Below are 72,089 nucleotides of genomic sequence, written 5' to 3'. Positions count from 1 at the left end.
AGCCACCTCCTCCCCACCATAAATAACCAGTTCCCTCTACTTGTATAGTAGTCTCTTCCTTGTATTTTTTAGTAATAGGTAAATCGTCAGAACCTTAAGTTCAATCACTTCATTGTTCTGTGAACTTAACCTTAAAAAGCCAAAGTGAAATCAGGAACCTACTCTGGTTCTTGGATTGGAAAAGTTCAACTCAATAAAGAACTGCAACTGAGTGGTGATATTCATCTCCGTACATATTTTTAAGGAACATAGTTTTTCAAATGACACTCTCAGTGAAGACTATTATTTGTCCTTTGCAGGGTTTTGTGTGCATGTATGTGCAACTATATATATGTATGTGTTCTTGTGTTTTTCACTTTCATCCACCTCAGATACATTGCTTAACCCAGAGACTTAGCACTGGTCCCTTCCTCTCATCCTCACACTGAAATATAAAGTCATAAAGAGTCCACCTTTCCCGTAGTCTTTGAATCTGTGTACTCCTCCACCCCATCCCTGAAGCCTAGTTCAGATATCCGAGATAGTTCACCACCACCTGTGCAATTACTTCTTGAATGAATGTAGCTGTGTGAAAACAACACTGAAATTTACTTTATATAATTTTCACATTATTAAACAGTCATCGTTTCACCCACTCACCCAAACATTTAAAAATGCAGTATTTGTTAGTTCATAAACTGTAAAAAAAAAAAAAAAAAAAAACAGGTACTGGGCTGGATTTCACCTAAAGGTTGTAATTTGTTAATCTCTGATTTAGCCAATAAGCTTCTTGATGACAGAGGCTTATATTTTAATCTTTGCACCGCCAGTGATGAGGAAAGTGCTAGTTGCTTGATATAGTACGTGCTTGATAAATACTTCCAGAAAGGTTGTGACAATTTATTATAGTATATTTAGAGTCACAAAAGACATATTCATATTTGTCCATATTTAAAAACAAATGAAGGAGAGCTGTGAGACTGTATGAAAGTTATTTTTATTCATAGTAGGAAATTTACATTTCAAAAAATCTTCAATACCCTTATTATCTGTAATAGGGAAATTGATAAGGGAAATGCTTAATTTAATACTAGCAGGCATAGATTTTAATTTACCCTCAATAATATGTTGAATTTTTTTTCATATTCCTGACTCTAAGTTGGAACAAACACTCCTGTGTCATGGACTCTGCACATATTCTCTGTTAACTTTTACCAAATACAAAGAAACACATGGAGGTGTGGCTCTGGCTGGCTATCAGTCATCAGAGATTCATCTTCACCATCCGACTAATGGCACCAGCCACAGACGGTTGTTGTAAACTCCCTGTGCAGTTCTCTCACTGTACTCATGTTGTAGAAGTCTTCTGCCAACAGAATGATCCCATACAAGAAGAAAAAGGATTCAGTTCCATAGATGACACACTGCATCAGTTGTATTCTAGGAAAAGAAAATCTCAAGTGGCTAAGTTCATGGCATGGTAAACGGATGTTTTTTGCCTCTGGAGGAAGGCCATTAGGGTGACATAACTTGCCCCTCTGATGGCTTCAGTGGGCTCATGGGGCATTGCAGACAGGCATCCCTGCCCAGTCCACTGCAACCTGGGCCTTTCTTCCAAGGTGAGCAACCTTCCCAGACAAGAGAAAAGTTTCCTTTGGGCAGGGGCCCAGTTGCAATCTTTTAATACTTAATACATTAGATTCATTTTACATATAAGTAAATGAAGACATTGAGGAGGTAAGTCAGTCATCCAAGGATACAGAGTTAGTGGCAGAGTCAGCATTTAACTCTGTTCCAATGGATGACATGTTCCTTCCACCACATCAAAATGCCTCCTAACCAGGCCTACTGCTTAATGTTATTCTACTAAAACCCTAAGCAAACACTTAGGGTTTCCTTAAGAAGTAAATTGGGTATGTGTTTTTTTCCCTGAGATTCTCACTACACAACTCATCATGTGTAAAGTAGACTTAAAATGCAGAAAGTTAATTCACAATTAACTTTGTCTAATTAAAAAGAGATCCACGTGACTCTTTACAGTCTTTAGCAAACTCACTGGAATCACTGGTAGCTTTAGAAAATACTGATAACTGGTTCCTATTCTCAGATATTATGATGTAATTGGTGTGGGTTGAAGCATGGACATGGGAATTTTTAGAGCTTTCCAGAAGTTTGAGACATTAATCCAGATCATTAATTAAATCAAAACACCTTTCCCCCATTCAGTCATGGTAAGTATTTCTTGGTCTTCTTTGTACATAGATGTCACTCAATTAATGCCTTGTCCTGCTTAATTGCCCCTAATATTCTGCCCTTTATCACTTTGCTCACTTCTTTGTATGCCATTTATTGACAGATAAAAAGGAGTAAAATTCCCTCCCTAAATACTCTTCCAATGTGTTTCCCTTATAGTTCCATAAAAATTAATTCATTTTTTTTCAGTCTGATGAAGTTTCTGATAATTATAACAACAAACTCAAAAACAAATAACAATAACAAAAAAACAAGCATTGTTAATATTTGCAATCCAAAAAGAAAAAAAACTCTGAAGGATAAAGGGAATAATATTTCAAGGCAATATATACATTGCTGCTGAATTTATACAGTTAAGAGATCTATGCATGGGAGTTAAGATTCCACTCAGAATGACTGCAGAATGGGAAGACAGAATTTGGGCCTAAACCCCTGGAACTTCCCTTTTTCTGCATAGAATGATGTCTGGGGATTTATTATTCTGCCAAAGAGTTAAAATAATGTTCCTATAGAATTTGACTTGGGCTAAGTCTTCGGTGGGTTTCCAAACATCCCAGGGATGATCATTTCCTGTGAGAAAACCGGAAGGTATCTGTTATTTGGTGTGATGATCGGCAGTGTCAACCTATCACTTTTTCACCATCCCCTATGTCTATGGTTACTGAGTGCAGGATGTCCTATATGTGCACCTGACCATTCCCAGGTGGGACTCTATCTCCAGGCAATAATACCCTGAATTCCAAACAACTGCTAATATCTTCCATTACTTTTCCTTTCTCTCAAAAAGCTTTTCTTTATCTACACACACTAAACTTTAATTAAAGGCAGTAGTTATCTGCCAAGTGAATACATTGTAGTGTTTTTTCCCTAATTTTTTTTGTACTAAAATATTCATAACATATAATTAACAATGTTAAGCATCTATAAGTGTACAGTTCTGAGGTATTAAGAACATACATATTGTTGTTCAGTCATCACCACCATCCACTTCCAGAACATTTTTCATCTCACAAAACTGAAACTCTATACTCAGTAAACAAGTTACTCCCCATTTTCTCACCCTATGCCTCCTGGCAATCACCATTCTATTTTCTGTCTTTATGAATTGGGCTACGTTAAGTTCCTCACATAAGTTGTGTCATACAGTATTTATCCTTTTATTACAGACTTATTTCGCTTAGCATTAAAGTCCTCAATATTCATCCATGTTACAGCATGTCCCATATTTTCCTTCCTTTTTAAAATTGAATAATATGCTATTGTATGCACAAAATACATTTTTCTTATTCATTCATCCATTGAAGCATGTGTGGGTTGCTTCCTTGTTTTAACTATTGTGAATAAGTCTGCTGTGAACATGGATATGCAAAAATCTCTTTGAGACCTTGCTTTACAGTGTATACTCAGAAGTAGAATTGGTAAGTCATATGTAATTCTACTTTTAATTTTTAAAGGAAACAACATATAATTTTCACAGAGCTATATTTGGTCCCTAGACTATGGCAATGATTCCAAGACTACATGCAATTTTCAAAACTAATCCAAATGTACTTTATTGTGTGAATTATAGTTTAATCTGACATTTTAAAAAGCAAAAGCAAAAAATCCTTACCAACATATATTTACTGGTTTAATTTTTCAAATTAGCAATCCTAATTAATTTGAGGAGGTATCTCACTATAGTTGTGATTTGCACTTCCCTAATGATTATTGATGTTGAGCCTCTTTTCATGTGCTTATGGGCCAATTTCTCTTATTTAGAGAAATGTCTATTCAAATACTTTGCACATTTTTGATTTAATTTTTTTTCATTGTTGTTGAACTATACATATTGTTGTCTATATATTCTGGATGTTAATCTGTCATCAGATATATAATTCGAAAATATTTTCTCCTATAGGTATTCCTTTTACTCTTTTGATATTATCTTTTGATGCACAATATTTTTAAATTTTCATAAAGTTCAGTTTGTCTATTTTCCCTTTGGTTACTTATGTCTTTGGTGCTATATACAAGAAATTATTGCCAAATCTAATGTGAAACTTTTATGTCTTTTTCTAAAAGTGTTGTTGCTTTATCTCTCACATTTAGGCCATAGATCCATTTTCAGTTAAATTTTGCATATTATGTTAGGTAAGGATACAAATTCACTTTTTTCAGGTGATTGTCCAGTTGCCACAACAGAATTTATTGAAAAAAAATTGTCTTTTCCTACTGAATGAATGGTGTTGGCACCCTTGTTGAAAATAATTTGACCATATATGAAAAAGTTTATTTCTGGGCTCTCTATTCTATTTCATTTGTCTATATGCCTATCTTTATGCCCATATCACACTGTTTTTGTTGCTCTATTTTTGGAGTAATTTTGAAATCAGGAAGTGTGAGTCCTTCGGTTTTGCTCCTATTTTTTTCAGGATTGTTTTGGCTATTTGGGGGTTTTTGAGATTCCAAGTAAATTTTAGAATGAGTTTTCCTGTTTCTGATATATATATATGTCTTTCAGTTTTTCACATTGATTACATTAAATCTGTAGATCATTTTGGGTAAGTAGCTTAACAATAATAAAACTTCAACTCCATGAACACAGAGGTCTTTCAATTTATTTAGTTATTCTTTAATTTCTTTCAGAAATGTTTTGCAGTTTTCATTGCACAAGTCTTTAATATCCTTGGTTAATTCTTAAGTATTTTATTTTCTTGGATACTACTGTAATTAGAATTTTCTTAATTTCCTTTTTAGATTGAATATTGATACTGTATAGAAATGCAACTGATTTTTATGATTTTATGTGGTGACTTGGTATCCTGCCTCTTCACTAATTTGTTTAAATTCTAACAGTTTTGCTTGTGTGTGTGTGATCATTAGGGTTATTTATATATAAGATCATATTATCTGTGAACAGAGATAATTTTACTTCTTACTTTCTGATTTAGATGCTTCTTATTTTTTATTCTTGCCTAGTTGCTCTGTTTAGAACTTCCACTACTATTAATATGTTGAATATAAGTGGTAAAAGCAGGCATCCTCATCTTACAGGAAGAGCTTTATTTTCACCATTTAGTGTGATGTCTGATGTGGGTGTTTTATTAACGCTTTTATTATGATCAGTAGTTTCCTTCTAATCCTACTTTGTTAAGTTTTTAATCATTAAACCATGTTGAATTTTGTCAAATGTTTTTTTTTGCATCATTTGAGATGATTGTTTCCCCCCTTTATTATGTCAATGTGGTGAATTACATTGATTGGTTTTTTATGTTGAATCATGCTTGCCTTCCACAAATAAATCCTACTTGGTCAATATACTGCTGAATTAATTTTGTTGAAAATGTTTACATCAGTCTTCATGAGGTATATTGGTCTGTAGTTGTCCGGTAGTGTTTTTATCTGGCTTTGGTGTCAGAGTAATGCTGATTTCACCTGGTGAGTTAGGGAGTGCTCTCTCTTGGTCAGGTTTTCTCATGTTTGAGAATAATTGGTGTTAGTTTTTTTAATGTTTGGTGAGATTCACTAGTGAAGCCGTCAGGCCCAGGGTTTTTCTTTTTTAGAAGATATTTTGTTACAGATTCAATCTCCTTATTAATTATAAGTATATTCAGATATTCTTTTTCTTTGTGGTTTAGCCCTGGTAAATTTTGTGTTTCTAGGAATTTGTCCATTTGACACAAGTTATCCAGTTTTCTGGCATACAACTGCTCATAGTATTCTCTTATAATCATTTTTTTATTTCCATAGAATTGGTAGTATTGTCTCCACTTTAAATTTTGACTTTTAATTTTGGATCTTCTGCCCTTTATCTTAGTTCATTTATCTAAAGTTTGTCAATTATGCTAATGTTTTCAAAGAACCAACTTTTGGTATCATTGATTTTTCTATTATTTTTCTATTCTCTATTTATGTCTTCACTAACACATTAATTTCTTCCTTCTGTTAGCTTTGAGTTTAGTTCATTCTTTTTTTCTAGTTCCTTAAGTTGTAAAGTTAGGTTGTTGATTTGAGAACTTTACTTGTCTAAAAGATCAGCTGTTAACCTTATGGGGATTCTCTTGTGTGTTATTTGTTGTTTTCCCCTTGATGTTTTTTTTTTTTTTCTTTTTCCTGTGGTACATGAGCCTCTCAATGCTGTTGTGGCCTCTGCCTCTGTGGAGCACAGGCTCTGGACCTGCAGGCTCAGCAGCCATGGTTCATGGTCCCAGACACTCCATGGCATGTGGGATCCTCCCGGACTGGGGCATGAACCCGTGTCCCCTGCATCGGCTGGCGGACTCTCAACCACTGTGCCACCAGGGAAGCCCCCCCTTGCTGCTTTTAATATGTTTTCTTTGTATTTAGTTTTTGATAGTTTGATTAATATGTGTCTTGGCATGTTTCTCCTTGGATTTATCCTGTATGGACTCTCTGTGCTTCCTGGAGTTGATTAACTATTTCCTTTCCCATATTAGGGAAGTTTTCAACTATAATCTCTTCAAATATTTTCTCAGTCCCTTTCTTTTTCTCTTCTTCTTCTGAGACCCTTATAATGCGAATGTTGGTACATTTATTGTTGTCCCAGAGGTCTCTGAGACTGTCCTCCATTCTTTTCATTCTTTTTTCCTTATTCTTCTCTGCAGTAATTATTTCCACTATTTTATCTTCCAGCTCACTTATCCGATTTTCTGCCTCAGTTATTCTGTTACTGATTCCTTTTAGAATATTTTTAATTTATATTATTATCTTGTTCATTACTGTTTGTTTGCTCTTCAGTTCTTTTAGGTCCTTGCTAAATGTTTCTTGTATTTATTCTATTTCTGAGATTTTGGATCATTTTTACTATCATAACTCTGAATTATTTTTCAGGTAGTTTGCCTATTTCCTCTTCATTTATTTGGTCATATAGGTTTATATCTTGCTCCTTGCCTGCAAGCTATTTCTTTGTCTTCTCATTCTGCGTAGTTTACAGTATTTGAGATCTCATTTCCTTAGGCTGCTGGGTAGTTCCTCTTCCTTCTATTGTCTGCACCCGGTGTGAGGTTGGTCCAGTGGGTTGTGCAGGCTTCCTGATGGGGGGGGGACTGTTGCCTGAATTCTGGTGGGTGGAGCTGAGTCTTTTCCCTCTGATGATCAGGGCCATGTCAGGTGGTGTGTTTTGGGTTGTCTGTAAGCCTAATATGACTTTAGTAGTCTGTTTGCCAATGGGTGGGCTTGTGTTCCTGTCATGTTTGTTTGGTGTGAGGTGTCTCATGCTGGGAGCTGCTGGCAGTTGGGTGGAGCTGGGTCGTGGATTCAGATAGAGGCCTCCATGAGAGCTCTCAGCGATTAATCTTCCCTGGGGCCAGGAATTCTTTAGTGGTCCAGTGTCCTGGTCTTTGTTCTCCCACACCAGAGCCTCGGGCCCAACCTTTGGTTGAGGGACCAAAACTCCATAAGTCACTCCTCTTGGCAATAAAGGGGATTATAAAACAACAACAACAAAAAGACTAACAAAACCAGACAAATGGTAAAAATAAAATCAAACCGCAACAGAAACAAGGAAACACACACACAAAAGAAACAAAAACAGAACCTAATAAATCAAAAAGCAAGAGAACAACCAGACAAAAGAAACCAAGAATGAAATCAAACAATTAAAAGGAAAACTTATAAAAACACAAAACCAAAAAACAAAACCAAAACAGATTGCCAACTAAAGAATGAAGCAAAGAAACAAAACAAACTAACAAAAATTATTTTAAAAAAGAAGAAAAGAAAACCAAAAGGGAGAATGAAGACAGAACAGAATAGCAACATAGAAATAGAAATATAAAAAAGATAAAATAGAAAATATATTAAAGAAAAAAAAAGACAAACAAATCCCCAGAGAAATTGTAGAAATGAAATCAAACAAAAACAGTAACAAGGAAACACACACATAAATGAAACAAAAACAGAGCCAAATAAAACAAACAGCAAGAGAACAACAAGACAAACAGAACTCAAAAATGAAGTCAAACAATTAGGATTAAAACTAACAAAAACACTAAGCTAAAAACAAAACCAAAGCAGTGTGCCAGCTGAAGAATAAAGCAAGGAAACAGAACAAACTGATAAGAATGATTTTAAAAATACTAATAAAATAAAATAAAATAAAATAAAGTGGGAAAAAGCACAGGGCAACAGAAAAGCAAAGCAGAAATAGAAATATATAAAAAAGGAAAAATATATTAAAGAAAAAGAATAGAAAAAAGAGAAAAGAACACAACAGAATAGCAAAGAAAAAATAGAAATATATAAAAAAATAAAAAATATTATAAAACACGAGATTCCAAAAGACTAAATAAAATTTAAAAATACTAAAAGAACAACAACAACAAAAAAAAACAAAGAAAGAAAAACAAAACAAAACATAGCCAGAACCAACAACTGAATGACTCAAAACATAATAAAATTAATAGTAATAATTATGTTTCCCTGGGATCTCTGCTGTAAATATCCTTGCACACACCATGAGCCACATCCCATCTCCACCTCCTCAAGAGGCTCTCCTGCCTCTGGACTGGCTTCTGGACCTGCTGTGGGACCTGTGGGGACAACTCAGTGTCTGATCTGGCCCAGTTCCTGCATATGCTGCCCCCAAAGTCCACAGATGCCAGGGCTAGACTGTTTTCATTTGTGGGAACACTCATTGTCTACTCAGATATTCCATAGTTGCAGGGTCTACCTAGCTGATCATAGGGATTTAATCTGCAGCTTGTACAACTGATGGAAAGATATTTGATGTTCTTCCCTATGCACCTCATCCCTGGGGTTCAGTTTGGTTTTTATCCCCACCTCTGCGTGTTGTCCACCCAAGGAGTCTGGTACTGAGGCTGACTTTGAGCTCTTGGTTCTGCCGCAGTGAGGACAGGGCTTAGAGGCGGTATGACTGCTAGGATCATGGGAGCCCCAGTGGTGTCAAATGTGCAGGGAAGCCAGTAGCCATGGGCATAAGAGTTATGGCCCTAGTGAGGGTCCTTTCTGGCACCTGGAGTAAGGCATGTGATGGCCAGCCCTGGCCTCATTTTTTCTGGCAGCTGGCAACAGACACGACAGTCAGCCACAAGAGGGTTTTTTTTTTTAATTTATTTATTGCCCTGCAGCCATCGCATGAGAACCAGCTCTGAGTGGGCTTCTTTTATTGTCGTTCCCAGCATGTGGGGAAAGAGATTACAATAGTGGCTGCTTCCCCTGACTGTGACTCAGTGGTAGTGTACTGCTTCCGTAGCAGTCTGGTCTTCCTCTGTAGGCATTCCCTGCTGTGGATTTCCTCCCTCCTGTCCCCTCAGTCTGCCTCCCCACAGCCAACAGGAGTTCTCACTCTGGGCCTATACTCCAGTCCTCACACACCAGCTCCCAGCCCCCTTGTACACCTGTGAACCCATGTCCCAGTCTGGGACCCATAGGGCTGCAGTAAAGACTGTCTGTGTATTTCTCACTGTGTCCTGTCTGTTGCCGAACAGCCACTTCACCCTCTTCTGACAGCCTCAAATGCTTCTGTTCTGTCCCAATCGATTTCCATCAGAGAGGTGGTTTCCCCATCAGAGAGGCGGTTTCCCCGAATTCGGGAATCTCTCCTCTGCTTCAGCTCCCCCAACCCAGGATTCAGATGACATCCCACTTCATTTCCTCCTCCTTCTCCCTTCTTTTTTCTGTCCTACCCAGCTCTACAGGGATCTTTATAGTCCTTTCCAGTGTCCAAGGTCTTCTGCTAGTTTTCAGCCAGTGTTCTGTGAGAATTGTTGCAACTATGGATGTATTCCTGATGCATCCATGGAGAGAGATGAACTCCACATCCACCTACTCCTCTGCCATCTTGGATCCCCATGGTTTTTTTTTTTGGGGGGGGGGCGGTTTGTAGGATAGCTGTGCTGAGGAACAACTCAAGGTGTAAAGTTAAGATCTTCTCATGTCTTTTCTGATCCTGTGCCTTTCCCTGGACTTGTTCAGTCACTTTCTGATTTCCTGCATATATGTGTTTGGTTTTGAATGTCTCAGATTTCAGTGCTGGCCCCCAAAAAGGGAAAAGAAAAAAATGAAGCAAGGGGATGGGTAAGCACTGATTCTTTAAATTCCCTGTAAGTCATTTCAGCCAGAGTGAGAGGGAATTAGAACAATGGGAGAAAGTGCAACAACAATGGCTGCCTGACTCTAATCCACAATTAGAACACAAATTCTTGATATTTGTAGGACAAGGTTATTTTTGCCCATTCTGGTTGCCAAAGCTGTGTGCAAGGTGCTCCAGGAACCCATGCAGAGCTGCCTGTGATAAGAATGGCAAATGGGCAGTTGCTACTGTGATAAGAGAGGAAATTGAATGAAGAGCAGAAATTGAATAAAACTGAAATTGTAAGCTTTCCTCTGGAAGTTGTATTCCTTAAATAGGATCCAGAGTTCCAAAATAGCTACATCAGATGGATTCAGCTAATACAAATATTGTCTAGATGGGGAGACATATTCCTGGTGCTTCCTACTCTGACTATCTTCCCAGAGACCTTACTACACTATAGTTTCTTAAAAGAAAAAACGTATGAGGTGGTTGAAATTTAAATACACATTTAAAAGGAAACAGTTATGTATATCTCACTCATCAGGGCATTGTCACTGGTGTTGGTGGAGAAGTGTTGCTCAAGGATCACCATGGTGCCCTCAAGAGCCATGTACCCACAGGCACAGAACAAGGTGACCCCAGAGAAACAAAGGGAGGTGGCCACCAGGGAGATGTAGGGGACTCCTCCTGGACACTTGATGCAGCATTCGAAGCAGCCTGGACACAGAGGAGAGAAAACGCACCTGTTAAGGGCAAAACGCCTTCCAACTTTGTGAAGGCCACACATTAAGAGAGAAGGCTCGACTCGTCCATCTTCCCACGCATGTGAGACCAGAGGGGGAGCTGTTGTCATCTCACTTTCTGTGGGTGAGGACTCGGGGGCTCCAAGAGGGAATGTGTAGCTTAATTTGCTCGGGGTGAGTGGCAGAGCAGCCAACTGACAAATAGTTATGGCGTAAGGCACAATTCTACAAGTTCTTGTTTGATCCGGGGTTGGGTGAGGGGCCCCCTGCTCAAGTGGCAGCGAGCAGCAGTCATCCCACTCACAATGTCAAAAGAACTGCAGTGAGTCTGCGGTTCTATGAAGAAAAGTGACCGTCAAGTTCCCCCCAACCTCAGCCTTCTGGTGTTTCGGGTACCTATTTCTCTCTTTCTGCAGCAGCCAATGGCTTTCCCTGAACTTTTGATCTCCTGGGCAACCAGAAGAGTCAAATACAATAATTACACTATTGCTGTAGTCAGAAAAATATCAAGGGAATCATTTTGGAAAGGTGGTGGTCATGTTGGCCCCTAGAAGTACCAAGTCACCCAGATCCGTTCAAGCGAGTCCACTCAAGTTTCATGTCAACATCAGAAATTAGATCAACTTTTAAATAAAAATGTTCCCCTGGGCCAGGAAGCACAAACAGTTTAATCACAGTCCTCCCACAACTTGCTTCCTCAGAATGAGAGCCTGCTCGACCTGCACCAGCTGACCACTGACAAGAGTGACCCCCACCTCTTTCACTTCCTGAATGTATAGTGTTTTTTTTCAAGCATGATCCGGTTACCAAAAGAACTGGACGTTTGGAAAAATCGTGTCCCGGAATTTAAATTAGAGTGGAATGTGCCACAACAAACACCCAAGGGACTGTGGCACATTACTTCTTCCCCCTTTCCCTCCAACCACTCAACAGATCGCCATCCCTGCAAAACCGCTGAGATGAGCATGTTGCCGAAGGTAAGTGGGGTGACTCTGAGGAAGGAGACTGGAGGAGGGAACCCCAGCACCAAGAGATCTGGACACCAGGTGGCTTAACAACGCTGTTCCAGCCACAGGGCCCATCACTCTTTGGGTGCAGTGGGCTTGGCTAGCTATGACACAGCACTCCTGGATGTGGAGATAGAGGTGATGTTCAGAGTGGACGAGGCACTACAGGTGCAAGCTGGACCACTTTGCTGGCAAATCCTCCCCAGCTGCCTCAACCCCACCGCAGTCCAGCTTTGGGACCCAAGCCTACTGTGGCTCCAAGGATGTGACTCCAGTCCAGGTCACTGAAGCCTTAGGGGAATATAGGAGATATTCTTTTATTTTATTTTTAATTGAATTTTTATTTTATTGTGGAACGTAATTTACAGTGTTGTGTTTTTTTAGCTGTACAGACACTTGATTCTGTTATACATATACATATATCTATTCTCTTTTGGATTCTGTTTCCATGTAGGTTAATCCAGAGTGTTAGGAACAGTTACCTGAGTTCAACTTTGGTCCTGGATGGTAACCTGTTTTATATATATTAGTATGCATATGTTAATCCCAACCTCCTAGTTTATGCCTACCCCTCCCAACCTTCTATCTTTGGTACCCATACTTTGGTTTCTACGTCTGTGACTCGGTTTCTGTGTTGTCAAGTATAGTTTATTTGTGTCAAGTTTTAAACCCCACCCATAAGTGATATCCTATGTTATGTGTCTTTCTCTGTCTAACTTACTATCCTGAATGTGATCAAATCCAGGTCCTTCCATGGTGCTTTAGTTGGCATTTTTTCATTCTTTTTTATGGCTGTGTAATACTCCATTGTATATATGTACAACATCTTCTTTTTACATTCATCTGTTGATGGACAGTTTGGTTGTTGCCATATCTGGGCTGTCATACTCAGCTCTGCAAGGAACAAAGGGGTGCCTGTGGGATTTTGCAAGGATGGAGATCTATGCATATACGTCCAGGAGGGCCATTGGCTGATCATAGGGTAGTTCTCGGTGTATTTATTTAGGAAACCTCCATATTGTTTTCCATAATACCAGTTTATATATTAGTGCACAGTGGGCTTGGCCAGCTGTTGGAAGGCACTCCCCGAAGCCTGAGGGGAATACTGGGGGCATTTTTTTTAATTTTAATTGAATTTTTATTTTATATTGGAGCATAGTTGATGTACAATGTATTTATTTAGCTGTATAGTGTCTTGATTCAGTTATACATCTATATTTATCTACTCTGTTTTGGATTCAGTTCTGATATAGGTTATTAGATAGTGTTCGAACATTTTCTTATTACAGTGTGTTTCCAAGCATTGTAAATTGTGGAGCACTGAACGTTGGGGTGCATGTATGTTTTTCAATTAGAGTTTTCATCTTTTTTCATATAGATATCTAGGAATTGGATTTCTGGATCATATTTTAACTCTGTTTTTAGATTTTTGAGGAACCTTTATTGTGTTATTTCTAGTGGTGTTACCAATTACTTTCCTACCAATGCTGTAGGAGATTTCTCTTTCTTCCATACACTCTTCAGCATTTGTTATTTGTAGAATTTTTATTGATGACCTTTTTTACTCTTGTGGGATTGTGCCTCATTGTAGATTTGATTTGCATTTCTCTAATAATTAGCCCTGTTGAGTAAATTTTCATTTGCCAATTGGTCATATGTATGTATTCTTTGGAGAAATGTCTATTTAGGTCTTCTGGCCATCTTCTGCCACCATAGGTCCTCACCTTGGTCAGCAGCCTGCACTTTGCATTCACACATTCTCATCAGCCCCCTGCTCCCTGACTTCTTTTTGCTATCATCATAAGCTTCTCTTTATGAGCAGGAAGCTTTACATGTGACTCAGTGTACCACTGACACATCAAGGTCCAGCCTTCCTCAGGCGCTAAGGCCGGCCAAAGCAGGAGGCAGTAGGAAAAGCCCAGCCTTGATAGTAAGAAGAGCTGAGTTTAAATCCTGCTCCATCTCCTTCTGGCTCAGCAGCCTCCGGGAAATTAGTACATTCTCTGAGCTTCAGTATTCTCAGGTAAAAAAAAAAAGGGGGGGGGATAATCATTTTTTATAGGATTGATGTAAATTTAAATAAACTAATAGAAGTATGATGTCTCATACCATGTCTGGGATATAATAGATGCTCATAAACAATAGCTATTGTTATTATTAATGATCACATCATAGTACAGCCCCAATAAATGCAGAGGAACTTCTAGGCCCTGGGATATGTAGTGTTCTGAAATGTAACCACATGTGCATTTCTACTTGTATTTGCATTTCTTTCCACTAACTTGTTCCCACAAGAATCAAGTAATGAAGGCAGGTATAAATATTACCATTTTCCAAATGAGAAAAACCAGACTCAGGGAAATCCTGTCACTTGCCCAAGGCCACAACAAGTCATAAATTGAGAGCTTTGACCAAATTCTTCTCAGTCTTCCCAACATACCAGAATAAACCAATCAAGCATTATCTTATTTCTGGTTGAGGAGAGCAGCAACAATTTTACTAGATTTGAAGCCATGAATTAGAAGTTTAGGGTTGGGAAGAGAAGAAGGGAGATTTACTGGGGTGGCACATGGGGATTACGGAGGCAAATCAGGAGAGATCCTTTGCCTTGACTTAGTCCAGGGTTTCTCACCCTTCGTGCTCCTGGCATTTGGGACTGGACCATGCTGTGTTCAAACCCACTGACATTGCCCCACTTTCTTTGCACAACTGAGGCAATGGGCAGAGTTCAGATCATTGTCTTCTTCTGTGAAGTTTCTCCAAGACTCTGTTACCAAATTTAAGTTCATGTGCCCGATGCGCAGTGAGGCCAAACAACCCAAAAGGTCAGAGTGTGAAGCAGAGAAAAGTTTATTGGCAGGGCCAAGAAGGAGTATGGGTGTCTTGTGTTCAAAACACCTTGAAATCCCTGATGGTTTTCAGGGAAAAGTTTTTAAAGGCAAAATTTGGCATGAAGGTTTCAGGGCATGTGACTTTTTTTGGGTTTGTGGTAAGGTAACAGGGTGGTGCTCCAGGAGTCTTCCACTCAGCCTGAAGTTACCATCCTCCACCTGGGTGGAGGCCTTGGTTCCTGCAGAAGAACTCAGAGATATTGTTATTGTTATTGTTATTCTTCGAGCAGGAAGTCAGATACTGCTTTAATGGCTGCACTACTGTTTCTTGACTTCTCCTCCTTTGTGTCTGCATTCCCTTACTTGTCTGATTAGCAACTGTTTGAATCTACTCTTTGGTACTCAAGAAAGGTCTAGGAGGCTGAAGACTTTTTCCTACAAACAAGAAACAAGGGACCCAGAAAGGCTTTTGTGCCCAGGAGGACTCCACAGTGTTCTTCTTGGTTTCTACTCCATAAGGCATCTTTAATAAATGTGGTTGACAGGGACTTCCCTGGTGGTGCAGTGGTTAAGAACCTGCCTGTCAATACAGGAGACACAGGTTCAAGCCCCGGTCTGGGAAGATCCTATATGCCTTGGAGCAGCTAAGCCCATGCACCACAACTACTGAGCCTGTGTGCCACAACTACTGAAGCCCACGCTCCTAAAGCGCATGCTCTGCAACAAGAGAAGCCACCACGATGAGAAGCCCAAACACCACAACAAAGAGTAGCCCTTGCTCTCCACATCTAGAGAAAGCCCGCACGCAGCAACAAAGACCCAACACAGCCAAAAAACAAATAAATAAAAATTTTTAATTAAAATAAATGTGGCTGACAAATGTGGCAGGAAATGTTATCTGGCAGGTCATCTACACATGAAAGAAGACAGTGTTATCAAGTCCAAGCTCACTCTGCTCACTCTGCTCACAGTATGACAGGCCAGTAAATCTGGAGAGGAGGTATTGATGCAAGGAATAGAGATTTTATTCAGAAAGGTGGGCATCTGAGAAGATGGCGAACTAATGTCCTAGAGTGCCATCTTACCGGGTCTGGGTGCCAGTTTCTTTTATAGAACAGAGATGGGGAGGAGGTGAGGAAATAAAGTGAAAAGGCCATAAGTCTTGCAAAATATCTCCTGGCTTGGCTAACACTGAGGAGGGAATGTGTTAATTTCTTCTTTTCTGCAGCTATTCACAGGTGGGCAGGGTAAGAATGTCTCCCTGTGAGCTGAACAAAGATACTTTAGTTTAACATTCAGGCAGAGGGGCAGGGTTCCCCGAGGCAGGCTAATTTGTATGCTTACAGCTATAGACAGCATCCTTTTAGTGACTATAGTAACAAAAACAATGAAAAGCAAAGGTTAAAGAAAAAGAAGTAGGGCTTCCTTGGTGGCACAGTGGTTGAGAGTCAACCTGCCGATACAGAGGACATGGGCTCATGCCCCAGTCCAGGAAGATACCACATGCCGCGGAGTGGCTGGGCCCATGAGCCATGGCCGCTGAGCCCACGTGTCCGAAGCCTGTGCTCCGCAAGGGGAGAGGCCACAAGAGTGAGAAGCCCGTGTATCACAAAAAAAAGAAAAAGATCCAATATGGAGTCAGATTCTGTTCTTCCCTGTTACAAAAGTACTTGGACCCAAACCAGGGAGCATTCATTAGAAGATGGATTTCAGGTCAAAAGATAAAGAAATGGGAAGGAAGAGAGAGAGCAAAGTGAAGAATATCATTAGAAGACTGCTTTATGTTTCATTTGCTTTAGAAGTGGTTTGATATGACCAAGCCTTCTATTCTGTTTCACATCAAACTGGAATTAATCAAAACAATCTATTTAACAACATTATAAAAGTCATTTAAAAATTAGAAAGGGACAAATGCTTTAAAATCTGCTTTGGGATGGATTTATAAAGTGAATAAAACGCAGAGTTAGGAGATCTATGGGCTTAACTTTGGTAGTATATGCATGACCTTGGGCCTGTAGTTCTAGACCATTTGTTCTCGAACCTTGAAATGCATCAACCATCACCTGGGCAGTTTTTTTAAATGCAGATGGATGAGCCCCAGCCCCAGAATTTCTGATGATGCTGCAGGTCTGAAGCAGTGCCTGAGAACTTGTATTTCTGACAAGCTCGTAGTTGATGCTGATGCTGCTGATCCACATATCACAGGTGGAGAACCACTGCTGTAGACCACAATGGCTCAAGTGGTCTTATTCTCCTAATGGGAGGAATTTTTGAGTCTTCCTGGCTGGGACCACAAATCAGACCTCCACGATTCAACAACTGAAGAATCACGGATCTTTTCATTGCTGAATCACTGAGTATTTGCACATTTATAAGACTGCTTGATTATTAAAATGTCAAGGGCCATTAATCTTGCAAGAGGACTTTAGGGAAACGTTAGAGTTGTATTAAGCAAGAACAGATTTGGGAAGAAGGTGGGGGACCTTAATCAAAGCATTATCATGAATAAGGGGAGCCCAAGTGGCCCTGAAACTCAAGGCATCAGCCCACTGGGAAACACCAGAAAATGTACAAGGAAGAAGTGATTGCTTTCTTCATCCTACTTATCATGATTCTTCTCTTCGTGGATGTGGTTGGTTTTGATGAGTGTTTCTCAAACTCCACACTAGTGATGCCAAAAACTCAGCCTCTGTGCACCGGTGCCAAACTGAATCTTAGAGACAGAGTTTTGGGTGAAGGAGAAAAGAATAGCTTTATTGCTTTGCCAGGCACAGGTGGACACAGCAGGCTCGTGCCCTTCAAAGGCTGTGTGTCCCCACCCAGGAGGATTTGGTGAGGAGTTTTATAGCAATAGTTCAAGGGCAGCGGGGCTTATAAGGATCAGAGTGTGTGCAGGGCCTGCACTCCTTTAATCTGGCCTCAGGTGGTCTCCTGATGAGCTTTGAGGTTATCAAGCTGTGGCCTTCTCTCTAGAACATCTTCCATTTGGTGAGGGTTTTACTTCTGCAGAAGAGCTTGAAGATATTGTTATGTGGAACAGGACCTTGAGGAGGAACAAGGACCCTGCCCCAGGGCTGCCCTTCCTTGGTCTCTGCATCCCCTCCCTTCCCTGATTAGCAACTGTTTGAAAGGCTTCCATGCCCAGGAGCCCCACAGGGTACTGCTCAGTTTCACTAGTGACATTTGGGGCTGAATCATTCTTGGCTATGGGGCTATTCTGTGCATTTTAGGATGTTGAGCAGCACCCCTGGCCTCTACCCACTGGATGCCAGTAGCACACCCCACTTCCTTCCAATTATGACTACTCAAAATGTATCCAGACATTACCGGATGATGTCTTTGGAGGGTAAAATCTTCACCCTCCTATCCTGGGTTGAGGACAGTTGGTTTTCCATAATCAGGGGATATTTTTAATGTATCAGCAAGTCCCACTCTGTTCTGGTGTTGGCCCAGCAGACTACAGCAGAGGTCCTCCTGCCAGGGCAACTTCACCCTGGGGGTGAGGCCTGGGTGGGCCTGGGGACCAGGTACAGCCAAGCCTACCCCAGCTGCCTGTGGTTTTGGCTTTCTTTCCTGGAATACTCACTAAAATGATGATATTTGTGTAGATCTAAAGGCAAATAGAAAAGATAAAATGGAAAAAAATGCCCCCTGAACAATCATACCACAGTAAGAAGTAAACCTCAACTACACCTTTAAATATAAAAGACATGTCATGTTTGAACTCCCTCTTGATTTCATTGACTTATTCATTGACTTCATTTATTGGTGAGGCAGTTTTATTACCAATATCTCCCCCTTTAATTTAAGCCACTTTCCTCTCAGCCCATCTTCAGTGGGGCTGAAACACTGCATAGGAGTCATTTGTGGGCTCCAAGGTCGTTGGGTTGTCAGCCACGCTCTCTCCCTGCTGAAGATGAGACCTGCGCTGCTCAAGGCTGCCATCCAACTAGGACCCATTGTTACCCGAAAACTGGGCTCGCCTTTTGGTGGGTGTTGGACCAAAAGATACAATCAAGCCAAAGATCAGAAGAAGAAAGGATTTATTATTACTTGCAGAACACTGGGGATCTTTCCCAAAGCAGTGCCTCCCAAACAGCAAAGCTGGGAAGTTTTAAACTAAGGGTACATGCATATTCATTCATGAAGAGGTTTGAGAAGAGCAGAATTCGGCATAGAATTGGGGCCAAGGTCAACAGAGTCCAAGCTTTAGTTGATTCAAGTCAGGAGGGTCAACATCATCATTCCATCCTCCACCTGGGTGGGGACCTTAGTTCCTGCTGAACTCAGAGACTGGATCAGATTGTGATGTGCATCCCTTGAGGAGGAACTAGGACTCTGTTTTATCACTGAACTATTGTTTCTTGACGACTTTTCCTTTGTTCCTGAATTCCCTCACTTCCCTTAAGATCATTGATTACTGAGACCTGTTTAAGGGCAAGCATTATGGCCAGGCTTAGATCATAAAATGGCTTAGGCCAAATATGGCTTCTCTTATGTCAAGAAAGCCATGCCTGGTTCTCTTTCTCAGAGATCCACTACCCTATCAGCTTACATCACTTCAAGGGCTCGTGACCTGTGCAGTCACACAGGGCACTGCACTTGGAAGGGTCCCCCACTTGGCTTACTGCTCTGTGGTCACCAACTTGAAATTCTTAATTTGTGAACAAGAGGCTCGTTTTCATTTTACACTGAGCCCTGCAAACAATGTAGCCAGTCCCGCCTTCATCCTTTGTAGAAACGTGATTCTAACTTAAGCCCCCTAGCGCAGTCTTACTATCTATTAAGGACTGTCTGTAAGCGTAAGAACAAATTTTTAAAATAAATAACAGCAACAAAAACAAAGATGACCATTTTTAAGAAGGGAAACATCTCTGGCACTTTCCAAAATAAAGATGTCTAATACTGGCCAGCAGATGTCATCCTTGCTGCGTGACAAGAGGGGATTTTTAACAGGCCAGCTGGTCTTTAAAGATTTTTGAGCCTTCAGGGAGGCAAATCTTCAAAGAACTTTGATCTAAGAACGCTTATTGTAACGTAATGCTTTTTTTCTGATGAGAATACTACTGCAAACACAGGAAATTCACCATCCACCAACTCTAAGAACTGCAAATAATGATTATAACAAGGTATTAATTCAGTTAAGTAAGAAAATGTAACTAAATGCCACTTCTTCAGCTGGGGGACATATTACTTTATTTCTTATTTATTTATATATATTTTTCTTTTTGGCTGTGGCACGTGACATGTGGGATCTTAGTTTCCCGACTAGGGGTCTAACCCATGCCCCCTGCAGTGGAAGCACGGAGTCCTAACCACTGGACCATCGGGGACACATTATTTTGTTACTGGCTTGTCCTTTCAAACTGGTAGTTAACACAGGGGATACGTAATATTGTGACTTATGATAAGAAATATAATTTGGTCTCAGTCCCCATTTCTAGTAGAGAGCCACTAAAACCCTTGGAATTTCCTAAGTGAAGAGAGTGATTAAGGTGTCTTTTGTTATGTTGATGAGGTAACTTTTGGAAGCGTCTAAGGACGCGGTGGGTGGAGCGTTGGGGTGAGGGGGCGGCAGGTTGCCAGGGGAACCAACCGGAGGACCAGAGGTTTGGAACTTTCAGTTCCACACCCCGACACCGACTTCCAGGGCGGGGCTGGATGTTGAATCAGTTACCAATGAATGGCCAGTGGTTTAAGCAATCATGAGGATGTAACGAAGCTTCCATTAAAACCCGAAAGGACGGTGTTCGGAGAGCTTCTGGTTGGTGAACACGGAGAGATATGGGGAGAGGAGGGTGCTCGCAGAGAACATGGAAGCTCCGTGCTCTTTCCCCATGCCTGCCCTCTGCGTGTCTTTCACCTGGCTGTTCGCGAGTTACATCCTTTTATAATTAACCAGTGATGTAGTAAGTAAAATGTTTCTCTGAGTTCTGTGAGCCGTTCTAGCAAATTAATCGAACCCAAGGAGCGGGGCTGGGAACCTCTGGTTTACAGCCCAATATGCAATGGGCAAATTCCAAGCCAGGCTCCTCAACCTGCCCTTGCTGTTCACCCCTGCTGAAGGTCATCCCACTACCCACAGTGGGGCAGCTTGGTGTCCTCACAAAAGTGCCCCAGCTTGTTCCACAGGACTGGTGAAAACTTTCCTCGTGACTGTCTGAGTTACTTAACACCCTTCTCAATCTCCCCACTTCACAATCTTTAATATTTAATATGTGTTAAATAGATTTAATATTTCCTCTCTAATATTTAATACTCTTCACCATCCAATAAACACTTTTTGGCTAAAGAGATCAGTTCCAGGATGGACCTGGTGGCAGGCCAGAGCCAGTCCTCCACATCAAAACCATTTATAGAATGTATAAGGAACTAAGTTTTATTGATGCCAAGCAGCAAAATTGTCTTTTAATAGTAGTAGGGTTGCTGTCCTGAGCTCCAGCCTAAGATGATCTGGGAAGGAAGGGGTCTAACCTTCTGGGCCCCTCTGCCCTGCTGTTCTCCTGCTGCACAGGGCCTGCTGGGCCCCCCAGCTTCAGACGCATCTCTGTGAGGAAAACACAGAAGCTGGAACTCCTCGCCTACTGTGTCTCCTTTATCCTATGAATAAGCCTTAACTGGCTCGTTTGCTGGTTCTATAGAAAACTAAGTCAAGGAGTCTGAGTGATCAATCTCTCTAATCCTGTTACCTGCCCTGGCCCTGCCACCTGGCCTGGATGAGTTTCCAACCTAATTGAGTACAATGAGGTCTGATGGGAGATCTGCTGGGGGCTTCTAGAAAAGCAGGTTCCTGTCTCAAGAAAGTATTTTAATCTGTGTACACTGCAACGAACTGCCCCGGGGGCAATAAGATTGCTTTGGTGGTTTAACTTTAGTTACTATCCTGACTGTTCAAATCACTCCCACTCCCATAGATGCTGGACACTTTCCAAACAGGTGAGTCTAAATAATCAACTTCCTTTTTTAAAAAACAAATTTTATTTATTTATTCTGGCCACACTGCACAGCTTGCAGGATCTCAGTTCCCCAACCAGGTATTGAACCCGGGCCATGACAGTAGAAGCACTGAATCCTAACCACTAGGCCACCAGGGAACTCCCTCACCTTCCCTTTTAGCAGAATCCTGATGCAGTCTTGGATGTATGAAAACTCAGATAGGACCCAAGTCAAGGGTCTGCTAAAGTAATTCCTTTTATATTTGCTTTTCACATTTTTTTGTTTCCTCATTTTTCTCCAGCAGATCTGCATTATTCTAATTAGAAAAAAAAAAAAAAAAGCTACTCTGTGAGAACTATGTTAACATCTATCCATTAGTCCTTCCACTCTTGTGGGCCTTAGTTCCTCAATGGTAAAATGGGAGGTTTGGAACCTGTGATAGTTAAATTCATTCCAACCCTGACAAACCAGAATTTGGGGAATCTAAGGAAATGGGTGTCAAGACTGAGGAGGGGGCCACTTAAAATAACAATAATAATGTGGCCATAGATCTGTATATGTTAACATGGAATGACCTCAAAATAAATTTTTAAAGGGAGGGTGCGGAATACTGCATAGTTTTTGTGTATGTACAAAGAGGCTATCTTGAATGATATGAAAGAAACAGGTTACAGTAATTCCTCTGAGTTGGGGGTAGGGACCGGCCTGGGGGTCATTTTGTACTCTCTGGTCCACTTGGAATTTTTTACCAGATGAACTATATTGCCTTCTCAAATCAAGAAAAAAGAAGTAGGAGGGCTTCCCTGGTGGCGCAGTGGTTGAGAATCTGCCTGCCAATTCAGGGGACACGGGTTCGAGCCCTGGTCTGGGAAGATCCCACATGCCACGGAGCAACTAGGCCCGTGAGCCACAATTACTGAGCCTGCGCGTCTGGAGCCTGTGCTCTGCAACAAGAGAGGCCGTGATAGTGAGAGGCCCCGCGCACTGCAATGAAGAGTGGCCCCCACTTGCCACAACTAGAGAAAGCCCTCACATAGAAATGAAGACCCAACACAGCCATAAATAAATAAATAAATAAATAAAAATTTTAAAGAAAAAAGTAGGAAAGTGCCGTAACAACTTCCTGCCGTTTAACTTTTTATTTATTTATGTATTTATTTGTTTGTTTGTTTGTTTTTGGCTGCATTGGGTCTTTGTTGCTGTGCGCGGGTTTTCTGTAGTTGCGGCGAGCGGGGGCTACTCTTTGTTGCAGTGCGCAGGCTGCTCATTTCAGTGGCTTCTCTTGTTGAGGAGCTCGGGCTCTAGGCGTGCAGGCTTCAGAAGTTGTGGCACATGGGCTCAGTAGTTGTGGTTTCTGGGCTCTAGAGCACAGGCTCAGTAGTTGTACTGCTCGGGCTTAGTTGCACCGCGGCCTGTGGGATCTTCTCCGACCAGGGCTCGGGCCATATCCCCTGAATTGGAAGGCGGATTCTTAACCACTGTGCCACCAGGGAAGCCCCTGCGGTTTAACTTTATAAACATCTAGAGCACTTAATATATGTTAGCTATTTTCTCTGCATCCTCTCCCCTCAGTGGCACCTCAGCTTCCAAATTAGTTATCTCCATTTTACAGATGATTCTGAGAAGTTACATCACTTCCTCGGGTCATTCAACTTGTGAGCCGCAGAGCTAAGATTTGGGCCTGGATCTGTTTGACTCCAGAAAACATGTTTGTATTTCCCACGTGTTTGCATGCAGGGAGATGGAGGCCACGGGTTCTAGATGATTTTTACCCAGAGCGTTGAAGAGAGCATGTGTGAGTGAGCTGCGGCTGCAGAGTGTGTGCAGCAGAGGGCTTGTGGGAATCAGGTGTGCTAGTGAGCCCTCTCTGTGATGGAGTGTTGGTCTCCAGCGCTGCCATCCCTGTTGAGGCCAGAGAGAGGAGAGGGCGAGCGAGTCCGAACCACTTTCGCTGGGGCCTTCCTCTCAGAGATGGCGCGGGCACGTCGCCTCTCACCCGCCCTCCTGCCCCAAGGCCAGAGCGCCTTGCCTCACCCCACACCCGGCCTCTCCTTGGGCTACTCACGGACCCTCACCACCTGCCTCAGGCTCCGCCAGAAACCTTGCCACCTCTCAGGAATTCTGAAAGATTCTTTCTGCTGTTTTTAGCAAAGTATAATCAAACGTGACTGGGAATTGCCTACTTGAGTAACGGAGCAAATCAGAAACACAAATGCCCAGCAATCTTGCTCTACTTGCACTGTTCCGGGCGTCATGGCCTCCATCTGTGTACGTGTTCAAGGGAAGGAAAGCTACGTGAGGACTTGCACACGTGCAAGTTACCCGGGAGCGTGAGGACTGATGGCAATTAAGGCAGATTGTTTTCACGTGGATGGCAAAGCTTATGGCGCTAAATATTGCTTGTTTTTCATTGTCTCTCACTTGGAATTTGGGTCAAATTGAAGTGTGAAAGTGAGATGGTAGATGGATTAAACAACGCTTTCCTTGTTCCCACTAACTGTGCTCTCGTGCGCTAATACCTCCAGACTATATATTAAGCCTGGAATTTTCTATCGGCCCTGTCCCAGATGCTTGGTCTCATCTCGATTCAGATTAATTTGGTTGTTGACTGTTAAGGAGAGCTCTCTGTACTGACCTCACATTTTTCTTCAAGGTAGACCCTTGCAGTTCTCAAAGGCTCAAAGACTTTTGGTACTTTTATCTTCTTGGTCACTATCTCATCACTGTCCACTTGATCACTAATCAGGGGTTTGTCCTTCATAGCACCTTTCTAATTCACATTTCCACCGTCTCTGCCTCTTAACATGAGCGCAGAAGATGACTGGTTTATCTGGAATCTTGCACTAACATCCTAGTGGATTTCCTTACTGGAGATGGAGTACTTCCTGAAGAGCTGGGTCATATTAATCTTCAAAAATGCTCGGGAATTCCCTGGCACTCCAGTGGTTAGGATTCTGCTTTTTTACTGCTGTGGGCCTGGGTTCAATCCTTGGTCGGGGAACTAAGATCCCACATGCCTTGTAGTGTGACCAAAAGAAAAAAAAAAAAAAACTACTCTTTTAGCAACTTTCAAGTATACAACACATTATTATTTACTGAAGTTACCATGCTGTACATCATATCCCCATGACTTATTTTATAGCTGAAAGTTTGTACCTTTTGACTTCTGTCACCCATTTTGCCCACCCCCTACCCCAGCCTCTGGCAAGCAACAAGCTGTTCTCCATATCTGAGTTCAGTTTTTTTGGTTCGAGTTTTTTAATATTCCACATATAAGTGAGATAATACAGTCTTTATCTTTTTCTAACATTTCATTTAGCATAATTCCCTCAAGGTTCATTCATGTCATAAATGGCAAGATTTCCTTCTTTTTATGGCTGAATAATGTTACATTATATATATATATATGTAGTATCTGTGTGTATGTGTATATATATATATATACACATACACACAGATACTACACACACACACACACACACACATATATATAATCACGTTTTCTTATCCATTCATCTGTCAGTGGACACGTAGGTTGCTTGCCTGTCTTGGCTATTGTAAATAATGCTACATAGAACATGTGAGTGCATACATCTTTTCAAGTTAGAGTTTTCATTTCCTTTGGATAAATACCCAGAAGTAGAATTGCTGGATTATATGGTATCTCTATTTTTAACTTTTTGAGGAATTTCCATACTGTTTTCCATAGTGCTGCACTAATTTATATTCCCACCAGTGGTGCACAAGTGTTCCCTTTTTTCCACATTCTTGCCAACACTTGTTATTTCTTGTCTTTTTGATGTTGATCATTCTAACAGGTGTGAAGTGATATCTCATAGTTTTGATTTACATTTTCTGATGATTAGTGATATCGAGCACCTTTTCATGCACCTCTTGGCCATCTGGATGGCTTCTTTGGGAAAATGTCTATTCACAACTTCTACCTATTTTTTTAATTGTGTTTTGTTTTGTTGCTATTGAGTTATATGAATTCTTTTTGTATTTTGGATATTAATCTCTTATCAGAGACATGATTTGAAAATGTTTTCTCCTGTTCAGTAGGTTGCCTTCTCATTTTGATGATAGTTTCCTTTGCTGTGCAGAAACTTTTTAGTTTGATGTAGTTCCACTTGCTTTTGATTTTGTTGCCTTTACTTTTGAATTTAGGTCCAAAAAATCATTGCTAAAACTGATATCAAGGAGTTTGTCACCTGTTTTCTTAGGAGAGTTTTATGGTTCCAGGTCTTACATTCAACTTTTTAATTCACTTTGAGTTAATTTTGTGTATGGTGTAAGACAGTGATCAAGTTTCATCTTTTGCATGTGGCTGTCCAGGTTTTCCAATACCATTTGTTGAAGAAACTATCCTTTCCCCATTGTAAATTATTGGCTCCTTTGTTGTAAATTAATTGACCATATATGCATGGGTTTATTTTGGGATGCTCTATTCTGTTCCATTGATTCATCTATCTGTTTTAATGCCAGTATCATTCTATTTTGATTACCATAGTTTTGTAATATAGTTTGAAATCAGAAAGCATAATGCCTCCAGCTTTGTTCTTCTTTCTCAAGATTGATTTGCCTATTTGGGGTCTTTTGTGGTTTCATACAAATTTGGGGATCATTTATTCTATTTTTGTGAAAATGCCTTTTAGTTTCTTTTGATTTCTTCTTTGATCCATTGGCTTACTAGTCCATTGGTTCAGGAGCAAGTTGTTTAATCTCCACATATATGTGAGTTTTCCAGTTTTTTCTTCTTGTAATTGATTTCTAGATACCATTGTGGTCAGAAAAGATGCTTGATATAATTTCAATCTTAATTTATTGATTTGTTCTGTGAGCTAACATATGATCTGTCCTGAAGAATGTGTATTCTGTTGCTTTCGAATGTATTTTTCTGTATACGTCTGTTAAAGTCCATTTGACCTAATGTGTCATTTAAGGCTGTTTTTTTCTTATGGATTTTCTGTCTGGATGATCTATCCATTGATAAACGTGGAGTATCAAAGTCCCCTACTATTATTGGATTGATCTCTATGTCTCCCTTCAGGTCTGTTAATATTTGCTTTATATTTTTAGGTGCTCCTGTGTTGAGTGCATAAATATTTACAAATGTTATATCCTCTTGTTGGACTGACCCCTTTATCATTATGTCAATATAATGACCTTTTTTGTCTCTCATTACAGTCTTTGTCTCAAAGTCTAGTTTGTCTACAACCTTTGTCTAAAAGTCTATTTTGTCTGATATAAGTATAGTTACCCCAGCTTTCTTTTGGTTTCCATTTGCATATAATATCTTTTTCCTTCCCTTCACTTTCAGTCCAAGTCTTCCCAACAACCTATAAAGCCCTGTGTTACCTCTTTAAGCTCCTCACCCACAAGCAATCTGCCCCGGCTCAGTCTTCTCCAGCCACACCAACTTTCCTGCTGTTTGACACACTACCAAATAGAACATTTTTTTTTACTGTTAAGATATTTTTTAATCAAAGTATAGTTGATGTACCATATTATATACATTACAGGTATACAATATAGTGATTCACAGTTTTTAAAAGTTATACCCCATTTATAGTTTTTACAAAGCATTGGCTATATTCCCTGTGTTGTACAATATATCCTTATAGTTTATTTTTAAAATATTTATATATTTATATATTTATTTTGGCTGCACCATGTCTTCATCGCAGCATGAGGGATCCTTTGTTGCAACCTGTGGACTACTTAGTTGCAACATATGGACTTCTCAATTGTGGCATGCCTGTGGGATCTTGTTCCCCAACCAGGGATTGAACCTGGGTCCCCTGCATGGGGAGTGAAGTGTCTTACCCCCTGCATGGGGATCTCAGAGTCTTACTTAAGCTGTAAGGGAAGTCCCCCTTACAGCTTATTTTATACATAATAGTTTGTACGTCTTAATCCCCTAACCCTATATTGCCCCTCTCCTCTTCCCTTTCCCCACTGGTAACCACTAGTTTGTTCTCTGTATCTGTGAGTCTGCTTCTTTTTTGTTATATTCACTAGTTTGTTGTATTTTTTTAGATTCCACATATAAGTGATACAATACAGGATTTTTCTTTCTCTGTCTGACTTATTTCACTTAGCATAATACCCTCCAGATACATCCATATTGTTGCAAATGGCAAAACATCATTATTTTTTATGGCTGAGTAATATTCCATTGTATACATATATCTTCTTTATCCATTCATCTGTTGCTGGACACTTAGGTTGTCTCCCATATCTTGGCAATTTTAAATAATGCTGCTATGAAGTTTTAGGTGCATATATCTTTTCATATTAGTGTTTTTGTATTTTTCAGATATATACTCAGCTGTGAAATTCCAGGGTCATATTGTAGTTCTTTGTTTTGTTTTGGGGTTTTTTGGTAGTTCTATTTTTAGTTTTTTGACTAAAAATTAGTTCTATTTTTTAGTTTTTAGTTCTATTTTTAGTTTTTTATGTTCCCACCAAAGAACTTTTGTTCTAGCTGTTTCCTCTTGTTGCTTAGAATATTCCTGTGGTAGCCTGTCTCCAAGATGGCCCCCAATGAATCTCACCTGCTGGTATTCATGCCTTTGTGTAGTCCACTTCCATGCTGAGTAGAGCTGACCTGTGTAACCAATAGGATATTGCAGCAATGATGGGCTGTGACTTCTAAGGCTAGGTCATAAGAGACATACTGACTTCTCTCTTGTCCTCTCTTGGATCCCTGTCTCTGGGGGGAAACTGTTCACCTAGTCATGCGGACACTCAAACAGCCCTGTGATGGGCCCAAATGGTCAGGAACTGAGGCCTCCTGCCAACAGCCATCCATGTGAGTAAGCCCCCTTGGAAATTAGTCCTCCTTCTCTAGGCAAGTCTTTGCATGACTGTAGTCCCAGCTAACATCTTGACTGCAGCCTTGGGAGACATCCTGAGTTAATTAAGCTGCTTCTGAATTCCAGACCACAGGAACTATGAGATAATAGATGTTCATTTTTGTTTTTAGCTTCTAAGTTTTGGGGTGAATTGTTTTCCAGCAGTAGTTAATACAGTTCCTCCCCTAGATACTGACTTTGTTAATTCCCTCACCTCTTTCAAATCTTCTCTCAAATGTCACTCATCCAATGAGTTCCACCCTGATCTCTCTATTGAAATCTGTGCTCTGCCCCCCAAATCATGATTCCTCCATATCCTGCTCTAATTTTCTTTTTCTCATATCACTTATCACCTTCTAAAATGACATCTAATTTACATGTCACTTATGTTTATTTTTGTTTGTCTATTCCATCTCTTATAACACAACTTATTTGAACACAAGTTTCTTTATCTGTTCTATTCACTGATGTAACCCAAAAACCTAGAAAAGTGTCTGGCACTTAGTAAGTGCTCAAAAAATGTTTGATAATCACTTTGATCAAAACTCTTCAGTGGCTCTCCAGAGCCTATAAAATAAGGTCAAAGCTATATAATTTACAAGATCCTCCCCAACAGGCCTTCTCTTTCTTCAAGCCTCTCTCTTGCTTTTTGCTTCTTTCTGATACATACTCTTCCTTTCATCCAAACTCACCTGCACACTATCTCGACCTTTACTTGTATCCTTCACTCACAGTACTCTCAAGACCATCTTGACATAGGAAAATCTGACCTACCCATTCTGCTCTTGCCTCATCCATAAAGACAGTCTTGGCTCCTTTCAGTAAAAGAGTTTTTTTTGTCCTTCTGTGAACTTGTTCAGTGCCTGGAGACCCCCTAAGGTTTACACTTATATTGCCTTTAAAACTAATTATATGTATATGGACTGTGAACATGTTGACAGCAAAGAACCATTCACCATTCTAATTGAATTCAGAAACATTTATTGAGCACCTACTAAATGGTAGTCATCTTGTTAAGAGTCGGGATACAAAAGAAAAGAATGGGGGTACAAAATGGGTAAGGAAATGCCCCAATCCTCAGTGTTTTGTGCAGAAGAGAGTATGTGGCCATGATGAAAGCAGCAAACAGCAAAGTAAAATGAACCTGTGAAGGACATGAGAACTGGAAGCTAAAGGGGCAGAGAGCCAGCAAGAGGCTGGCAGGAAACAATGGAAAGCAGGTGATTTGAGGAAGCAATAATCAACAATGAGCAATGCCACAGAGAGGTCAGGGCAGAGGAGGGCTGAAAAGCACCCACTGGGTGGCAGTGAGGGGGTCACCTTTAGTGTGGAAGATTCCATCAAGATGCTCCCTGTTCATATTTCCAGGGCACGCAGGAAGTCTACATTTCCCAGACTTCCTTGTAGTTCATTTGGGTGGGCCATGTGACTGATTGCTGACCAATAGGATGAGAGGGGAAGTGATGTATGCCCAGTCATAAAAATTCCTGCACAATCCTTTACTACCTCTCAGCTTGCTGGCTGGCAGAATGCAAAGGATCCAGCACAGAACTTCAAGAGAGCCCCAAGGTGGGGCTCATTTGCTAACATTTGCTAACATTTCCAGCAGCGTAGGGAATGAGTGCTTCAGATTTGAGGGGTGAAAGTGGAGGTTCTGACTTGGTGTTCTTTTTTTCATTTTATTATTTTTAACTTTTAAAATTTATTCAAGTATAGTTGATTTACAATGTTAATTTCTGCCATACAGCAAAGTGATTCAGTTATACACACACATATACATATATGTATATATCTATTCTTTTTCATAATCTTTTCCATTATGATATTGGGTATTGAATATAGTTCCCTGTGCTCCACAGTAGGTCCTGGTTGTTTGTCTATTCTATATATAATAGTTTGCATCTGCTAATCCCAATCTCCTAATCCAACTGTCCTGTGACCCCTTCCCCGTTGGCAACCAGAAGTCTATTCTCTACATCTGTGAGTCTGTTTCATAGATAAGTTCACTTGTGTCATATTTTAGATTCCACATATAAGTGAGGTCATATGGTATTTGCTTTCTCTTTCTGACTTCACTTAGTATGATAAGCCCTAGGTCCATCCATGTTGCTGCAAATGGCATTATTTCATTCTTTTTCACTTCATTTTTAAAATTTTCATTCTTTTCTAGTATTCCATTGTATATATGTACCACATCTTCTTTATCCATTCATCTGTAGATGGACATTTAGGTTGTTTCCACGTCTTGGCTGTTGTGAATATTGCTGCCGTTCAAATAGGGGTGCATATATATTTTGAGTTATAGGTTTGTCTGGATAGAGGCCCAGAAGTGGGATTTCAGGAGCATATGGCATCTCTATTTTTAGTTTTTTGAGGAACCTCCATAATGTTCTCCATAGTGACTGTATCAATTTACATTCCCACCAACAGGGCAAGAGTGTTCCCTTTTCTCCACACCCTCTCCAGCATCTGTTGTTTGTAGATTTTCTGATGATGCCCATTCTAGCTGGTGTGAGGTGATACCTCATTGTAGTTTTGATTTGTATTTCTCTAATAATTAGCGATTTTGAGCAGCTTTTCATGTGCCTGTTGGCCATCTGTATGTCTTCTTTGGAGAAATGGCTATTTATGTCTTCTGTCCATTTTTTGATTGGGTTGTTTATGTTTTTGTTGGGTTGTATGAGCTGTCTGTATATTTTGGAAATTAAGCCATTGTCGCTTGCATCAATTGCAGATATTTTCTCCTAGTCTGTAGGTTGTCCGTTCGTTTGGTTTATGGTTTCCTTTGCTGTACAAAAGCTTGTAAGTTTAATTAGGTCTCGTTTGTTTATTTTTTAAATTTTATTTCTATTGCCTTGGGAGACTGACCTAAGAAAACATTGGTATGATTTGTGTCAGAGAATGTTTTGCCTGTGTTCTCTTCTAGGAGTTTTATGGTGTCATGTCTTATATTTAAGTCTTTATGGCTTGGTGTTCTTAATATATCAATGTAGAAAGAACGTCCTCATTCTTTTTCACATATGTAGAGCATTCTATTGTGTGAATGTACAATAGTTTACTAATTAGTTACATATCATTCATCATTTAAACTGTTTAACATCTTTTGCTGTTTTAAATATGTAGCGTACATTCTATCAAAATTTTAATATTCTATAATATGTATCTTTACATTTATCAATTTCATAGGCTTCAGATTTTACTATCTGTATAATGAGAAAATATTGATGGATATGAAGTAAAAGAGAGAAATTATCCCATTTATTTTTTTCCAATGAGGTCACCTAGATTGAAAGCAAAGAAAACAAAGAACCTGAAAACAATCCAGTGAGAAAGATGCAGAGTGACCCAAAAAAGAACAACAACAACAAAAAAGATAAAAGTTACTTTTATTAAGAAGTTTAGCTGCATGTCAAAACAGAGAAATAGACTTCTTACTGCAATTCTCAATAATTGTGTTTCTGTCATGAAATAAAGGCGTTTCCCTGAGACTGTCTGAGCTTCTAGAATTTGGACCACAAGCTGCCTTCTACAAATTGGGTGGGCCCTCTCCAGAGAGAGAAGCCAGCTCTGTTCTTTCATCATATGGTTTCCATACCATAGGTGGTCGGTCAGTTTATTAGTTAGCAGACACAGGGCCAATCAACACCTAGAACCTCGTCTTATCAAAACCCCAATTCTGAAAGTTTGAAGACTTACAGTCTGGCTTTTTCCAAGTTCTAAAAGCAATAGAGAGCTGGCAGCAATCCCATGAAAACAATCTACTTAAGTCACCAGAAGAATGTTTAAATGCCTAAATTATTAGCAGTGTCTATTGAATTCATGCAAGGCATGCTTAATATTTAATTGAAGCTTTGAAAAGAATTGCATGGAGAAGGCTTTGCTGGGGGTGGGAGTTGGGGTCCAGCAATAGGGAAGTAGTTCTTCATTTCTTTTACCACTGCACTGTTTTTAGAAAAATATTTTTTTAACCCACTGACACATCTATTGGCCATGTGAAGGTCAAGTCCAGATCAGTATGAATTAGAACAATTTTGCCTCTATCTCAGGAAATTAGGTAATTAAAATAAAGGCAAACTTCAGGAAAATGTTCTTTCTGTTCTTAGAGATATTGGTACTAGTGTCTGATTAATGAGCCTCGGATCTGAGTATTGGGGCCCTTATGTGCTCTTGGCTCTTACCAGCATGCTGCATGCTGTGGGAAATGTAGAGAGTTCAAATCCCTTGTGGTTCCAAATAAGCTCACATGTATTAAGGAACCAAAACTCTCATTTTTAACTGCTCAAGTGGAGACCACCCAGACCTGGGAGAACTGCTGGGGTCCAGCATCTCAGATGTGGGATTATAATTATTCAGAGTATATTTGTATTTGTTTTTTGCTTAATTTATGAAGTTAACTCGATATGTGATCTGAAATTGTTTCTCTGAGCTGTCAGGAGTGGCTGCGGGCCTGGCCTGGTTCAGGTGATGCCATTCTTGGAACATGTAACCAGTGTCCCCTTTTCTAATCAGGTGTGTGTGTGGGGACATGGGCTGATTGAGTTCAGCTCAGTCACTTGTCACTCTTGTCAGCCCTGGAAACACAAAGTTGATTTCTTACTCTCCACACCCTGACCTGACCCTGAATCCAATTGGGACCCCAGTTCAGGATCCCATGGATGACTCATTTACTCAGCTGGCCTCCTGAGGCAAGAAAAGAAATTGATGGCCACTTTCCTTTCAAAACTTTCACAGCAAGGCAGAGTGAATATTTTTGTTGATGATAATCTATATTAAATCACATTCTATAGAGCTCCTACTTACTAAGCTCTTATTCTAGAAACTGAGAACTTGGGAAGAGAAGTGTGAAATATGCTTGCATTGTAAGCAAACAAGATCCTATAAATCTTTCTGTCCCACCCCAGGGCCTGAGAGAGGAGAGGCCTTCCTGGGTCAAAGGGACTACTAATATGCCTCGTTACAACTGTAGATCAAAAAATAGCTTTACATTCTGGTCCCAAAATATGGTCACTACCCTTCTACCTCTTCTACACCCAGGTAGATAGAAAATGAGCAAAAACTCAATCTACTCCTTCAGAAAAGTTCCTAGTCTGTTTTCAGTGATGTTTATCCATTACAGCTTCATCTGGGGGCAGAAATAGTGACTCTTATTGCTACTGTTAGAGAATGTGAAATGCTTATTAAATATTGGTGAAATAATATTAGACCATGTGATTGTTGAGTCACAGCAGTTAAACCAGTCTAATTTCCCCCCATCTCTGTATCAGGTCCTCTTCTGTAAGGGTAGCCAGCAAACCGTGATGCAGAGGTTCTTTGTTCTCTATTTCCCTCTATGATCAGGAACAATTTTAACCATGTGATGGCCTGATATTTTAGGTTATTCTCCTCTGTTTCTTTTTCTGCTTTCTTTTTAATTAATTAATTAATTAATTAATTAGGCTGCACTGGGTCTTAGGTACAGCACGTGGGATCTTCGTTGCAGCATGCGGACTCAGTTGTGACATGCAGGATCCAGTTCCCCGACCAGGGACTGAACCCAGGCCCCCTGCATTGTCAATGCAGAGTCTTAGCCACTGGACTGCCAGGGAAGTCCCTCTTTTTCTACTTTCTTGATGGCTCTACCCTTACTTTTCTCTGCACAGGCAGCTTTGATTCCCTCAGGAAAATGATGATACAGGCAAAAGCAACTATACACAAGTGGCCAAAAGTTTTACTTTCAAAAGCTCAGACCTGGGCTTCCCTGGTGGCTCAGTGGTTGAGAGTCCGCCTGCCGATGCAGGGGACACAGGTTCGTGCCCCGGTCCGGGAAGATCCCACATGCTGCGGAGCGGCTAGGCCTGTGAGCCACGGCCGCTGAGCCTGAGCGTCCGGAGCCTGTGCTTCGCAACGGGATAGGCCACAGCAGTGAGAGGCCCACGTACTGCAAAAAAAAAAAAAAAAAAAAAAAAAAAGCTCAGACCTGAGTATGATACAAACATCTGGAAGAAGGCACAGCAAAGATGGGTGCAGTTGCTCTGTGATCAAACATAGAGAAGATTATCTGGGATGTGGGGGAGGAAGAGAGTCAGAAGTTAATTGAGAATCATTTAGATGCCAGTGGGTCCCTGAGAAAGCCTGTGTCCTTCATCAGCCAAGTCAAGGAAGAGAGGAGGAAATCATTGAAGACCGGCCTAGTTTGGGCATCTTAAGGTGAAGGGGAGGTGTGCTCTGTCCGTGGTTAAAGCCTAGGTGGGCAGGAAGAGTCCAGGGCTCCCTGTATCCAGCTTGCTGTGGGAGCAGAAAAGACATCAATTTGTTGTGTCTACAGGAATTGTAAGGCAGCCTCCAAGAGTTTCTCAGAGCCCTGACTTGACCAAGAATGGCAGAATGTTCACCAGTGCCAAGGTGGGTTGTGCTCATGGTACTACCAGCCAGTGGACCTCAAAAGGCCTTGAAGTTGGAAACAAGGGCAGGCAGGATGGGGACAGGAATGCCCAAGGACCAAAGACCAGTGGAGAATAAGGCCGGCTCAGTGGGTGCCAGGAGGAAGGGCCACAGTGGGAAGATGATCCCTATGTAGAGGCAGCACAAGATGACAGAGTGAGTTTCTATCCTCTAGGAAGAAGGACCCAAGGGAGGTTAAATTCCATTACTTGAAATTTTATTGGTGCTAAGAGTCATACCAGAAATCTAGAAGTACTTAAGTTCCTGGAGAAGACAGATTGGAGCAGATGGGTGACAAACAGAACTGCCTTCTTTCTAGCCATGCCATGAGCTGTGTCCTGAGGTTGAATGACTGATGACCAGCAACAGCAGAAGGAGAGGAAATATGCAGAGAACACTTAGAAAGAAGAAAGAGAGGCTAAGAATGAAGCGCTTAATGTGTCCCAGACACAAGAGCGAAAAAGGGTAGGAGGAGAAGAAAGAAGCATGAAAACATCGAGGAGGAAGCAGGGGGGCAAGGACATGTGGACCTGCGGAACATGATTACTTTGAACTTACCCTTAATGCCAGGTCTGAAGAGCTGGGTCATTTAGATGTTTATACAGAGTGGAGACACATTTTATACCAGGAAAAATAGAGAGTTCTCCATGACTAGGGTGTCCATATAATTCATCTTCTAAACTAGGGCTCTTTTGAGTGTGAAAGGGAGTGCCAGGCAGGTGAGACAATGGGACTTATGGCTACTCCCTCCAGGCCTGTGAGAGACAAGGAGTGACTGGCCATCTAAGGGAAATGGCTACATGCAGGTGCATTTTCAAATTCATTAATTGGCACTTGAGGTTAGCTTTGCCCCAGAACTCCACTAATACCTAGTCAGCGCTCAGTAAAGACTGTCTGCCGAACCAACCAATATACCTTATTCTTGTCATTCTTATCTAAACTGGAAATTAAGGAAATTCCCTGGCGGTCCAGAGGTTAGGGCTCTGTGCTTCCACTTCCGAGAGCCCGGGTTCTCATGGTGCGGCCACAAAAAAAAATAATAATAATAAGTAAATAAATAAATAGGAAATTGACTTACCATCACTTCCTGAGTTAAGGAAAGTAATTCTCAAAAGCACCCCTTGGGGGGAAAAAGGAGTCATCTTATAGTTGACTTCGTATGAAGTCTTTTGTGTCACAAGATCATCCCTAAATTATTTTAACAACAAAATATTGTTAGTGGAAGACATGTTAGCCTGAAATGACCTCAGTCGTTACTGATTTGGGATACCTGTAGAAACCACTTTACTCATATCAACTCATCATTTCTCTGAAAACACCTATGAGTAGGTATTGATACTATATCACCCATTTTGCAGAGGAGAAAACTGAGGCACAGGAAGGCTCGGTGCCCTGTCCTGGGTCATAGACAGTGGAGTGGGAGAGCCACCAGGGTAGCACCACAGCAGGCTGGCTCTGAAGTCCCTGCACCATGCTGCCTCTTGCAATCACTGTCAGTGCATGTCATTGTGAACAAGCCTTTCTAGAAGCTCTTCAAATGCAATAGAATACACCATTAAGTCTGAAGATCACAAGTGTCTACCCAGTGAATGAAGAAAATATGACTGAGAATAAAATGTTCAGTGGCCCCAAGATACAAGTGGCTGTATCTCAAAATGACTTAGAAGGATGATGGAAACATGGAAGATTCCTTTAGGTGATTCCAAAAATGCCTTCTAGAATGAAAAAGACATCAGTATTGGAAGGTGCATGTGGAGAATCTGAATGAAATACCTTTCATAAAATGTGAACAGGGAAAAATTCTAAAAGTAATGTTTTATATTACATGTATATTTAAATATTTAAATATATTTAATGTTACTAAATAAGTAGTTCTCAATTGGGGGCAGTGTTGCCTCCTAGAGGACATTTGACAATATCCAGAGACATAATTTGTCATCAGAACATGGTAGGGGCAGGGAGGTGCTACAAGAATGTAGTAGGTAAAGGCGAAGGATGCTGCTCAGTGAGCTTCTGTTGTGATTGTGTGTACCTAAACCCCATAACACTCAACCTGGAGAAAGAACACTTCACAGGACTGTGATGTCACTTGTGATTGGATATAACCCACAGTTGATGTAGGAAAATGTTTCTCAAACATGTCCTCGACACTAGTTGTATGAAACATTCGTAAAGAATGGCTTGTGTGGTCTTATGATTTGGGAAAATGCAGTATATCTAATTCTCCCGTGTAGCTTGGCAATGGACACTTTGTGTAAGTCTCGGAGAAGTTCTGGAAAATACTGGAGTTTTGTTTAATCCAAAATTTTCCAAATTTATTTGATCACGCAGCCTTTAAAAAAATTCAGAATGGGTAGAGGACAGCGACGCTTCTTGTGTTGTCATGTTTGGCTGTTTACATGTTGAAATGTGTTTTATGAAGAATTAATTTCATTTTATTACTTTCTATATGACTTTAGAGCAGTATACTAGTTTTCTTTGGGGGTGGGGTGGGGGAGGTACATGAAGGTTATATTACCTATGAATTTCATGTGAGGATAGGAAAGTGGGTGCTGTAAACAATCTGTCAGAAGAAGGTATGGTTCCAGTCAGGTGGACAACCACTACTGAGCGGCAATCTTCGGCACAAAGGAGAGCGATGGTTCAGGCTACACAGTCCATCACAGATGAGCCCAAAGGAAAGGAGAGAACATGAGCTGTGGAGTCCTGCTGAGGTTGCAGCATCACAGAGCAGAGCTGGAAGCCACTCAATTCCTCGAGGCCCACCTCCCACTTTACAGACAAGGAAACTGAGATTCCACCAGGTAACATGTCTTGACCAAGGGCCCTCTCAGTCGCCACAAAATGAAGGGTCTTCTTGTGCACTCCTTGAGTGGATGAACAGAAATTTCCTGAAGCAAGTATTGTCTCATCATATTGTTTCCACAGAATTTACTATGTCGGTTCATGTTCACAATTCCCTGAAGAGCCATAGAGTGATAATATGTTAACTATGTTTCCCTGGGACTCGTCCGTTCCCTTGAACTACGTTTACCCAACCCCACAGCACAGACTTGAAATCGTCCCCCTGGAGACTGCATGATAGTTTGGAAAGAGAATTGGCCAAGAAGCCAAGAAATATCAAACCCCCCAAAATCAGCCTGATTCTTAAGGATAATACCTTTTATATTTCTTTAAACATAAAAAGTATCACATACCTCACTTGCCAGACTTTGTTGAAATGAAATGCGACTCTTTCAAACAATCATATCAACCCTAAAAGGATCAAAGTTTGCCACAACTGAGCATTTTCAAAAGTGAGAAGTCAAGGGTCTCAGAGGCTTGGCTTTTGACCTGGCTGGTTCAGGATGCTTCAGTGTGTCACCTCAATTTTCTGTCTTCCCCATCTCTATAATAAGGATGGAAATGTATTTTCAGTTTTTCTCAGGGTCGTTTTGAAGGTAAGGTAATACAAAGTATTTGAAAGCTCTTTTAAGATTTATAAAGCTTCACAAATATAAGGGACTGTGGTTATGACACGTGCACGTAGCTTTTTCCACCCTGAAATGAATGTATTTCAGGTGACTTCTGTGTTGGGCCCCAGACTAATTCAGATTCCTAAGTTTGTTCATTGCCAAGTGGTTTCAGAGTGACTTACTGATTTATCCAAAGCAGTCTGGCTTCCTCCCTGTGGATGAAACCAGCAGAGAAGCCAGATAGTTCTGGAATTTAAATCCAGATGTTTTCATCATGCTTTCCAATATACACTCAACTGCGGTGGTATTTCTCCATTTCCCCAAAGGATCAGGAAATAGAAATGTTTCCACATACAGCATTGTATACTCTCAGTCACAGCAAATATGCACCTTGACTATTTTGACTTGAAGAGATTTCTGGATGCTTGGAACATTCTTTCCCAGGCAGACAGTGATGCTTAGCTTCTGGTCATTTATTTTTTTCTTCTTTTCTTTCTTTGTTTTTTTATCTTGTAAAGACCTCCATCCAAGGACCACCAGGAACACCTATAGTTGACGTGAACCTGTAGTAGAACATGTTGGGCTTATTGTTCTTTGCATCAAGGGAGACTGCCCACCATGGGGAACCACAGGGCATTTCATTAAGAGGTTTTCAGAAAGGACTTATTTTAGAATTTGAGTTTGTGTTAGATGACTTGGAGGAGAGTTTATGGAAATGGGGTTTTGCTTTAGAGTGGATACTGTGAATAAGTGGGGGTAATTCCATGATTGAGTATTTTAATCTTATTTATAAGGCAGAAGAACTACATTCAGGTCAAAGCTCTAGGTGGTAGAAGCAGCAGTCATTATTTTTGCCAGGAGAGGACATGTTTGGTTATTTTTGTGACCTTACAATGCTCACGTCTTGTCTTCTGTATTCACACATGATAACAGGATGGTCTTGTTTTTGTCTTGATCCCTCCTGGTCATGGAGAGTGGCCTTGTCTGACGTTGATGCTCTGTGCAACATTTATATTCAGGAAAACACCCAGACCCAGCTCTAAGGCAGGCCAACTTCTAGAAACTTCAAAGCCTACTTGATAAGGGGCTGCTTTTCTCTTTCTCAATATTTAGCATGAAATAAAATATAAATACAAATCCCTACACACAACAAAAGCATAACTTAATGAATTTTTATAAGATAAATACCCTTGTAACCACCATGCAGGTGAAGAACTTGAGCTGTGCCAAACCTCCCGGTGCCTATCTCAGGCACAGCCCAAGGGAATAGATGTACTTTCACAATAATCACTTCCTTGTGTTTCTTTATCATTTTATCACTCAGCGTCTCTCCCTAGACATTGTAGTTTGGTCTTTCTCATCTTAAAAACTTCATATGGCTTTTGAGTCTTTGAACCCATAGATTCCCCTCTATCCCTTTCTTATAATTTATCTGTTGAAAAATTGAGGTCATTCGACCCACACCATTTCAGTGTCTGGATTTTTCTATTTCCTATTCTTGGGCAGTTCAACCCTGACCTTGGTTTTCTTTATTCCCTTCTGCTGTAATCTGGATCCAGAGGTCTGAATGGGCTCAAGTTCAGCGTCTTTGGCAAGTCTGTAGGTGATGTTGTGTTCTTTCCTAAGGAGGTACATTCTGTCTCATTGTCCCTTAAGTTATTTTTATAAGAAAAATGAATGCTGTGTCCAGGCGGGAAATATTGACTTAGCACATCCTCAACCCCCCAAGGAGGCCAGCTGTGCTTAGCAATCCCCGCCAGAGGAAACCTGGAAGACAAGGCTGAGGAAGGCTTCTTATAGCACAAAGGGCCAGGAATGGAACCTGGGATTGTACTAAATGTCTGTGAATAATTTCCCTTTTCTGCTAGTTTTATATGTAATGTGGAAGTGCCTGTCATTCAGAAAAACTTAAAATAGAGCATGGTGACATCTGGCACAGATCACATTTTTCTGTGATATGATGAAAAATGTATGGTCTATTATAACGTAAGAATTATTGGAATTAGTACAAGTAGACCATAGGATTCTGTGCTTCCATCCCACAAGTACTCAACTGTCACTTCTTTGTGGATTTAATGAAATATGCAGGGAGAATACAGTGCCCGGTAAGGAAGGAAGGCTGCCATCACTGATGATGGTGTCAATCTCACCATAATTAACAGGGCTTTATGTCAGCTATCCTAAAAGTTAAAGAGATCAACTAACAAAGAGTAAAACTCATCAATGTTTTACTCAATGTACTCATGTGAACAAATACTGTGACCCCTTTACCCTTCAATGTCATATTCCCTGGTTCAGTCATAGTCCCATCAGGAAAATGGAACTCATAACAGTTGTTTTACCAGAGTGAATTAATAGAAGGAGTGGGTTAAACTGGTGTTGGAGGACTGAAAACAGGTAAAGGGAACACGGAGGTGTCTCAGAGATAGTAACTACTGGAAGCAGCCACCACCCCTGGGGCTTGGTGGGAAGAGGTTGAGGTTATCTGAACCTAGAGGATGTCAGGAGGGTCCCCGTGGGGCTACAGCCCAGACCTCTGGATCAGGTTCTGATCTGATCTGATGATTCTGATATGGCTGAGTGGGTGCTATAAGGATCATCTGATGATGTGGGGAAGAAGCAGGAACTGGAACCAACTGCTCGGGCTGGGGCAAGAACCACCACTGGGGAGACACTAACAGGATCCACAGTAAACAAGAAGGAGCACAGCCTTCTCCCTCCTCCAATCTTTTTTTTTTTTTTCTTAATTTTCATTGGAGTATAGTTGATTTACAAAGTTGTGTTACTTTCAAGTGTACAGCAAAGTGAATCAGTTATACATATACATATATCCACTCTTCTTTAGATTCTTTTCCCATGTAGGTCATTACAGAGTATTGAGTAGAGTTCCCTGTGCCATACAGTAGGTCCTTATTAGTTATCTGTTTTATATATAGTAGTGCCTCCTCCAATCTTGCTGTGTTCCTCTCGTGTCCCCTCATGGCAGAGCCTAACATGGAGCAACTGGCAAATCAAAGATGTAGAAGAGCGAGGTTGGGCCTGAGCTATAATAGCCTAATAACTGGCACACTTCCCTCTGTTCTTCTACTCAGATATTTCTGATTCCCTTTGTTTTCATCAAAAGTATCACCCTCTTCTTTTGAAGCTTGTTTATGAATCCAAAGTCATTCTTAAGGGGATGGGGGCTGTGGTGATGTCTTGGGTATCCTCAGCTGTAAGACAGCCCCTAATTTTGATGTGTCAAGGAACCAGGGCATGGGCTTCCCCAGCCGCTGGCTAGTGAGCATCTCCTCTTCCTTTGCAATAAAGTTCTTGTCAATGCCAGTGTCTTGTAAATTCTTCCTTTTTTTCTTTTTTTAAAGTGAAATATAGTTGATTTACAATGCTGTTTTAATTTCTTATCACCAGAGTTATTTGGAGACTATATATATATATATATATATATATATATATATATATATATATATGTATGTATGTGTGTACATACATTCTTTTTTTAAAAGTACTCTTTTCCATTATGGTTTATCACAGGATATTGAATATAGTTCCCTGTGCTATACAGTAGGACCTTGTTGTTTATCCATCTTATATATAATAATTTACATCTACTAACCCCAAACTCCTACTACATCCCTCATCCACCTTACCTCCCCTTTGGCAACCACAAGTATGTTCTCTATATCTGTGAGTCTGTTTTGTGTTTCATAAAATTTCATTTGTGTCATATTTTAGATTCCACATGTAAGTGATATCATATGGTATTTGTCTTTCTCTTTCTGACCTACTTCACTTAGTATGATAATCTCTAGGGTCTATTCATGTTGCTGCAAATGGCATTATTTCATTCTTTTTTTATGGCTAATATTCCATTGTATATATGTACCACATCTTCTTTATCCATTCATCTGTTGATGGACATTTAGGTCACTTCCATGTCTTGGTTATTGTAAATAGTGCTGTTATGAACATAGGGATGCATGGATATTTTTGAGTTATATTTTTGTCCAGATATATGCCCAGGAGGGGGATTGCTGGATGATATGGCAACTCTATTTTTAGTTCTTTGAGGAATTGTTTGACATTTTTGAGCCTGTGGTCTTTTTTTCCATACCATCATGCATTCGTTCCCAAGGCCTTTTGTGCCCAGCCTCAGATTTCAAATTGCTTAGGAGCACTACACAGGTGGTTACTGGGGCCTGGAGCTTTCTCCAAAGATGCAAGTCCTAGAGTCTACCTGTTTCCTTTCTGTGTTGTTGCCACCAAAATTCTGAAATGAAGCTTCTGCTTTAAACCATGACCTTGGACCCCAAACTTGGCAAGATCTTTAAGAATATGAGGTGATTAAGGAATGTTGTGCACTTTGGGGGCTCCCCATTACTGAGCAGAGTGTATGGGGTAATTCTTTGGAGAAACATTAATAAGTACAGATACACATGGTACTCTCATTCAGTGTAAACTGCCTAGAACAAAGGACAATGCATTCTATTCATGATTCATTCATACATTCATTCACCAATTTAGTAAATATTTATTGAGCAGCTATCATGTGCCAAATAACATTTTTAAACCCTGGCAGTACAGCAGGGACAAAACAGATGACACCCTGCCCTCATGGGGTTTGCATTCTAGTGAAAGAAACATACAACAACTAACAATGTAATACATTAGGATGCAGTGGGTGCTCTTGGGCTGCACTCCACAGGCCTGCAAGCCTTGTAGTTGCCAGTCTCGAGACTGAAGAAAGAGCCCAGAGACAGTGACAGAGACATCGATGGTTTATTGAACAGGAGATCTTAAGCAAAAGGTCCTGAAGTGACACCCCACCATATACGGAAGACAACAAGTGGGATGTGGCAGCAATCTTTGCTCCTCGGGAGGACAGAGGCTACCATTTATAGGGAGAATTGGGCTTATCAGTAATCAGGGACTAATTAAGCCCTATAATTAAGAGGGTTGGATAGTCATGTGAGTGAAGCAGAGAGTGGTGGAGGAGGGGATGTACACAGAGCAGGAGAACAGCCATCTTGAATGGCCTGCCCTTACAGGCACTATGCAGAAACATAAAGTGGTGGTGGTGGGGGGGGCAAGTGACATAGGGGACTATTTTAGAGAGGAGACATCTGTGCAGACATCTCAATAGAGACAGTGGTGTTTTGAGGCAAGTCTCTGCAGGTCTCTTGCATTTTTGCCCATCTTTTTAGCAAAGGCATTGACAGCTTTTGTTTTGTTTCCAAAAATGTTTGTATAGCAACCAGACTTGGAATACAGAGATAGTGTCTCCCTCTGAGGCTAAGGGCAGATTTATTTCTTGACCAGGATAATAAAGATAATGTCCCCCCTCCAGGGCAAAGGTTGAGCAGGTTCGCTTGTAGCCCACTTAAGTGATTGGGAATTTCCTAAACTTGGGGTTCCTCAGCTTTGAAATAGAGCCTTTGCATTACAGTGGGCCCTTGGGTCTGCTTCCATATCACCATATGGGACTTGAGGGGTAAGATAAATGGATACAGTCAGGAAGCTCACACTGCCTGCTATGATTGTCTTTGTTCTACCTACCTCTAGGAAACTGGCAGGCCAACTTGGCAGCTTGTAAGTAAGGTACTTCGTAGACTACTCAGTTTTGGCGGGAAGCATTGCAATTTTATTTTATTTTTTCTGTTTTTATTTTTTAGTGAAGTATAGTTGATTTACAATATTATATTAGTTTCAGGTGTACAACACAGTGATTCAATATTTTTATAGATTATACTCCATTTAAAATTATTATAAAATAATGGTTATATTTCTCTGTTCTGTACAATATATCCTCATAGCTTATTTATTTTATACTTAGTAGTTTGTATCTCTTAATCCCATACCCCTATCTGGTGGTTTTTTTTTTTTTAATTGAGGTATAGTTGATGTACAATTTTGTGTTAGTTTCAGTTGTACAGCACGGTGATTCAGTTATACATATATTAGACCACTCAGTTTAGACAGCTGACTTGGTCTCAAAGACACTAAAGGAGGCCTTTCATTATTAGTAGCCCCTACAAAACCATTACTTCAGCACATGCTCAAGATTGCCTTCTTGATGAGATTAAAATCAAGAGTGTTTTGAAACATAAATAAATAAGTGAAAAAAAAAAATTCTTCCAGCTATTACTAAACATTTCATATCACTAAGAGAAGGAAAGCATTAAGCACCTTCTAAACATCTGCTGGATTAAATTAAGGACATGCCAAGGAGTCCCCCAGAAGGCTTAAAACTGCTTATCTTATCAAACACTTTCATTTGCTATGAATTGAGTTCTGGCACATATTCTTTGCTATTAGCAAGCCATGCTCACTTTTTAAGAAATCTCTTATTATGCACTGTAAAATTATGCACAAGAACAGAAAAAAGGTTTGACAAATCACATCAAGGTAAAGAAGAACAAAATAGCTTCTACAGATCATTTTTAGTCTCCAAGCAACAGTTACAGTTTTTAACAACAGTGCAACAATATAGTGAGATTTGACCACCCGAATTTTCCCCAAGTCTTTCCAAATTCATAACAGGTTCAGCTGTATCTACTTGGCAAATCTTCAAAGGGGAATAAGATTTAGACAACCATGCGTATCAGCCACGTTATGACTCTCCAAAGACACAGTGCTATCTTTCCATGAAAGCCCAGCATTTTCCAGTAGTTTTAAACTCAAAATCCAGCCCCAGTAATGATGGACAGATGTTATGACACATTTGTGCAAACCCATAGAACATGCAACACCATGAAGCTGATGAGAAGCAGAATTTGGGGTATTTCCCATTCCTTTTGATTTCTATTCCATAACATTCCATAAGAGCTCAGAAAGCATGGAGACATCATTGCAACCTAAAATTCAGGAGTTTATTACAGACTTGGTGCCATCACATAAGAGGGCCAATGAGGGCATGGCAAAGCAAATGATGTATCTCTTCCTGATACAGAAATGCCTTCATCCCAGAGGAGACCTCGGTGAGAATGGGTTTTGAGTGATCATCTCTTAGGTACCACTATCCTCTGATTCCTTTGTAGTTAGGTGACTGAATTCTTTCTTCAGGATAAACAGTAGTGCAAATCCTACTGGATTTCACAATGATTTACAAGGACAAAATAATGCTTTCCTCTTACACACACACCCCTTGCCCCTGTGGGTTGTTTCACTTTCCTGTAGTTGTAGCCATGCCACACCCCTTCCCTAACCCCGACCCACCCACAGTCCCCATTGCATACTTCTCTTGTCAACTTGGTTAAGCTGGGAGTTAAGATTCTCAGTGACTTACTTACAGTAGGCTGATTACCCATATGTACATTGTATCTTATTTTTTAAAGAACTTTCCCTTTAAAATTGAAATCTATCTTATGCATCTATACATTTTATACACCAGTGGCAGATCTGGATAATTAGTGTATCCAGATCCAGCTTTTTGCATTCTCTCACTACTTGGATAAATATAATAGAAGGCCAAGGAAGTGTACATCACCCTAATTTAATTGGGACACTTGATTCTCCGAGAGGGGATCTATCAAAGAAACTACAATAGGGACTTCCCTTGCGGTCCAGTGGTTGACTTCGCGCTTTCACTGAAGGGGGCACGTGTTTGATCCCTAGTCGGAGAACTAAGATCTGCATGCTGCTCTGTGCGACCAAAAACTAAAAACATAAAGAACTTAGAATAGTTACCTGAGGTCTGAGGATTACCAAAAAAAACAATGTTACCCTTGTGTTATCCTGTAGGTAGTGCCAACAGCCAGCCAGTCTATATAAATCACAACCAGGAAAACAATAAATCAATCCATTCACTGTCTCTGGAATGGCTCTCTGTCACATTGGCATGGGTTAGACTTAGAGATGGTAGATATGGCCAGCTTGGAACAATGATGTGAGGTGTGCTTTAGATGCCAGTGTGGATAAGTGTCTATGCAAGTGAATTCAGGAGCCAGCAAGAGGCACAGAGAGGTGACATAACTTGCCCAAGGTCACACAACTTGTTGGCATTCGAACCCATGACAGGCAAGAGCCATAGGTCAAACACTCAAAGACTGTGCTGTCTCTCTGCATAGCTAAACAGGTTATATAGAGTCCAGAGGGGCAGAAGCCACCAAGATGGACCAGCAGAGGATCGAGACTCAGAGTGGCAATTTCAAGGAGAACTGGGGATGTAGGGAGGGTGAGGAAGAGAATGAGGAAGGGCTCTTAATTAAAGCAAGAAGAAAATGCCACAACAGATCCTCCAGAGATTGACTGATTTCTCTTTAGGGAAATTTCAAAAACCAGGGCAAGTGAGGGAAAGGAGGAAGGGCTGGCTGAGCTGAGGTCCAGGGCCAGCCCTTGGGTTTCTCTTAGGAACAAGGAGTGTGTTGACTGGGCCAGAGCTTCTCAAACTGTAATGTGCACCAGAATCACAGGGGTATCTTTAGTGCAGATTCTGTTCCAGGGGATCCTGAGATTCTGCACTTGTAACAAGCTCCTAGGTGGTGCTGGTCCATGCACCACACTGAGTAGCAAGGGACTAGGCTAATAGGAACAACATAGATTTTAAATGGCAGCTTATGTCTTCCAAGGCAGTCCCTCCAGGGTTCAAGTGGGGCCTAGCCTTCAACAGGATGAGATTCTTAGGTGGGAGGTTCTAAAACCAGCTGCCCATCAAAAACACCCAGGGGCCTCAAAGCTGTATGCCCGAGACAGTTTCCCAACAATAAAGACCTTTATCCAGCTGTTAAGGCTCCCTCTGATGGTTTCCAGGCTTGGAACTAGAAGATGTTCAGGAGCACGTGGAGAGATACGTGTTTGCGAGAGGATGAGGGGATCTGCATCTCGACTTTGTGGCCATTCCATACGTCTGTGTTCATGCAGGCACAGGAGGTCAGCGTTTACTGAACTAAACTTATTCAGCAGTTACTCTGCTCAGAGCACTATTTATCACCACTGTGTATACGGTCTGTAAGGATACATCAAACAGTTAACAGGGGCCGTATTTGGGGCATGAAATTTGGAGCAGAAAGTTTCATGTGACTTTCCACTTTAGGCAGTTCTGTGTGGCCTGAGCTGTTAAATAAGCATACTTTACACACTGAGGGACAGAATATACCATCTGACCTACTCCAGATAAACCAAGCTTTTCTTGCTTCTATGTCTTTGGACAAAGGCCTCTGTCCAGAATGACTTTGCCCACTTGGCAAACTCTGCTTTCAGGTGCTGCTCTCATGCTACCATGTCCAGGAAGACCCCTTGGTGAAATCACAGGCTGAATCTAGGCTCTTTGATGTGCTGTCACAGTACCCCATCCACTCTTTTATGAGAGTCTTTACCACAGGCTATTATAATATTGGGGTCTTTTTTGCTCTTTCTTCTACTAGACAGTGAGCAACTTGAAGGCAGAGGCTTGGTTTCCTTTCTTCCTGTATTTCCAACTCCCAGCTTAGGGCCTGGTATATAGTAACCACTAATCCCTGTTCTTTAAATTAATCATTGTGTTGATAGGTACACACACTGTTAGTTTTCACACACTTTGGGTCTAGTTTTCAGCTGCTACCATCAGATTTGGGGATTTGGGGACCCTGCTGTGATCCTGATCAGGACTGTAAAATGTGGTCACAATGGTTTACCACACCTTGTATTTTGGGCCAAGTTCCTAGTTGGGCTTAACACCACCAGAGTTACCACTTGTGGGCCACTGAAGTGGCTTAGTGAGCAAACCCAAATTTAGGGTCCTGTATTGATTGTCAACCATCACACAGCCTGGCTCAAGTGAAACTGGAAGTAGCTGTTGTCAAGCTCGCAATTTGTTCAGGCTCTCACCCTTGCCATTAACCTACACTCTTCATCTGTAAGTAATTTAAATTCATCTGACCTTTTGTTTGGAGAAGGTAGCCGAGTCTTGACAAGGCAGATCACCCTAAAGCTCTGCTGGAGAGATCTGTCTCCAAATCCTCCCCGAGGGATTACCTCTCAACCTCTTGAGTTAAGCCTTGGAGTCGAGCACTAAAAAGCAGCTCTGTTCTCTGGCATTTTGTGCAAGAAGTAGGCTGGGAAAAAGAAAACAAGTTTATTTGCAAAGGAGGAACTAATAGCAACAATGACAGAGGACATGCTGGAGCACAGACACACTTACTATGAGTGATACAAATCCTCAGGGACCACAGCTTTAGAAACAGAAAGTAGCTAAGAAATATGTATCGAACAGGCCTAGCATTTTGTACTTATGTGAGCCAAGTCATACTCCATTATCCACATGAAACTGTCTGAGGCTACACTAATAGAGTAGCCACTATCCACATGTGGCAATTTAAATTTCAATTAATTAAAATGAAATAAAGGGACTTCCCTAGTGGTGCAGTTGTTAAGACTCTGTGCTCCCAATGCAGGGGGCCTGGGTTCTAACCCTGGTTAGGGAACTAGATCCCACATACCACAACTGGGAGTTTGCATGCCACAACTATGGAGCCTGTGAACCACAAGTAAGGAGCCCACAAGCCACAACTAAGACCTAGTGCTACCAAAAAATAAATAAAATAAAAAATAAAATGAAATAAAATTATTCAGTTCTTGTGTTGTGTTAGCAATATTTCAAGTGTTTAGTAGACACAGGTGGCTGATGGTGACCATTTGGACACCACGGACATATAATATTTGCATCATTGCAGAGAGTTCAGTCATCCAGTATGTGTCTAAGTGTGCAGCAAAGTGGTGTTTGTACTCTTTTCTCTTCACTAAATATGCCCCTAGAGTCTTCTTTCTGATCATTCTCCAAACCCTCTGAGGGCACCTTGTCTATTAAGACTACTTCTCTGAATGGAACGAAAGGGAGCTAGGAACAACAAAGCCAGTAGTCACTGTCAAGCACAAGCTCATTATTTTCCATTTCTTTTATTCCCAGCCAACCCCCGTCTGACCTTGCCCCCTGGTCACAGGGTCTCAGCAGCCCCCAACTAGCTCACATCCTATTTCCACCAGCACACATTTCACACATGTGAAGGCAGGATTTCCAGAGTGAAGGGGAACTGAACACTTCTGGGATGAGGTTTTAACAGCTTCCCCATACGTGAGACCCAGGCCATTCCTCTTGGGACTGGTCTCAGACCATATGGTTTCCAGCGTTTTGAAGGCAGCTTTGAATACCTCTGGATATTTTATAGGCTGAGGAAATTGGGGCCTCATTTTAGGTATACTATAAAAGATCTCACCAGAGTAAAGAAGAAAATATGCCCAGATTCAAAGCATTTATAGAATGGTCATTCTTTTATTTTTAAAGAAAATGCTTGTACCATATAAAATATGGTACATATTTTATGGTACCATATAAAATACATACCACCATAGTCAGGAAGTAGTTAGGAATAAGAAGGAATAGAAGAATTGATAAAGAGGAATGGCTCCTTTTTAAATGTTATTTTGGGGATTTCCCTAGTAGTCCAGTGGTTAAGACTCCATGCTCTCAATGCAGGGGGCATGGGTTTGATCCCTGGTCAGGGATCTAAGATCCCACATGCTACACAGTACAGCCAAAAAAATAAAAAGTTATTTTTCTTAAAATACACTTTATATAATATATGTGTGTATGCATGTATGTGTGTTTTTATATATGCAATAATTGAAAGTTTTTTGTTCGTTTCTGAGCTCCCCATTAATATCAAGAAGATGCCAGAGACAATGATGAATCAGACATCTGCGAGAACATTGGATATCTAGAAAGGATCATCAGTTTGGGTGCAGCTGAGCAAACAGACTTGTTATTCCTGATTTAAAAGACATTAAAATAAAATGTCTTTTAAGTGATTCCCTTTTGGGAGGCCCTAAATGAAAACCATTTGGAAAAGCCACTGACTGAAGTGAACACATAATGGACTCTATTTCCCCCAGTGATAGTTAGACATATTCTATTTATTTATTTACTTATTAAATTGCTGGTTTATTATTTTATTTATTTATTTTTAGCTGTGTTGGGTCTTCATTGCTGCACACGGGCTTTCTCTATTTGTGGCGAACAGGGGTTACTCTTTGTTGCAATACATGGGCTTCTCATTGTGGTGGCTTCTCTTGTTGCAGAGCATGGGCTCTAGGAGGGGGCTTCAGTAGTTGTGGCACGTGGACTCAGTAGTTGTGGCTCATGAGCTCTAGAGCACAGGCTCAGTTGTTGTGGCACACAGTAGTTGCTCTGTGGCATGTGGCATCTTCCTGGACCAGGGCTGAGGGTGGGCCAAAGCTCCAGGGTCTCTGTGAAGGAGAGGAGCTTAACCAAAGTTTGGTTGTCAAGCATTTTGTTCTGATGGATCAGTGGGTACAACAGTTCGATGAATCATTTTTAAGGCAAAAAATGGGAATTTCGGGCCTGTGTCTGGCCTTGTCATATGTAACAAGGGTTTGTCCAAAAGTCTTATCTAAGTCCTGTGGGGAAAGGTGGTTCTTTGCAGTAAGCCTTTTCCCTGAACACAAAAGCATGGGGTTATTTCTTAACTTTCTGCAGTTTTCCAGGTGCATAGTGCTCAGGCAGAGAACAATGTTGTCATTGGTGAGAGAAAGAACAGGGCATGTTTTTCATGGCATATATACTTTTGTACTTGTGAATTTTATCTATCCAAAAATTAGAAGTTGATGGACTTCCCTGGTGATCCAGTGGTGAAGACTCTGCACTTCCCCTTCAGGGGGCACGGGTTTGATTCCAGATCAGGGAAGGTCTGCATGCCACACGGTGTGGCCAAAAATAACCCAAAAAACAAAACTAAGTTTAAAAAAATGCAAAATTTTAAAATAAATTTTAAATGAATGAGTAGAAGATCACAAATTCCAGAAACCTCTTTCCTTGCTACAGTTGAGAATTCTTCCAAAATGGCTCTGGATGCAGAAAGGAGTCTTGGGGAGTGTTTCTTAAAACTTTGGTGAAAGTGCTGAGGTTAGGAACTATCCAGTGTTTTGAACACTCTGTTCTGAGTGTCCTCCCTACAGATGTGAAGGGCACTGTGGGCGTGAAGGCGGCACACTGCTGGGTGCAGAAACCACCCTTATCTCTCTCTGGGTTTAACTTCACAGACAGGCATTGTACTACCCACGACTGTGCTGAGTTTTCTTATCTCTACCTCTCCTACACTAGAACAAATCATGAAATAGGACACAAACTGTAGCCCAAATGTATGCACATAGAGAATTCTTGTTCCTCTGCTGAAAGGGATTTTGCTGAAGCCCAGTGGTTGTCACATGGATCCCTTGTTAAGCAAAGTGAAGATAATTTTGCATAGTTGGAGGCTTTTCTCTCACCTCTGGGAACTAATCTTTTTTTAATCTTCATTTTCGACCTCAGCCAGAAATATCACTATTCCCTCATCAGCGTGCCACTGTTCCATCCTACAGATGCTTAGGCAGCGTTTACACACCCAAAGATGCTGGCCTTGGCAGGACCCAGGTTGTACAGAGCGTTTGTTAACTTGATCTGCCTCTTCTGAGCACCAGAAACTTGATTTCAATCACCAGTTAAAGTTCACGAGTCCACTTCTCTTAACAGTACTTAAAAGGGTTTTCTTACTAAAGATAACATAATAACAGAATAATTAGACCCACTATTGGGAAATGAACTATTTACAGCTTCCTAGATTTTTTTAAATTTTTATTTATTTATTTTTGGCTGCATTGGATCTTCGTTGCTACACACGGGCTTTCTGTAGTTGCTGCGAGTGGGGGGCTACTCTTTGTTGCGGTGCGCGGGCTTCTCATTGTGGTGGCTTCTCTTGTTGTGGAACACAGGCTCTAGGCGTGCAGCCTTCAGTAGTTGTGGCACACAGGCTCAGTGATTGTGGCTCGTGGGCTCTAGAGCATAGCCTCAGTAATTGTGGCGCACAGGCTTAGTTGCTACGCATGTGGGATCTTCCCAGACCAGGGCTCAAACCCATGTCCCCTGTATTGGCAGGCTGATTCTTAACCACTGCTCTACCAGGGAAGCCCCTATGCAGCTTTCTAAATACAGTTGTCCCTCAGTATCTGCAGGGGGTTGGTTCCATGACATCCCACCCACAGCCCTTTGGGTACCGAGATCCACGGGTGTTCAAGTCCCTTATATAAAATAATGTAGTATTGTAAATGAGAATAAAAATGGAATTGTTATTGCTAAGAGAGCTCTCTAAAATGGAGCCGGGGGACCACTGAGGAAGTGGGACTTACATCTCAGCCCAGATGGAATCTGAACTTTTGATCACTTTTTGTCTTAACACAGGCATCCAGAACATCTGCAAAGTGTTCCAGAAACTCAAGACACTTATGGGACCCTTACCCTAAATAACTTGTGACAGCCTATCCCTGAAGGACAAATACTTCCTTTTTGCATCAGAGCCAATCATAATTCTTGCAAGACAACTTTAACAACCTGATGGCTTTTGCCTTTATAAGCCCCTGATCCTTTCTCTTCCCAGGGTCACTCTTTGTTTTATCCAAATCTGTGTCTCCTGAATTGAAATTCTTAAGACCCCAAGCAAAGCTCTTTGTTCTTTACAGCTTCCATACTGATTGTTGTTCAACAGCATTTGCATATAACATACTCAATCCTGCCGTATACTGTAAATCATCTCTAGATTACTTATAATTCCTAATACAATGGAAATGCTACGGAAATAGTTGCTAGAGTGTGGCAAATTCAAGTTTCGCTTCCTGGAACTTTTCGGAAATTTTTTTTTTCTGAATATTTTTGATCCATGGTTGGTCGAATCTGTGGATTTGGAACCTGTGGGTACAGATGGCTGATTGTAGTAAACTTGAGTGAATAGAGATTGATCAGGATAAGGCTGGATATGGACTAGTTGTGACATCAACTCCCAAGTTGGCCTTAGATGGAAATGGTTGATTCTTCAACAGGAAAGCCTGAGAATGTACATATGAATGTACCTTGCAGACCTCTACCTGCAGCAGCATAGTTAACTAAGGGCTTCAGCAACAGTGTTCTGAAACAGTCACAGTGTCTCTGCTGAGGCCACAAATCCCATGCAGTGCTCCCTGCTAGTAACCAAGTGTAATGGGACACTGAGGCAGCCTGTCACTGGGAGACACACTTTCTTCTATGGACTTAGGCTCCAACACATCCCAGCAGCTTTGCCGACCCTTCCTTTGTCTTCACAGGAGTCTAGGATGCTTCCACCAACCTCCTCTCCCACTCTCCTTCACTGGGGTCAGACTTACACTGAGGGCTGAAGTGGGTCCAGCCTTTCCCAACATCCTCCCCAATTTCTCCCACGGGTATTTCCTCTGGTAAAATCCTCGCATGTTTAACCCCATCATGGTGAGTGCTTTGCAGAGTATCCACACTAACCCATGGCCATATCCAGATCCTTGCTTCTGTTTGCTGGCCTCATTGTGGACCTTGGGCCTTCTCGCCTCACGTCCCCACACTGGGGGACATCTTGTGCCAGACTTATTTGTATGGTTTCCTTTATTTAGAGGCTCTGTTTTTTTTTTTTTTTTTGCTGTACGCGGGCCTCTCACTGCTGTGGCCTCTCCCGTTGCGGAGCACAGGCTCCGGACACACAGGCTCCGCGGCCATGGCTCGCGGGCCCAGCCGCTCCGCGGCATGTGGGATCTTCCGGGATCGGGGCACGAACCCGTGTCCCCTGCATCGGCAGGCGGACTCTCAACCACTGCGCCACCAGGGAAGCCCGAGGCTCTGTTTTGATTACAGTAATTCCACTACATATGAACGAGTTCCGTTCTGAGAGCATGTTCATAAATCCAATGTGTTCTAAGTCCATCAAAGACTAGGTACCCAGCTAACACAATTGGCTATATAGTACTGTACTGTTTAATAGGTTTATAATACTTTTCACACAAAGAATACATAAAAATAAACAAACACAAAAAATAAACTTTTAATCTTACAGTACAGTACCTTGAAAAGTACAGTAGTCCAGTACAGTAGCTGGCAAACAGGGGCTGGCATCAAGTGAACAGGCAAAAAGAGTTACTGGCTGGAGGAGGGAGAGGAGGTGGGAGATGGTAGAGCTGAAGGATCGTCAGCAATAGGAGATGGAGGGCAAGCTGCAATTTCACTCATGCCTGACGTTAATGGCACAGGTTCTGGTTCCTTGCTGGATTCCATTCTACCTACCCTCTTGAAAAAACCGATCCAGTGATGTCTGGGAAGTAGCTTGTTTGCATCTTTGAAAGTTCTCATGTAGGGGACTTAATGTATAATGTCTTAGTCTTCTGTGATTTCTGTTCATGGGGTGCACATCCTTTATACATTGTGTTTTTAAGATTAAGATTCTGCTGTCCCTAACTGTTACAGCATAGATTTGAGAAATTCCAGAAAATTACTCTCACCTTTGATATAGGCTGGAAAACACTGGCTGCCATTCCCCAGTGACTTGGCATGTCTTTTGTCTGTCTCTGTACTGCAGAATTTCAGGACATTCTGGGCTTTGCCTTCAGTCTAAGTTGGATGGTAGTTGTTGAAAAGGGTTAAAATGGTAGGAATATTTGGTGCAGGAGAGCAAGTTACAGATTGAAAATGACCCCAGCAGTTTTCCCTGGGCCAGAAGTCACTGACTCAGTGACAATTCAGGTGTCTGATTCCGATGTACCCACTGACTGTTTTACTACTTAACCCCTTTACAGTCATTGTGGGGCTACACACATACAGGTCATATCATTTCAGTTCATTGCAAATTATTTTGTTGGAATGGAATTTTGCCACATTGAATATTGAACAATATTAGTAGAAAACTATGTGAGTTCAAGAACATGTTCATTTTGAAAATGAATCATCTCTACATAGGTAATGATAATATTATCTCCAGGAAGGGATATTGAGTGATGAGAGAACACAGGCAAACAGGAGGATGACTTTTGGCTTAAACACTTTGAATTACTTTGGGCTGAGGAAGTATTACTACTTTTTCTAAAAGCTCTTAACAACAGAAAATGAATTAACTCATAATAAGCAAGCAAACAATGAAAATGTGATTCTCCTTGGATTATTTAGACTTTTCCCTTTACCTAACCGATTGAATCTTATGCTTGGCCTGATGCCATCAAAACTGGATGCTGACTGGGACTTCTCTTGTGGTCCAGTGGTAAAGAATCTGCCTTCCAATGCAGGGAGGGGATGTAGGTTTGATCCCTAGTCAGGGAACTAATATCTCACATGCCGCAGGGCAGCTAAGCCCCCACGCCACTACTACTGAGCCTGCATGCCTCAACAAGAGAGCCCACGTGCTGCAATCTACAGAGCCCACATGCTCTGAACCCCACATGCCACAACTAGAGAGAGAAAACCCGCATGCCACAGCTAGAGAGAAGCCCACGCACCACAACGAAGAGACCACGCACTGCAACGAGAAAGATCCCACATACCTCAACTAAGACGCAACACAGCAAAAAACAAAAACAAAAACAACTGGATGGTGACAATCCTGCTTGATTCCACTTCTAACTCTACTGACTACCATCTCTCTCCTCTAACGCCTTTCTGTTGACAATAATGTAGAATCTAATTCTCACTGCACCTTCACTCATTTGCTCCTGGCAATGGGTATTAGTTTAACCATCTTTGTTTTCTATGATGGTCAGCTTTCAGTTAAAGATGATGAAGTCTTTAAAGGGTCCATGTATATGTATAGGCACAAAAGTACCTCAAAGAGAAGGTAACTATCTGTAACATGATGATATTCTTCCCACTGAAAAAGGAAAATATCCCTATGTCTTTAAAATCTGATGGCTTTTTAATGGGGGAAAGGCTGTTAACAGAGAGGTACGGCATTTCTAAACTAACATATGGAAAGTATTATAGACCAAGAAGTGAAAGAGTACTGAATTACATCCAAGAGGTCTCGCTGGTTATAATTATAAACACTTATGAAATCATCAATGTATAAATGCAGCAATACAAAACCCTCAGCTCTTGGCCAGTGGTGGGCAAAGATTTTTTTTTTCATTCCAAAGCCAATGATTTATATTTATAACACTTCCAAGCTGAAACTAGCATTCTTATTACATTTATTCATAAAAATTATAAATGGGCCATTTCCTGATGAATGAGCAGATTTCCTAGCATTTGATGGAAAATAGACTACAAAAGAGGGAAAATGTCACTGAACAAACACCTCTGTTCCTTTTCTATCTGAACTGACTACTGAAAGTGACATGAAAAATGAGTATGAGGCACTAATTTCAGGGATCCTAAGGGTAGGGTCTCACGTGTAGCAAAATCAAGAGGCACTAAAGCACTGCATCTAACTTTCTGAACTGAGGCTGAACCAGCCTTGTGAGGAGAGGAGAATGGACATGGTCTGGAATAATAATACCAGACCTTGGAACACACGTGGCGGTGCCTAGGAGGTAGGAACTGCTGCCTTCAGACCTGGGGTGTTAGCAGGGTTAAAATCAGCAATTCTTTCTGAGTTGCTAACTGAATTTAGGGTTGGTCCTGATATATATATATATATATATATGTGTGTGTGTGTGTGTGTGTGTGTGTGTGTGTGTGTGTGTGTGTATGTGTGTGTGTGTGTATATATATGTGTATATATATAGGTAGATAGATAGATAGATAGATAGATAGATAGATAGATAGATAGTATATATTAAGTTGTTTAACCTCTGTGTCTGTGCTGGTCACAACGCAGCCTGCCCACAGGTGCCAGTTCACACACTGTTTTATGAGATGAGCCTGTGCCAGAAGGGAAAGCAATTTCCTTCATCAATAAAGTCTTTCTATGAAAAGAAAAAAAAAAAGTCATCCTGACTAAACACTCTGCTGAGTGCCATATCAGATTTACATTTTGGTATAAGCTTTTTGTCTCAGTTTTTACCAGTAACTAGCACTTCCTGTAGTGGCACTAGGGTAACACTGCCTTCTATCACTTACAGTCTGGATCTTATTGTATAAAGGAGCAGTCGCTGAAGTGGTAAGAGGGCAGTAAAGGGATAAAGTAGTTAATCTGGAACAACATCATTTATTCTACTGTACTTATGGAGCATCTGTGACATGCCAGGTTCTGTGTTAAGTGCTGGGAATACAAAAGTAAACATTCTGGACAAAGTCCCTGCCTGAAGGCCAGTCCCCTTAACCAGGTCACAAGGTACCTATCTGCTTGCTCAGAACTGTTTCTGCACTGACCGTGGGCACCTTCATGGTACTCAGTACCAAATTCAAGATGGCCATTGTGGATCTGGGCACCTGAAGGTCTCCCAAGGCAAAGTCAAGGAGCCTGTGAAGGAGACCACTGATGCAGATATCACCACATTGTGCCTGTGTCTATCAGAAGAAGAATGAGATGGTGGAAACCACCTGAAAGAAGGTTGTGAAGAAGGAAGATCTCTTCATCATTGACAAGTTATGGCCCCTCTTCTTTGAAAGAATCTAGTGAAGGAAACCTGTCAGAAGACCCTCAAGGATCTGCAACTGGACCATATGGACATTTATCTCAATCACTGGGATCATAGCCGCAGGATGACTTTTCTCCAAAGACAATAAAGGCAATTTCCTCGCCAGTGAAGTAACATTCTTGGTTGCCTGGGAGGCCACGGAGGAGCTGGTGGATTGTGGGGGTTGGGGAAAGCCATTGGAATCTCCAACTTCAGCAACCTCCAGATCAAAATACTCTGTATTTCATTTGCTTTAATTTACATTTTTAAGGTGCAGTATAGTTGATTTACAATACTGTTAATTTCTGCTGTACAGCCAAGTGATTCAGTTATACATATATATATACATTCATTCTTTTTTTAATATTCTTTTCCATTATGGCTTATTATAAGGTATTGAATATTGTTCTCTGTGCTATACAGGCCTTGTTGTGTAACCAAAAAACTATTGAACAAGCCTGAAATGAAATACAAAGCTGTGACTAACCAGATTGTCACTTGTACCTCATGAGGGAGAAATGGAGCCAGTACTGCCACTCCAAGGGCATAACTGTCACACCATACAACCCTGTGGGCTCTCTGGTGAAACCTTGGGCCAACCCAGAGGACCCTTCCCTACTGGAGGATCTCAAGATTGAGACTGCTGCAAAGCACAAGAACTACAGGCCAGGTTCTCATCAGGTTCTGTATCCAACGGAATGTGGTTGTAATCCCCAAATCTCTAACACCAACATGCATCATTGAGAAATTTTAGACCTTGACTTTCAAATTAAATGATGAAGGGATGGTGATCATACTCAGCTTCAGCAGAAACTAGAGGGCCTGCACCGTGAACCCTCTGTCTCATTTGGAGGATTATCCCTTCAATGCATAATATTGAAGCTGAATCTCCAGATTAGATTGCCCAGCAGGTGTTCTCCGTTCACTTCATTAAAGTCTAACTCTCTCCACGAGAGTCCTATTTTACCCAAGCTAATCTGAGATCATATTGAGCCTGGCCCTGCTATAGGCCAGAATCTGGACAGTGTTGTATACTGGGAGCATATTGTCATAAGGAGATAGGATTCAGGTAAGCAAATTACAGTATTTTTCACTTATTTGATTTGATTGCCAGGGAACTCTGCTACCACTGACAATATAAAGATTAAAATAATAAAGAATAGGGCTTCCCGGGCTTCCCTAGTGGCACAGTGGTTGAGAGTCCGCCTGCCGATGCAGGGGATACGGGTTCGTGCCCCGGTCTGGAAAGATCCCACATGCCACAGAGCTGTTAGGCCTGTGAGCCATGGTTGCTGAGCCTGAACTTTCGGAGCCTGTGCTCCGCAACGGGAGAGGCCACAACAGTGAGAGGCCTGCGTACCACAAAAAAAAAAAAAAGAAAAGAAAAGAAAAAAAAAAAGAATAGGGCTTCCCTGGTGGTGCAGTGGTTGAGAGTCTGCCTGCTGATGCAGGGGACACAGGTTCGTGCCCCGGTCCAGGAAGATTCCACGTGCTACGGAACGGCTGGGCCCGTGAGCCATGGCTGCTGAGCCTGCGTGTCCGGAGCCTGTGCTCTGCAACGGGACAAGCCACAACAGTGAGAGTCCTGTGTACCACAAAAAAAAAAAAAAAAAAGAATAAAGAATAATAGTGCAAAAAAAAAATCCCTTCTCTTATGGAATTTACTTACTAGTAGACAAATAGATCAACCCACCAATGAACAATCCAGTACACAAACAGATATGTAATTTCAAAATGTGAAGCATCATGAAATAAATGAAACAGCTAGTGTGATGGAGATTGAGGGGTAGTGTTGCCCATCTCCTGGAATCTTGTTAGAAATGCTGGATCTCAGTGCCTTCCCCCCACTACCCATGCTCTGTCCTCCCCTCCAAACCACCGAGTCCAAGCCTTCATTGTAACAGACTCCCCAGGAGATCCATGTGCACAGTACAGATTGAGAGCTCTGGATAAAACCTCAGATGTGGTCGTCAGGAAGACTTCTCTAGTGGAGGTGGGGGCATTTTAGCTGAGACCTGAATGATGAGAAGGACCCAGCATGTAGAGATCAGGACAAAGTGTTCCAGACAGTGGGAACAGCAAAGGAGAACTTCCTGTGATGGGAATGAACAGGGGAAGGCCAGTGGGGTCTGCGCAGGGTGAGTAAGGGCAGAACATAGGAGAGGATATGAGGACTGGAGCATGCTGGGCTTCTTGGGAGGTGGGGGGAGGTTTACATTTTCTTCTAAATGAGATGTGAAGCCATAGGAGGGTTTTAAAAACAAGAGTTATTGACCTGACAACAGGGAGAATTTGCTTTTCTCAACTTCACTCTTCACCGCTCTCCAATTATGTCTGGAGACTTGACCCCCTGCAAATGCTGCCTTTGACCTTCACAATCTTTGCTAAGGCCTGAATTCATGAAGGCAAGTTCCTAAAACACAGCCAGTGGGCGTTCTTGTAGCTCAGTGTTCCACGGGGTCTGCATGGGTTCACCAGGACTCGCCACATCGGTACGCAGAGGGACCATGTCTATATTGTGTCTCTCTCAAGGGCCAGGGCTGCCTCTCACTCTTTGAAATAAATGCCACTGTTCTTCAAAGGAATTTGTTGCCAATGAAGTTACATATTGCCAGAAATTATCATTTTGTTGGACATTTTCAACACCATTATAACAATTTCAGAGGATAGGCTATTGCTAATCAGTAAATCTCAATCTTTTGTTTATAAATGATAGTTCAGAGTCTCTTCTTAAACACCTACAAATAAAATTAACCTTTATGCATTAATTTATTTATTAACTTATTCATTTGAGGAATGATCTAAGATTGCGGATACCTATCTTTTAATAGTCCCAACTTCTTATCTAAACCCTAATTCCATGCTTCCAGATGTATATAAGACATCACTTTTCATTATTTTTTTTTGATGTGGACCATTTTTAAAGTCTTTATTGAATTTGTTACAATATTGCTTCTGTTTTATGTCTTGGTTTTTGGACTGTGAGGCATGTGGGATCTGAGCTCCCTGACCAGGGATTGAACCCACACCTGCTGCATTGGAAGGCAAAGTCTTAACTACTGGACCACAAGGTATGTCCTGGACATCACTCTTTGAATAAGCTTTTCTTATTTCTTTCTCCTACAAATGTGATGCCTTTTTTTAAACTACTTGCTTTATAGCAGTGGGAGGTTCCCAGATGAAAACATTAGGATTGTCTTTTAACTTTTGTTCCTGACCTCTTATTATTTATATCCATTTTGTTATCAAATTGTGGTTTCTTTTTTTTTTTTTTTTTCTCCTCTTACACTTTTCCCTCAGTTCCTACTGGCAGAACCCTAAAGCCTTCATTTTTCCAAAAAGGTCCAGGCTCTCCATACCTATGGATTATATATAGTCCTTGGACTACAATTCTAGGAATGAACAGGACACCTTGATATGGCCTTCTTAGAACTATTGTTGCCTTTTAGAATTCAGGATGAAATGGTCTGTCCTGTGCCTCTCCAGAAGTAAAATGCAGGAAAAAAATCCTCAACTCTACAGCTCTAAACTCAAAATAGCATCTTTATAACATGTAAAGTATGGGGTGTTGTCAAAACCCATATTTTATTTAAAACAGCAGTCTTGTCTCAGCCAACTACCAACTCTCTTAAAAAAAAAACAAAAACTTTAAACTCTCTAAGGTCTGGAACCATAACCTTTCTGCCAATAGGTTTCCCTCCAGATATATATTCTTTCTTGCAACCTAAATCCCAAAGGCTCCTCGACTTCTTTCAGCTGCTTAAATGATTGATTTTGAATGTCAACGTTTATAGTACCCAGAGGTTGACATTTACAAAGTCTTTAGCTATATTTTTTGTGTGTCATATACAACTCACTGAACACTTGTGTCATTTGGGGTTTTTTTCTGGTTTTAAATACATATTCTTTTTCAGATTCTTTTCCCTTATAAGTTATTACAAAATACTGAGTATAGTTCCCTGTGTTATACGGTAGGACCTTGTTGTTTATCAATTTTGTATATAGTAATTTGTATTTGCTAACCCCAAACTTCTAATTTATCCCTCCCCCCTTTCCCCTTTGGTAACTGTAAGTTTGTTTTCTATGTCTGTGAGTCTATTTCTGTTTTGTAAATAAGTTCATTTGTATTCTTATTTTAGATTCTGCATATAAGTGATATCATATGATATTTGTCTTTTTCTGACATACTTCATTTAGTATGATAATCTCTAGATATGTGTCATTTGTGACCTTCCTTTTTTTATATGCTAAGGACAGAGTGTTTACTAAAATGACAGTCATCTATTCTGGGTTTACAGTGGGAAAGGCATCTTGACATGAAATAAAACTTTGCCTATGATCTCTGATGAGGCCCTCACACCCAAAATGTTTAACAACGAGTTAAATGTTTAAAACTGTTACTTTGAATAAACTACTTTGAATCAACTACTGTTCTGTCTCTGAGGACTTCCACAGATGAATGTTTCAATGGTTTTGATGTTTCCCATATCTTCTTTTTCCAAAAACTCAGGCTAAATGACATGTTTATTCAGTTAAGTTTCAGTTTCCAAATATTTTTGTGTTCCGGTTCTATTTGAAAAAATAAAAAAGGTGTTTATTTGGCATGGCTTCATTAATTTTGGGGGAAATATTTTCCATCAGTTTGCAATTTAATGCTTTTAAATTTAAAATTCCAGGAAACAGAGACTTGTTGGGTCCCACCATTTCCAAGGGAAGTTGTTCTCTTACCAGCTCTTACTTTGGGAAAGAGAAACTTGAGTACAAAATGGAATTTTCAGATCACACATCAAAGCTGGTCTGCTAGGGCTTCCCTGGTGGCACAGTGGTTGAGAGTCTGCCTGCCGATGCAGGGGACACGGGTTCGTGCCCCGGTCCAGGAAGATCCCACATGCCGCAGAGCGGCTAGGCCCGTGAGCCGCTGAGCCTGCACGTCTGGAGCCTGTGCTCCTCAACGGGAGAGGCCACAACAGTGAGAGGCCCGTGTAACGCAAGAAAAAAAAAAAAAAAAAAGCTGGTCTGCTAAGGTGGGGAAATATGCCCTGTCAGTCATAAGGAGTGTGTAAATATAATTGAGTGGGGGACACTGCTCTTCCTTCTAGAGCAGGGATCAGCCAACTATTGTCCATGGGCCTGTCCACAGCCTGTTCTTGTACATTCTAGGAGCTAAGAGTGGTTTTTACATTTTTAAATGGTTGAAAAACAATCAGAAGAATACTTCCTGACACATAAAAATTATGTGAAATTGAAATTTCAAGGTCCATAAATAAAGTTTGATCAGCACACAGCCACGCGCATTCAGTTATGTACCATCTCTGGCCACTTTGGCCCTGCAGCAGAGGAATTGAGTGGTGGTGACAGAGGCCACACAGCCTGCAAAGCCTAAATTATTTACTCTCCATTCCTTTACAGAACAAGTGTGTCAACCCCTACTCCATAGGATCTTTTCTGTCACTGTCATTTCTCTCTTTGAGTCCTTGTGGCCACACCCCCTGGGTTGTCTCCCTCTCAGAAGATACACAAAGCCTGTTCCTCTAGGAGGTTAAATTGTGTAGGTCTGCATTAGCCTTGGTCTTGAGTAAAAAGAGCTCTTCAGGATTACCTCCATATAATCCTAGACTAGAGGAGGGCCTAGCCCTAAGCCAGTGGTGAAGAGACAGAGTGTGGATATTTGCCTCAGATGCTTCGAGTGCCTGGTTTCTCTCAGGGGAGTTGTCAGAGAGAGGCATGCAGATGGGACACTCATGGAAGACGCAGGTCTGGGGATCTGTGAGTCTGTTCATCTGTGCTTAGGCGCAAACAGAAGCCCAGCTGAACTCACAGGTGATAAGCAGAACCTCTCTGGCATAATCTACATCATCAGAGGGTGGGGTGTGACTGCCACCATGGGAAGCCCACGTGGACAGAAAGCTGGGCTGCAGAGTCCTCCTCCAGCATCATGGTGTGAGGTGACATATGTTGTGGAATATAGGGCAGGCATGGTGAGATGAGAGGGTGCTGCGGTTTACCCCCTGGAGGATGTGTACATATGTTTCTGTAGCCCAGATGTCTCCAGATTCTCTAGGGTTCAGGGATAACTTCCTTTTCCAATTACCAAAGCCTTCAGCCTCCGTTGAATGTGGAATCCTGTCTTGCCAGGTCCCCTTTCCAGTGCACCGGAGTTGAGAGGTGTGAAAGAGGTCTGCATTATTCCCCAATCTGTTCTGGTCGCTGCTTGTCTCTTTCGCTTGAGGAACAAGCTTTAGTCTTCCTGCTCATCTGTCGTCCTTGCCTTCTGACTTTCAGATCCTACAGGAAACTACTGCACCTCTCATGCCTGTCTGCCCCGTCATGGACAAGTGATTGTCCCCTTCCCATCTGGTGGTGGACACTGACAGTGCTCCACCCACATGCCCTTGACACCCCTTACATTTGGGGGCACGGTGCCTCCATTGTATGTTCCTCTCAATAGCCAGCACCTGCATGTATTCTTAGGCAGAGCAGTCTCCAGCTGCCTGAACCCACTTTAACCACACATGGCAATTTATATATTCCCCAAGAATATCCCTGAACCCAAGGCTGATGAATGAGAAGGTATAAATACCCCAGGTCCTCTGCACACTGACTGGGACAACTCTAAGAAATGACCCTTACTCTCTCCAGAGCTGTCCTGTTGAACTTTGCCCAATATTGCATCCTTGCCTGTGCAACTTCTCCTGGTCCTTCTTCCCACCTCCCCATTGACTTTCCCTAGTAACACTTATGGCTAAATCTCATCTTAGTGTCTACTTATGGGGACCCAGTCTTAGTTGTACCCTCCCAAGGGACAGTTGCCCTCTGGAGTCAGACAGACGAGATGGCACGATGAGTGGAGGGAGGAGTTGTCAGTTGTTTCATATCCCCAAAGAGAATTTTTGCAGAATGCTCACACCTCCTTGGGGCCACCAGACACTAGCAAGGAATCCTGTAGACCCCTCCATGCTGTCACGGGGGATTCCACTTCTGCCAGCACTAATATTATGTTCCCAGAAGAGTGGCTTCCTCTCTGAAGACCGTCACATGTGTTTGTAGATGTCGTCTGTTCTTGGGTAGTTGAGAGGAAGGAAGGTACAGAGGAAAATATAGGGGTATAATCTATTTGAAGAAAAAAGGTAAATCTGTAAAGTGGAAGTTAATAACACAAGTCACAGTGAATGGCAAATTGGTGGTGGGAAGTTCTTCCCTCCTTACCATAAATATGCTCCTCTCTCTGATAACCTGGGAAATAATTTGTATTGACCAAGCTGCCAGGGTTTGATCCTGATTTCTCTGCTTACTTGGTCAAGTCCCTGGATGTCTCTAGACCTCGTTTTGGAAAATGGAGATGATAAGCCTCCCTATATCATAGGCTCTTCTAATGGCCAAATGCCAAAATGTTCACCAGGGGCTTAGAGTTTGGCCCATAGTAGGAGCTCATAGTGAGTGGTTGCTATTGTTGCCTTCTTTTAAATTTATTCATAGAGTTACCTGCAACTTTACCTTCACTTCTTCCCAACCCACTGCCCTTATTAAACTCATTGGTACATTAGTACCTTAGAATTGCCTCAGGGGCTTTTAGAAAAACACTGACATCTGGAAGCCAGGGATATACCTCTCACCAACTTAATCAGAATCCCTGGAGATAAATCCTAGGGTCTAATGCATATTTTTGGTAAAGGTTTTCAGATGGTTCTAATGGACAGGCAGGATGGAAGATCAGCCATAACCTGCCCAAAGCTGGATTCCACTGCCTGAGCCACTGAAACTGTACTAGAAAGCCTCCAGGGTCTTGCCTGCCAAATTCAGTGTCCTTTTTCTCATCATCCTTGATCTCACTGAATCTGTTGACATGGTTGACTACTTTCTTGAAAGTTTCCCTTTCATTTTTACTTTCTTTTCCTCCCTGGTCTTTCCTACTGAGTCTTCTTCACTACTCCTTTCTTGCCCTCCTAGACATGACCATTCTGTGAAAACCACTCTCACATCCAATGTTAATAGCAGCATTATTTATAATTGGCAAGATATGGAAGCAACCTAAGTGTCTATCAGCAGATAAATGGATAAGGAAGATGTGACACACACACACACACACACACACACACACACACACACACACACATGAATACTACTCAGCCATAAAAAATAATGAAATTTTGCCATTTGTGATGACCAGGATGGACTTGGAGGGTATTATGCTTAGTGAAATAAGTCAGGCAGAGAAAGACAAATACCATATGATAACACTTGCATGTAGAATCTAAAAAACAAAACAAAACAAAACAAAACTAGTGAATATAACAAAATGGAAACCAACTCATAGGTATAGAGAACAAACTAGTGGTTACCAGTGGGGTGAGGGAAGTGGGGAGGGGCAAGATCGGGGTAAGGGATTAAGAGGGACAAACTCTATGTATGAAATAAGCTACAAGGATATATTGTACAGCACAGGGAATATAGCCGATATTTCATAATAACTATAAATGGAGTGTAACCTTTAAAAATTGTAAATCACTATGTTGCACACCTAAAATTAGTATAATATTGTAAGTCAACTATATGTTAATTATAAGTTTATTTTATTTATTTATTTTTGGCTGTGTTGAGTCTTCATTGCTGTGCACGGGTTTTCTCTAGTTGCGGTGATTGGGGGTTACTCTGTGTTGCGGTGTGCGGGCTTTTCACTGCGGTGGCTTCTCTTGTTGCAGAGCATGTGCTCTAGGCACATGGACTTCAGTAGTTGTGGCACACAGGTTTAGTTGCTCCGCAGCATGTGGGATCTTCCCAGGCCAGGGCTCGAACCCGAACTCGTGTCTGCTGCATTGGCAGGCCGATTCTTAATCACTGCTCCACCAAGGAAGCCCCTATACTTCAATTAAAAAAAAAAAATCTGGGACTTATCTGGTGGCCCAGTGGGCCAGATTCTGTGCTCCCAATGCAGAGGGCCTGGGTTTGATCCCTGGTTGGGGAACTAGATCTCACATTCATGCTGCAACTATGAGTACGCATGCTGTAACTGAAAGATCCCGCATGTCACAATGAAGATCCCTCGTGCCGCAGCTAAGACCCGGCGCAGCCAAAAACAACAACAACAACAACAACAAAAATTCCTGTGACATCATGAGCCCTAGCTCTGACCTTTCTTGTGAGCCTGCAACTTGCATCTCTAGCTGCCTGTTAGACACCCCAGAGGCCCCTCCAATTTAATCCAATCCCAATCTCCTGATCAGAACTCTGGCTCTGCCATTTACTTTCAGTGAAACCTTGGACGAGTCACTTAACCTCTGTGTCTCAACTCCTCATCCATAAAATGGAGTTAACCACAGTACCTACCTCTTAGGGTGGCTGTGAGGAATGAGGATTAAGTTAGTTAACTCAGGTAAATGATTTAGCTCAGGGCTCAGTCCATAGTGCTCTCCACAAATGGTAAGTTTGTTATTGTTGTTAGCCCTGCGCCTCCCACCTCAGCACTTCCCGGCACTGTCTATGAGCCATGGGCACTGCAGTCTTGCTGAGACATGAAGATAATTGAAAACTTAATATGATTATACACAGCGTAGTTAGCTTTTTTTGGTAAATCAAACGTAGGGCGACCAACCATCCCAGTTTGCACTGAACTGAAGGTTTTCCTAGGACAGAGGACTTTCAGTGCTAAACCAAAAAGTCTCAGGCAAACTGAACCGAGTTGGTCACCCTGTAAGACAAACCCCAGCCCTCTCCACCCACCTCCAAAGAATTTAGAGCAAGATTAGTTTATCTACAAAATTGCCTTGACTTTGCCCACAAGGGTAAAATGGTAGTATGATATTGAGATTTATGACAAGAAATAGAAGTATTTGGTCTTTGTATCCTTCCTGGCACAGAACTCCTAAAACCTTCGGAATTTCCTTGGTAAATGGAGCGATAAATTTGTCCTTTGTTGTGTTAATGAGGTAGCTTTTAGAAAGCACCTCCGTATGGGGGGCTGGTTGCCAGAGGAACCAACATTTAGAGAGGGTTGGAATTTTCAGTCCCATCACTAGATTTCTGGGGAGGGGAGAGGGAATAGAGATTTTCAATCACCAGTGGTCAGTGATTTAATCAATCGTGCCTTTGTAACAGAACCTCCAGGACAGGGTTCAGAGAGTTTCCATGTTGGTGAACACATAGAGATTTGGGGAGAGGAGGGAGCTTGTAGAGAGCTTGGAAGCTCCGTGCCCTTTCCCCATACCTGCCCTCTGCATCTCTTCCATCTGCCTGTTCCTGACTTATATCCTTTTATAATTAACCAGCGATCTAGTAAGTAAAATGTTTCTCTGAGTTTTGTGAGCTGCTGTAGCAAAGTACTTGAACACAAGGAGGGAGTTGGTCAGAAGCACAGGTGACAACTTGAACTTGTGATTGACCTCTAAAGTCAGGAGGGGGAGGTGTGGTCTTGTAGGACTTAACCCTTAGTCTGTGGGATCTGATGCTGTCTCTGGGTAGATGGAGTCAGAATTAGTTGAATTTTGGGACACGTAGTCAGTGTCCTCAGAAAACTCAGTTAATTGCTTAGTGGTACTTGGAAAAAAAAAAACTGGAAGGTTACAGGAATAACTGCTAACCATGTTGTCTTTGTTGTTTTTTAGTTTCTCTGATGACAAATTGGTCTACTCCCATCTTGCCATTTAATTTTTAATAGCCCTCCCCAGTCAACATAGGTGGTCCTAATATTTTTTTTCTTCCAGTTCTATTGAGTTATAATTGACATGTAGCACTCTGTAAGTTTAAGGTGTACAACATAATTATTTGACTTACATACATCTTGGAATGATTATCACAGTTAGCTTAGTGAACATCCATCGTCTCGTATATATACAAAATTAAAGAAATAGAAAAATGTTTTTTCCTTGTGATGAGAAGTCTTAGGATTTACTCTCTTAACTTTCATACATAACATACAGCCATGTTAATTATATTTATCATGTTGTACATTACACCCCTACTACTTATGTGTCTTACAACTGGAAGTTTGTAGCTTTTGACTGCCTTCATCCACTTCCCCAACCCCCCACCTCTGGTAACTGCAAATCTGATCTCTTTTTCTATGCATGAGTTCATTTGTTTTTTAAGTATATTTGACCTATAACACTGTTATTTCTTGTTACACAACATAGTAATTCGATTTATCTATGCATTTCAAAATGATCACCAATGATAAAACTAGTTACCATCTGTCACCATACAAAGATATCATTTAATTATTGATTATATTCCCCACACTGTACATTTCATACCTGTGACTCCTTTATTTTCCACCTGGAAGTTTCTACCTCTTATCTCCCACACCTATTTCTCTACTCCCCTCACTCCCCTCCCTTGTGGCAACAATCTGTCTATTCTCTGTATCTATAACTGTTTCTCTTTCGTTATGTTTGTTCATTTGTCTTGTGTTTTAGATTCCACATGTAAGTGAAATCTTTGTCTTTCTCTGTCTGATTTATTTCCCTTAGCATAATATCCTCTAGGTCCATCCATGTTGTTGCAAATGGAGAAATTTCATTTTTTTTAATGGCTGAGTAATTCTCCATTATATGTATATACCATATCTTCTTTATCCATTCATCTATTGATGGGCATTTGGGTTGCTTACATGTCTTGGCTATTGTAAATAATGCTGCAATGAACATAGGGGTGTATTTTTCTCTTCTAATTAATGTTTTTGTTTTCTTCAGATAAATAGCAAGGAGTGGAATTGCTGGATCATATGGTAGTTCCATTTTTAAGTTTTGGAGGAATTTCCATACTGCTTTCCATAGTGGCTACACCAATTTACATTCCCACCAACAGTACACAAGCGTTCCCTTTTCTGCATATCTTTGCCAACACTTGTTATTTGTTGTCTTTTTGATAATAGTCATTTAGACAGGTGTGAGGTGATACTTCATTATGATTTTGATTTGCGTTTCCCTGATGATTAGTGATGTTGAACATCTTTTCATGTACTTATTGGCATCTGTATGTCTTCCTTTGAAAAATGTTTATTCAGATCCTCTGCCCATTTTTTTAATCACGTTGGTTTTGTTTGTTTGTTTGTTTATTTTGATGTTGAGTTGTATGAGTTATTTGAATATTTTGGACATTAACCCTTCATCAGATATATTGTTTGAAAATATTTTCTCCTATTCAGTAGATTGTCTTTTCGTTTTGTGTATTGTTTGCTTTGTTGTGCAAAAGCTTTTTAGTTTGATGTAGTCCCATATGTCTATTTTTGCTTTTGTTTCCCTTGCCTGAAGAGACATATCCAAAGAAATACTACTAAGACTCATATCAAAGAGATTATTGCCTATGTTTTCTTCTAGAAGTTTTATGGTTTCAAGTCTTACATTTAAGTGTTTAATCCATTTTGAATTTATTTTTGTTTATGGTGTGAGAGAGTAGTCCGATCTGATTTTTTTGCCTATAGCTGTCCAGTTTTCCCAACACCATTTATTGAAGACACTGTCTCTTTCCCATTGTATATTCTTGCCCCCTTTGTCATAGATTCATTGCCTATATAAGTGTGGGTTTATTTCTGGGCTCTCTATTTTTTCCATTGATCTATGTGTATGATTTTATACTAGTACCATACTGTTTTGAAGACTGTAGCTTTGTAGTATAGTTTGAAAGCAGGGAGTGTGATACCTCCAGTTGTTTTGGCTATTTCAGGTCTTTTTTGTTTCCATATCGATTTTGAATTATTTGTTCTAATTCCAGGAAGAATGCCATTGGTAAGTTGATAGGGATTTTGCATTAATCTGTAGATTGCCTTGAGTACTATGGACATTTTAACAACGTTAATTCCTCCAATCCTTGAATATGCTATATCTTTCCATCTGTTTCTCTCATCTTCATTTATTTATCAGTGTCTTATCATTTTCTGAGTACAACTCTTTTATCCCCTTAGTTAGATTTATTCCTAAGTATTTTATTCTTTTTGATGTGATCTGATATGTTAATTTTCAAATTAAATTTCATTATCTCTATTTGAATAAATTTGGGTGGGTGAGATATTTTGTTTCATTCAAATTTAAAAGCTATATTGGGGTTAAGTGGAAATAAATTGTGACCCAAAAAACGGGTTAGGGAATCTAAGTTGGTGAAAGTAATACAGACTAGAGCATAAGCAACTGGTAGTGTTTTAGTTATTAAACCAGTGCCCCACAAATTAAAAAACCCAATATTTAAAAAATATATGGTGGGCTTCCCTGGTGGCACAGTGGTTAAGAATTCGCCTGCCAATGCAGGGAACACGGGTTTGAGCCCTGGTCTGGAAAGATCCCACATGCTGCAGAGCAACTAAGCCCATGCACCACAACTACTAAGCCTGCTTTCTAGAGCCCATGAGCCACAACTACTGAGCCTGTGTGCCACAGTTACTGAAGCCCGTGTGCCTAGAGCCTGCAATCCACAACAAAAGAAGCCACCACAATGAGAATCCCACACAACACAACAAAGAGTAGCTCTGTTTGCTGCAACTAGAGAAAGCCCGCGTGCCTCAATGAAGACACAATGCAGCCAAAAATAAAGAAATAAAAGAAATAAATATAATATATATATATATATGTATAGTACTATATATGTTCATATTATATTTCAACTCATAAATATATCAGTTAGTTCTGATTAAAGATTAAGATTGAGATAATTTTCAAGAAAGGCAAAATCATAAAGATATAAGATAAACACATGTTAAAGACTGTATTTAACTATGGTGGGAACTAGTAAAATATTACAACTAGTTCCAAGGAGAAACCAAAGAATTGACACCTATAGGTCAGGAATGTTGAAATGAGCTTGCAAATGGAGGCAAAATTGTCCTCTTCCATCATGAGGTAGGAAAGTCACTTGAACCTCCAGAAGACAGAATGTACATGTCTATAGATATGAATGATTTTGCATTGTTATACCAGTAATTTACAACTTGCAGTAGAATTGCTCAAAGACAATGAAAGGCTACTCAGAAAACCAGGAAGAGTGTGATCTAAACAGTACATTTTCTTTTTATTGAAGCATAAATGTTTCTCTACACCTCCATAAGATAATACATTTTTTTTCTTTTCCTATTTTTTAAAATTGAAGTATAGTTGATTTACAATGTTGTGTTAGTCTCTGTTGTACAGCAAATGATTCAGTTCTATATATATATATATATATATATATATATATTCTTTTTCATAACCTTTTCCATTACAGTTTATTACAGGATGTTGAATATAGTTCCCTGTGCTATACAGTAGG

General features: G+C 41.0%; 1 pseudogene; it reads left to right on the top strand.

Annotated features, from left to right (window-relative positions):
• The first annotated feature begins 11,807 nt into the window (after nucleotides 1-11,807).
• Nucleotides 11,808-58,614, top strand: LOC132483035 (aldo-keto reductase family 1 member B10-like; annotated as a pseudogene).
• Nucleotides 58,615-72,089: the final 13,475 nt, after the last annotated feature.

The sequence above is a fragment of the Mesoplodon densirostris genome, assembly GCF_025265405.1.
Source record: "Mesoplodon densirostris isolate mMesDen1 chromosome Y unlocalized genomic scaffold, mMesDen1 primary haplotype SUPER_Y_unloc_2, whole genome shotgun sequence".
NCBI lineage: Eukaryota > Metazoa > Chordata > Mammalia > Artiodactyla > Ziphiidae > Mesoplodon > Mesoplodon densirostris.
Note: the sequence above shows the minus strand (reverse complement) of the source record. Positions and strands in the feature narration are given on the sequence as shown.